This window comes from Phoenix dactylifera, chromosome 9 (assembly GCF_009389715.1).
Source record: "Phoenix dactylifera cultivar Barhee BC4 chromosome 9, palm_55x_up_171113_PBpolish2nd_filt_p, whole genome shotgun sequence".
In the NCBI taxonomy this organism is placed as follows: Eukaryota; Viridiplantae; Streptophyta; class Magnoliopsida; order Arecales; family Arecaceae; genus Phoenix; species Phoenix dactylifera.
In genome coordinates this window covers 1,379,533-1,440,480 of record NC_052400.1, presented here as the reverse complement: position 1 = coordinate 1,440,480, position 60,948 = coordinate 1,379,533, and the positions used below count along the sequence as shown (strand labels likewise).

Sequence of the window (60,948 nt, the reverse complement as noted above, 5' to 3'; positions counted from 1 at the left end):
AGAGGTCCATGTCGAAGCTAAACATTTTTCTAGAATCGAGTAATGGATGACTAATTTTTACTTGTAGATCTCGATCGGCCTTGCCTATTGTTGGGTCCAATATTGATGTAGAATTACCTTGCTGGTCTATGGTCATGCAATATGACTAGATGGATACTGCTTTATGCAAAAATGCTCATCTAAGTAAATCCATTTCATGCTAGGCTTGCATACAGTATGTAAGGATTAATGTGGATAATTTTGAGCCATGGACACATATAGGACTGCCCCAAAGATTGACCATATTGAAGCATACTTTAGTCTCTCCTATTGTGAAGGTTGGAGCTTGAGCCTTGAGCACAACTTGTATTGGTTTAAGAATGGGCTAAACTGGCTGAACTCAAGATCCCTCAATGGGCTAACTCCTCACAAAAGCAGATGCGAGAGACCAATGCCATCCAGCGGCTGAACTCCAAGACCTATTCGGTCGATGCACGGCCGGAGAACCCTAAATAAGAACCCCAAAACCGCAATTTCTCTCATTTCAAACGGAATCCTTTTCCCATTTCCCCCCCCCCCCTCATCTCCTCCCAAGTCTTCGCCCACCTGCTCTCCGGCCTTGAGGGCGCGAGCCCTCCTCGGATGATGCCTCCGCTCCCCCGCCGCTCTCTCCACACACTCCTTCCTTCCAGCTTCCTCATGGGTGGCTCCAAGCACATTCCGATGAGATGCTCCGCCGCAGCGGCGGTACCCGGTTCCCCTTATCGCCTTCTCCATCTCCACACCCACCGGCGCCTCGTCTTGCAGAGCCCACGGAGTCCCAACTCCAAATATCTACCGTCTTGCCTGAAATCAGCTAGGTTTTTCTCCGTTGGCCCGCTCATGGTCAACAAAACTGGTACCGAGCTTAAAAATCCAATCTTTTTCCCTTTTAGGACATAGATATTTGTCTAGATATCATAATTGACTCGTTTTTCAACGTTTTGTTACTTTTTATGGGTAATTTCATGTGCCTCGGACGAGTGATGCTTAAAAATTCGATCTTTTTTCCTTCGATAACTACCAGAATGTTAGAGCATCATACCTGAATCGGTTACTATGTATTGTTGACATTTTTTTTTTTGGTTGTGGGTTAGTTCATCTGCCAAAGCCGGATGATAAGATGGTTGACACAGAGCGACTTGCCCGATTAAAATCTAAGTTGGCAGAAGTAGGAATTAAGTGTGGTTCTTGTCAGCCTGGGAAGTATTCACGCATGACGTGCCCACAGGTGGCTTTTACTCCACTCTCATTTTCTTGTTCTATTATTTGCTATATTTACTTAATTTGCTTGTTGATTGTATTAATCTTAATTACTGTACGTGTTGGCTGTAGTTTGTAAATTGTAATTCCTAGTCTCATGCTCATTTCCTTTTCTGTCTTGTTCTCAATTTGGTCTATTATTATCATTTTCCCATAGTGGAATTAGTGTTACTTCTTCTTCTTCTTAGTTAATTTGGTTGTGAAGTTGTCCTGTTACAATATGGACGTATTAGGGTTCTCATCAGGATGATGAAAACCTGGCAAACCTGCTCTGTTCTGTAATATAAATTTAGAAGCATTCAATGTGTCTGTTGTATTTTATGTAAGCCTGTACAAGATATACTTGTTCCTACTTGTAAATTCACAAAAATTGGTATCTGCACCTCATGAATTGGTTCCAACATATTTCTTTGCATACATATATGCATGAATTAATGTTGTTTGTACAGATGATAAAACAAGTGCCTTATATTGCACAGGTATAGCTCCAGATTCTATTCGATGAGGCAAATGCTTTAAAAGTTCTATTTTTATTATTTCTTCTTTATAAGGTTGAATTACTACAAAAGTTCTGGTACCACTCAGACACATCATGGGCTCCACAACTCAAACCCCACCCCAACCCCCCACCCCCACTCCAATAGTGTCAGTCATTTACTTTCTACCGTCTTTAGAATGCCAAATTGGTAATGTTTTTGTAAATAACAGGTTAATTGCTGTGCCAATTGTCATCTTCACAAAACATCAGAATATGACTTAGTTGCACTCTTTTGAACTTGAAGATGACATGATCTCATTTTGAAGTGATTAGTGAAAAAAGAATAATTGTGTTGCTTTTTATGCTAGTCGATATTATTTCCATTAAGCAACTCATTGGCATTTCACCTTGTTGTTGATAGTGAGAAAGTCTTGGAATGCTGGAGGAGGATATTTTAGATCATTCTCATTGTATTATTCAATGCTTGGTTTCGTAGAGGTATCACATCCATATAATGCATCATTGCGTGCACTGAAAATGAGACAAATAGATGAGGTATAATTTAGAAATGAACGATTGAATTCACAATTCCTAAAAGAAAAGGAAATTCACCATACTTTTATCAGATGACTAATGGACATGTATTCTGTATAAAGCATTGTGATATGCTCTACCCAAAGAACACCACATTTCTTAAGGTACAATATTGAAAGCATGATAAAGGGGAAGTACAGCAGGAAAATAATCATCACGTGCCCAAATCAGGTAGTAGCATGCAAAAATATCTCGAAGTAATTTAGAACATTAGATGATTGCTCATGCCCCAATGTAAGTGATTCGATCGAGGTTATCTCACAACCAAATACCCGTAGATGATCCATGCATAACCTCCACTTGTTACTCTCACTATCTGCTTGGAATTGCTTCACCCATCACAGAGGTGTCCTAGGGTTTCAGCAAATGCTAGATCCATTACAGAAGCAATAGAAAAGAAGGAAGAGGGGTAGGGGGGGGTGTTGGGAGAAGATATGAGTGAGAAGGGAGAGAGGAGTTATTAGAGAAAGAAAGAGTATGGGATATCCTAGGGGCCAGTCCAACCTTTTGTATAGGAGACAGGTGGCCGCCTGTTCCCCTTCTCTCCTAATCATATGAGGAGAAAAGTGATACACTTGAATGGTGGCCCCACTTATGTTGTTAGCTGCCTCTCTCTTCTTTTTTAATCCAATTTGGAGAGGAAAAATGATGCTCAACTAGTAGCACTGACCTCCTTTCTTGCCTAACTCTTAGGAGAGGGTCCGCCTCTCACTGTAATAGGCTTTCTCATATGCTTCTCAATGTTTAGCCCAACAATGGCCGCAATAACCTCTCAGAATTGGCCTAAAAATGCCACATGAACAACCTCGATTGGGATTGAAGACCTAGTTAGCCTAGCTCTTGTCCTCAGAATCTTCTGTAGGCTGAAGTTGTGAATCCATGCCTATTTATGCACACTGATGGGCTCTAAAATAAGCTGGCTCATGTTGTGAATGCATGGGATTGTATAGGTAGATACAGGATTTCGCTCATAGGGCTATAGATAAGTCCTAACACATCTCAAATAACTCTCACATCTAAATTGTGACCTAGGAAAATAGTGTTATAACAATGTCTTTAGGACACAAAACATAATGAGTTTTGAGGTCTATTTGCACTTGTATCCCTCCATTATAGCCCATCAGTCTTGTTGGTTCTTGAGATGGTATAATAATACCTTCAAGCCCGTAACCTTACATTCATCCATTGGGCTTTAGGGTTTGACTAGGCATTGGTGAAACTCTTTCGCTGAGAAAATTCTTTGCGAACAAATTGATATATTTCATATTTATTCTTATACAACAAATAAATTTGTCAAAAAATTGTTGACAAATAATTGTTTGGATTTGATTGTTTGATCAACTCTTTTGACCTGAATTTATTAAACCCTATGTTGGATACTGGATCCCTTATTGGGCATCTACATGTTGTTAGTACAAGTCATGCACACCCAATGAGCCACTAAGCATGAACTCATCTCGGTTTATATAGTGCAGTGAATAAAGTGAATGTGACCTACGGTAATCCACATGGTTTCCTTATGTCAGGAAACATGCAAATGCTACGACATATAGCAAACACACTCTTACCTCAAAATTGTTGTTTCAGCCAAGCATACTCTGGTCAATTTGTCATGAAGTGTTAATGCATGGTCCGCTAGCCCCTACTCTAGCAACTGAGAATAGTTGGCGCTATCTAAGTTGCCATCATCCACAATGGTGGGTAGGTGGGTGGGGTGGTAGGACATTGTAGAAACCTCAATCAGTTGCTTTAGACAACGAAGGCAGAACTAGGGTTCTAACTCCTTGTTCCTTCAACCAATCATAGATATGGTATGGTTGGAAGATTGACCAACACCCAGACATTGCACAGAAATAAAATACAACCACCTCATGAATGCTACAATATATATCTTATACAATGTATCAATGTTTCATTAGGACATCATTTCAACCATGGTCTGCCACACCGGTCCGTACTGGCTGGTATGAGCCAGTACATACCGGTCCGGCCGGGGACCGGTACCGGATCAACGTGAAATCCGGTACTGGTAGCTTATCGTTGGAGAACCGGTATGGAACCGGTACGGAACCGGTCCGGACCGCCACTGGTACGCCGATCGGTACCGCCGGTACCGGTACGTCGGACCTTGATTTCAACAAATATGGATACCTACACCTGATTGGTCAAATGTAACATATTGGAAATCGAATTCAAGAAGTATGAACTTCTATTCTCTTTTTTCTTTTTTAATTTACTGAGCCCATCAATACATGTTTTATAAGTAGTGTAGATACAAACATGTTTGACTAACTGACTTCAGTGGATGCCCATCCATGTCAAATATTGCTTTCGTTATGAAAAAATATTTATCAATTTACGCTGTTGTTATGTTAGTGTAAAGGAGGGTCTTCAGAGGAGAAGAGCTTCTCACTTTTCATCCGTGAAGATCTGTGAGTTCAATTTTTCTTTCACATTATTGCCATATTTTTTTCTCTGTCCTTACAATTGTTTAATTGTCAGCCTTGCAGTTTACCTTTTTCAAACTAATCTTTGTTTTCTTCCTCTTGATGCTGTAGACAATTAGCCATGTGGTCGTGTTTCAGAGCTAAATGTGGTTGGAGAGGCACTGCAAAGGTATCCTTAGCTTATAACAGATTAGTTATGGATGCCATAATGATTTATTGCAGACAAGAGTTTTCTTGCACTTTGCAATGATCACCTTCTGTTTACAGGTCTCTGAGGAGGTCAAGGCACACAATCTCAGATCAGATGAGCCTTTGCAAGTTAAGGGGCACCGAAAAATCTCAGAAAGGGAACTTCAACTAGAGCCTTTGTGTGAAGAGGTAGTTCATCTTTATGTCCCCCCCCCCTCCCCCCCCCCTCCCCCTCCAATATTATTAGAGCCAATTTGTGATGAGCTTAAGGTGAATACATTCATCTATAGCTCTTTGGAAGATTTGGGATTTTGGCTAAAACTGATAATTTGGCTGATCATGGCATAGGCCAAACCGAAAGCAACATCTATATATATAGGTTTTATTTGATTTTTGGCTAGAACTGAAACCGATGATAGGGGAAAGAGAGGACATTTCTGTTTTCGCTCCATTGTAAAGAATATGATTTGATGCGATCTTGAGAACATATTCATGCTGTAATATTATCAATCATATCATTTAAATTCATGGATGTGATTTCCCATTTTCTTATCCCGCTTCATTTAATTTTCAGCTTGTTGCATACTTCTCCGAGAGAATGATATCAGCAGAAACACTTCGAAGAAATGCTGTAATGCAGCGTAAATATAATGATCAGGTCTGATTGCAGTCCTATGGTACTTTCATATCTGGTCATCAGTGACAATGATAATATTGCAACTATTATCTACAGATTGTTATCGCTTTTACCTATAGACGAAATGGAACTCTTGTAGGCTGCAAGTATCGTGAAGTCTCAAAAAAATTTTGGCAGGTTTATGATCATATCCCGTATTGAGTTTTTTTTAATCATATAATCTCTGCCCCTGGTATATAAAATGAAGAAATATTTTACATTGTTAACATATTTGTTCTTCTTTTCTACCAGGAAAGGGACACTGAAAAAATATTTTATGGGCTTGATGATATCAAACAAGCAAATGATATTATAATTGTAATATATCCATCAATAGCCTATTTAATTTGATAAAACTACTTCCTTGATATTCTTTTTCTCTTCCTAACTCCCTCTCCTCATGGTAATAGGTGGAGGGCGAAGTGGATAAGCTCTCCATGGAAGAGGCTGGCTATCGAAATTGCGTTAGTGTACCTGATGGTGCACCTGCAAAAGTTTCGGAAGAGATACCGAATGAAAAAGAGGTTGGACCATATTCTAAGTTTGAAGGAAATTTTTTGTCATCGATTGTTGAATGTTAAGCTTTTCTTGGTAGCTTCTATCCTATTAATGCAAATGCTTCACTTAGGAAGGTAGCTTTGCATTGTTGCTCTTCTTTGACTGAAGAATATTAAAGTTACTTTGGTTGTAGATTGTAAGTGTAGAACTTGTGGTCTAGATAGAAAGAGAAGACAATGAGTGTCTTTAGGGTTGAGGTGCAGAGATTAGACAAAGAGAGGAAGCAAGGTTTGATAGCTGATATAGGGGACTTATCTACAAGGCACAATTTAAATGCCTTGTTTGCTGAATAAATATGGAATAAGGCAAGGTTTGATAAAAGGGAGCAACTGAGCTACTATTACTTTTCAGGGTAAAACTAGAAGCTGTGTTTTTATTTCTTGGGGCTGCATCTTTGAAACACAACACATAAAGACTAAAGAGCCTTATTGTTTGTACTTTACATTGCATTCATTTATGTGATTCTCTCCAAGGCACAATTTTTTAGATTTACTAGATGATTTTATTTTATAACGTTTTAGCCTGTTATCTCACTATATGAGACCTATGATTGCTGTACCGGCCTGAACTGGCCGATATGGGGCATAGCAACTTAACCCAGCAGGAACTGGAATGAATCACATTCTCGGTTTTTGGGTCCACCGTTGTGCACTGCTTTGTACTGACCGGTACATATCAGCAGCTGCTCCTCCTTTTGGGGTGTCCTTTTTCTCTTTGTTGATGGCTTGAAATGACTGGGAGAGAGGAAAAAAAGAGGAAGAAGGTAATCCATTGGGGGGGGGGGAGTGCTATGCTAGTTCATATCAAAACATAAAGCTACAAAAGTCAGGGAGCGTAAAAAATGATCGAAATAGGACAAAATGTCATAACAAACATATAAAAGAGCAATGGAATAGAGCAAGAAAAAATAAAAGAAATTAATAACCATTCAATTTAGCGTAAAGTACTTGCACTTGACTCTTAAAATGGATATTGGTAGCCCACTTGGACATGGCTTCATAAGGAGAAACTCTTAAAAATTGAAAGGATCCGATGCTTAGACAAGCAATAGCACTTTAAGCACGAACCCAAGTCCATATAACATAGCCCTAGTCTATTGTTCTTTTACTCTTTATATTTCCATAATCTTCTTTTGTCAAAAAAGGAGAGGAGATAAAATGCAGTTCAGTTTATATTTTTATTTTAAAAAAGAAGAAAACTAAATAAAATTTATCGTATCATTTCGTGGTTTCAAACTTTTAATACTAAAAAAATATTGATAGCTTATGTATATAGTTTTTTTAAACATTATATTATTTTTTTAATAATTATGTTGATTTATTATTAATTTTAATATGTTTCTGATCCAACTGATCGACTCATCAGTTTGACCAGTGATGCAGCCCCTTGGCTGGGTTGATATCTGGTTCGGTCTGATATTTATGATTGGGTATTTTGAGAGAGTATTGCAAGGTTAGCTGTCCTTGGGTATTAGATAAGTTCATCAAAATTTTTCCAAGGCTGAGGTATACTTTTCTACCAGGTGATGACACTAAAATCATGATAGTGGCATCGCTTAAAACTAACCTAAATTATTCAAATACTTGTCAAAAAATAACAGAAAACTTAATAACTAGTGTTACTACTTTATGCAACCATAATAACTATGTTTACGTTAGTGCTTACATATATTGACCCTGTTATGCAACTTGAGATGCTTGCCATAGTATGGCAAACTTTTGTCAAATAAGCTAGATTGATTTTTCTTCTTTGGTGTTGTTTTGCTTGTTTGATTGCATAGACATCAAAACCAGTTTGGCAAGAGTAGCTATCTGGACAAAATTTAAGAACCAAGAATTGATTGACAAGTTGGCAATCATGTTCTGCACTTAGTTATATTGCCAATTCCTAAATCTGTTTTATACGTTCTTCTTTGAATTTCTTCAACATTCTAGTTTTTTCTGACTGATGTTATTCTGTAGGTAAAGCAGTCTTTCGTTCATAATCTTAGAGAAAAGTGAAAAATGAAATAAAAAAAAACTCAGGAAGTCAGCTTTCGAGAGTTTAATTTTCATATTAAAGGGGGATTATTTATCCTTATTTTCTGGTAAATTGATCAAAGTTTCTACTTAATGAATTGGAGTCAATACTTTGCTTTCTTGATGTTAAGGATTTCTTGTTTTCAACATTCAACGAGCCTACTGTCTTGCTGAATTTCATCTTCCAGATGGTGTAGCTGTTTGCGTTATGTTTAAATCTCTTACTTGCTTGTTTAGCTTAGCTACTGTTTAAAGTCTGAGTAAAACTTTCCTTTTTCTACTTAATCGCAGAGTTGTTGGAGCATCTTTCTTTTTGCAGTTTCTGTATATGATTGTTCAGTTGAGATCTAACATTTGATCAGTGTTTTCTGTAAAGCTAGGACAAAAAGTTTCAGTATTTATGGACCTGCAAGGAATATTTAGATAAGGTAATTTCTTACCATGCAAAAGAAGTCAATGTCACAAGACTTGCTCACAGTAGCTTATATGGCATCTGAATTAGCTAACTGAATTTGCAATGTCTGGGAAAAACCTACCAGGCTTCTCGTATAATACTAGCAACAGATGTTGATCCCCCAGGCCAAGCTTTAGCTGAAGAAATAGCTCGCCGCATTGGTAAAGAAAGGTTTAGTTTCTCATCATTATCATCTGTGCGCATCTTTGTTTGATAAAAGAAAGAGCTGCTTCATATATGTTCAACTTATTTTTTTTTTGGACAAACAAGTAGGTGCTGGAGAGTCAAGTGGCCAAAGAAAAATTCTACTGATGTTTGTAAAGATGCAAATGAGGTTTGATCTGTGCTTTAAAACTTCCTTTTCATTTATCTGTCGACAGCTTGTATTTTACTTCATTTTGTTAATATTTACTGCATCTTGATTGGTGCTTCTGAAACTAAATGAAGGCTTAGTGAAATATGCTATGTTATATTTCCCCCGTTGTACCTCATGCCTGAGTATGTATATCTAGGAATGTTAATTGTTTACCATTCAAATGATCTTTTGAGATATGGAGAGTAAAATATTCAAAAAACGCTGTGTTGCTAATGGATATACTATTGTTGATATAAATAGTATACGGGCTAGAAGAGAATAAAACTTAGCAGGCTCATATGTTGGATTTGTCTTTACCTTTCTGCTTCATCCTTCCAGTTTGTATTTTATGGCCCCTCAGTTTGCACAATTTGACAGTCTCTTATAAAATTAAATAACATGAGGGTTTTTGCATTCCTCTTTTGCCTCCTATGTTGAATTTCGTCTCCAGATTTCTGCATAAACTTTGTTTTAAGTATTTATAACCCTTGTTTTGGCACATTATTGACTATTTTTAAAAGCTAAACTATAACATATTAGCTCATTCACAAGATCCGATCTGATACAAATTGTATATCCACTTGCCAGGTGATGCTTGAAATGCTTTTCAAGCACTAAAAAGGATGACATAAGCTGAAATTCAACAAAGTGAATAAAGTATGCTAGTGCACATTGTTCAAGGCATGTGTGCCTGTACTTACGTACATCTTGTCTCCTTCCCTTTGCCTGTGCTTTATTTGCTTGCTGCCCATCCATGCTGATGCATGTCTATATCTTATGTTTATACCTTAGAAGCTAAAAGCAGGTTGGGGATCAAGACTTTGTGGAGGGAAAATTGTCATGTCGCCTGCAGTTTAGAGTGTTACAAGGACAACATGGTCTGCTTAACTAGGTTTATCCTATGAAGTATAGATACAGGTACGACATGACATGGATACAACACGATATGGATATGTTGATATGACACATCTTTAAAAAGTAGGAAATGCGGATAGGATATATATACATATGCATAAATATGTGTATATACATGTATGTAATTATTTTATGTATGCGTGCATGTATACATACATACAGATGCATATGTATATAAAATAAGTATCAATAAAGCATAGTAGACTATAAAAATGACATGGTCCATACTTTATAGGGTAGTATTAACTTTTACAGGTTCATTATTAGTCATTATTCCAAGATCATAATTCATAGTTATATTTTAATATTAATATCAATAGGCTACAAAATTGACCCTTCCGCTCATTTTGAAGGTATCAGGGAAGTATCTAACGTGTATCTAGGAAGTATCTAGTGTGTTTTTTTAAGTTTGAAAGTAGAATACTTAAAACAAGTATATGACATGTATCCGAGAAGTTTCCAATGAGTATTGCATCCAATATGGATATGATAAGGACATGGCATTTGATTTGAAGCATATATGTAAATATGTATGTATTTATTTTATACATACATGCATGCATGCATACACACACACACAAATGCATATGTATATAAAAAGGGGAACAATAAAGCATAGCAGATTATCAAAGTGACATAGTCTATACTTTATAGGGTAGCATTAACTTTTACAAGCCCATTATTATCATTATATCCTGGACCACAATCCGTAGGTTTATATTCTAGCACTAATATCAATAGACTACAAAATTAGACCCTTCGCTTTTTTGGAGGTACTTAAGAAGTATCTGATTCTGAACTTCTGAAGTGTATCTAGGAAGTATCTGGTGTGTTTTTTAATATTCAAAAAATAGGATATGTAAAACAAGTATGTAACATGCATTGGAGAAGTATCCAAAGAATAGCAATATCCGGTATGGATACGAAATGTCATGTAAAGTATCCATGCTTCCTAGTGTTTGAGATGTCGGATAAGAAGAGAATTACTACAGAGAATAGGGGAAGAGGGAGTTAGCGAGAGTGCAAGAGAGAGAATAAAAAGACCGAACTTGGCCTCAAACTTTCAATTCATTTCGCAAAAAAAGGAAACCGACATACATGTCGTTTTTTCCCGACCCTTTATAAACTCACAAACTTGACCCACAGGTTAATAACTTTTAGTCCTTTTGTGACTCTTGACAAAGATAAAAATAACTCCCTAATAACTTTCCAAAACAAGCAACTTGTTGACCCCTAACAACCCATGAGAACTGTAGCATCACTATTCATGCTGCCGCTATGTGAATAGTAACCGACGTTTGAACTTAGATTGACTCCTTCTGGACCTCCTAATATATAGACTTAAAGATCTTATGGTATTGACTCCTTCAAAAGACTCTTATGATTTCAATCTAAAGCCTGCAATTAAAGAACTTTAAATCAGCAAAATTCAGGCAATTGAATGTGATGCAATTCTGTCCCACATCCTTCGCTTCCATTACGTGGATCTCGTCCCCCCAGATCTTTTTCAAAAAGCTTGATCCTCCATTGAGCCTTTATGATTTGATGGCCTACATAAAGTTCTCTTGCAAACAGATCGTTTGGTGGTTGTTCCAATGTCCGTTGTTTTACAAGCAACAAAGCATGGATCATCCGTTTAATGGCAATATTCGAGGAATCAAGAAAATCAATAACGAATGGGTCTTCATAGATTAGTGACGTGATCTTGCCATATAAGGTCCTCGCATGGATCTTCATTATTTTGATGTTTTTTCTTCAAGAAGTCCAATGAATCATCAACTAATGGATTCTCAGTTAACAAATCTTTGATGGTGGTACTGCTGCACGATGGATCCTTGACCGTAGACTCTTCACATGGTAAAGCATCAATTCCAGGCTCTTTATGCAGCAGTTCTTTGGCTTCTTCATCTTTGAGATTTTTGATCTGTAGTTTGACCTTAGGGAGCTTTTCAATGCCTAAAGCTACTGCAATTGCTTGCAATGTAGCCTGCATTGACATCGCATCATTGTTGATAGATGCTACTTATTGACTATCTAGCAAAAGTTCTCATATTTGACATGCTCATGAATACCACCAATTTTGAAATTCAAGTCATCATTCATGATTATGATAAAGGGGAAAGTTTATAAAAAGAAGATCAAGGATGAAGAAGGAAGAAAAGGTAGGATCCTTCAGCTCTGATACCAAATTGATGTAGCACAGGAAGAGAATCAGAGTCACAAATAAAAGGGAAAGCGGGAGTGAGGGAGGAAATATGATGACAGAACTTGGCCTCATACCTTCAACTCATTTCACAAAAAAAAAGCCTAGCATACAACTCTTCTTCTTGACCCTCTTTATAAACTCACAAACTTGACCCACAAGTTAATGAATTTTAGTCCTTTTGTGATTCTTTACAAAGATAGGAACAAATTAATAATAAATTTCCAAAACAAACAACTTAATGACCCTTAACAACCTAGAGGTATTGTAGCATTACTATTCATGCGACATTGACATAAACAGTAACCAACCCCGTAACTTGTCTAAATCGATGTCTTCTCGACCTCCTAAAATTATGGACTTAAAAGTCTTGTAATATGACCTTGATTGGCTATTATTGGACTTCAGAGAACCCTAATGATTTCAATCAAAAGCCTACAAATAAAGAACTTTAACTCCAGCAAAATGTACACTATTGAATGTGATGCAATTCGGTCCCACATCAGTTTGTCATCATAATTTAGTGATACCTACTCCTAAGGGTCATGAAACTCTTTATAGATGTTTATATGCAACCAGTTGTGGAGAATATTGTGGATTGCCTGCTCCGTTGAAAGACCTATTAAAGATAATACATATAATGCTCTTGCTGTGTGAATTAAACAGGGAATCAGAACAAAATTTTGCAAATCACTCTCCAGAAGTCAATGGCCATTTGTTATCATAAAAATCTTTTCAATTCAATGAACAATTTCACATTTTGAATATAATATTTTAGAAGATAGATCGGTGCAGGCGTGAGGGTCAGAAGCAAGATGGTGCTTTTTCTGCTAAGCAAATTTACTTTTCCTTTTCTCACAATATATGTAATTCAAGGTATCTGCTGATTTATCTCATTTGAATTTAGAACTAAAATGGAACTGGAAAATCACAAGATTATACCATATGGGGGGCTTATAGTTTCTCTACATTTGGAAAAATTCAAAAGATATTATTTTACTGAAACAGTATCATTAAATCTAATTATTTGCAATCTGATTCTATGATTCAATTTGGTATATTATGATTTAGGTTCTGATTCTTTTTCCTGAGAACATTCTTGAGACCTTGATTTGATATATAGGACATATATCCTCCATTATGTAAAATTGTTTTTCCATGTGTTGTCCTCTAAATCAACTTGATGATAGGACATGGTGCACTTTTGATGCTTTGCTCGAAATCCATCTTGGCTATGATATATTACAAATATTGCTTGGCTTGCATCTCTTACATGATAAGCACAGTGATTCATTGCCTGATCCTCCATTATGCAAAATTTTTTTTTACCATGTGTTGTCCTCTAAATCAACTTGATGATAGGACATGGTGCACTTTTGATGCTTTGCTCAAAATCCATCTTGGCTACGATATATTACAAATATTGCTTAACTTGCATCTCTTACATGATAAGCACAGTGATTCATTGCCTGCTGTCTTGCATGATAAGCAACTGTCCTCCCTTTATAACAAGAGAGTGCAATCAAGTTGCCCTTCTTTCATATGACCTCAGTAGTTGTCCTTCCAGCTCCCATTTTGATGCTAGATTGATTGATAATATTTTTCTCATTGTGCACTATCTCTCACATGTGGCTGTTATTCAGATTAACATGATTTTCAGGGGACCATATTGTATTTCTCCCCGCCGCACCCCCCCCCCCCTCTTCCCTTCTTTCTGTCTCATGCACTGTATTTGTGTTCTAGTGGACCCTCTGGAAAATCAGTTCAATTGTTTAATGATATTTAGATCTAGAATAACAAAATTAAAATATGTGAGTCTATGTGTGGCCTTAAGTAATATATATGATTATTGCTGGACGAATATTATCATTTGGGACCTGCTATGCTGGTCGATGTGGTAATACTCAGAAATTCATGTGCAGAGCATCTTTAGTTCCTTGCTCCCATCTGTCAACCTGTTCTTTGTGCAGACTTACTGACATGTGTGTTGACAAATTAAGATGATTAAGGAGACTGAATGTGTGAAATCTGTACTATGCTGTTCATTATTTTCAATATTTGGGCATTGAGGTGTGTATCTGCTTAGTCCTGTGGGACCTTTCTGATTCCAAGTTGTGCTCCACAGCTGACTGTGATGGAGACAGGTTCAGCTGATTGACTATATAATGTACCTAAACTATGTGCCCAAAGCCATCTAAATCTTAATAGAGTTTAGGGTTCCTTTGTTGCATACACAACAAATCTGGATGTCATTGTTATTTTTATTTAATATTTTGTTCATGGAATGTAGGATTATGGATTCGTTGGTGAGGGCTGTGGAGGGTGACACGTGAATTTAACAGCTTTGCTGGTGTGCATTAGTTTGCAAAAACCAGTTGAGACTGACAATGTTTAAAATCTAAAATTAAGCTTTGAGGTTGATAAGCTTCTTGTAACTGACTAGATTTCCATGGTATTGCAATAGCAGAACCCAAAAAGGTGCATATGAGAAGCGAAAAATGAATTGGTCCAGCTTACTAGGTCATGTTGACATTCTGGTTCCACATGTTCTACTTTAAATTTTTCTGTTTTGATCAAGTTATATATGTCACGTTGCTGGTAATTCTATTAACCTATAATAATGTAGCTTATGTAGTGATTATTACCTGTAATATAATTATCATGTGAAGTAGTATGGTGGACTTGCTTTCTATGGTAAACTTTTCAACTTAAAGTTACATGCCACAATCTAAACTCAGTTAGCACTTCGCAGGACAAGATGGTAGATAAGTGTGAAAGAAGAATTCTATATAAATTGCAAAATTCCAATTGTGCTACTTTGTAGATTTGTTCCTAAAATATAGATAATATCCTATTCTGAAGTACATACTCTTTGTAGCTAAATGTCAGGCCTTTAATTTGAGGAAGCTGCCTGATGCATTTAGGCTATGTGCCATTTGCTTTTACAAGTTATATATTTCCACGGAAAGATGATCAAGAATGATACTCGATTTTTCTTCTGACATTATGTTTATCCTTCATTCTATATTTTGCTGCACTTTGTTGTGTTAAATGGTTTTTTTAATCATTCCTTCAGGTGCTCATGTATTTAGGACCAGATGCACTGAGAAAAGTTGTAGAGAATGCTGAGTTGTATCCCATACGTGGTCTATTTACCTTCAGTGATTTCTTCCATGAGATTGATGCTTATTATCATTGCCATCATGGATTTGAGCTTGGCGTTTCGACAGGCTGGAAAGCTTTAGATGAACTATATAATGTAAGGCTTGGGGATCTCCATGAATATATTCACTGCATACATTGCTTTTGACAAAAATACAGTTTACATTATAGTTCAGTTTTTTTTTTATTATTATATAAAAACTGGTATACCTTTCAGAAAGCAGCTAGAAGATGAAATATAATATCCAAAAATTTAAAATGTCTGTTATTTTTGCATCAGTCACGGATCACTTCCAGATATTATTTTCATATAATAGCTATGTAGGTTCTTGGGCATTAGTCCTGTATAGGTTCTTGGGCACCCCCCACTGCTAGGTGTCTGGCGCTTTCTTGCTGTTCAAGTGGGATGCCCACTTGGGTGCGTATATTGGTGCTTAGGTGAGTGCCAGGCCACCTACTGCCACTTTGTACTAGGAAGGTGCTTGTTTCTAAATTTATTAAACACTCTAAATCTCAGAGTACCTGTTTAGACATTTATATTATATTTGCTAAATTTGTATGACAGTTAAGACTCCTAGACACTATTTGAATGGTGGAAGCTGCTATCCCTGGACAAATTGATGGTGACTCCCCTCTAGAGAAGCAAAGGGAGGTAGGAGATCGGGGCAGCCAGCTGAACTTCAATACCAATTGTTTTCTGGATAGCGAAAATCACATTGGAAATGGATTTTTTAATGTTGCAAAAAAATCAAGAGTAAGGGGATTGGCGAGCTGGCTAGGTCTCCAAAGAGGGAAATCTCACTGATAACTTGCCACTCATAAGAACTCCTTTAGTCCCAGTAGGGCCCTAATATTTTTCTTCCTAGATTATCACCAGACCCCTAACTTGTCTGAGTGTTTGAATAAATTCTCAATTCTGATGGCAATCTGTTTAATACTAAACATGCTTAGACAAAAACCCAAAAGACATATTTCTTCTTTCCATCTTTTAAGAATCTTCTCCTTGTATCCTGAACAAGGTTTTATAGCTTGAATGTACCAGCTATTTCAGCAGGTAATGGACCGACCAGGGCTAGTAGTAGTGTTTACCTAGGTACTTCAAAATTTGATATTTTTTGCTAGTAGTAGTGTTTACCTGGGTACTTCAAAATTCAATATTTTTTTTAATGTGTCCGAATACTTGATTATCTGGATACTCATGACACTCCTTGACACTTTAAGTCAATACATCGTGCTATGATGACAGTCACACATGAACTCCTAGCAACTATGCCTAGAAGTTTTCAAGTTCAACATAATATTAAGCTAAGGTTGTGGCAAATTCTACCAAATTACAAAGCAGTTGGTCTAGCAATTTATTTATTACATATAGTTATTTTTAAATATTTACAAACACATCTACATAACATGTCCATGTCTTTGTTCCTAGTCTTTCAAAGATTCTCATCTAAATCTTCTTGACACTTGGACACTTGGCACATGTCTGTCACGTGACTGGGCGACGTTGGTCATTACAGACCAGTTTGGCCAACCCAGCCCCGAACTGCCAGGATAGCCCCAGATCAAGCTCAAACCAGTCCCAAAGCAATCAGGTACTGTTAGCCACTGCATGGGAGCCTTTAACCCACTTTTTCCTGGATGGTTTCTACCATTTGAAGGTGAGAGCAACCAAGAAGCACACAAACTACCTAAAGATAGATAGACAAACTACTCAGTACAAAATTATGTATATGAATATTCTTTAAGTGTCCTTTATTAGGATATTACGCATAAATAAGGAACAACACCCTAATTGAGTTCAAAAAAAATACTTACAACTTCAGATTCCTTAAGAATAAAAAAAATGATTTCTTATTCTTAATTTAAGCTTATTAATTTTGCACTTGCATCAAAATTTCTACTTTTTAAATGTTAATGCATTTCGCAAATTTTAAAGGCTTGTAAATTTTATTCTATCAATATTCATAGAGCCCAAAAATCTGTAAAAAAGTCATATATCTCGGTCTCCAAGTCATCTCATCTAACATGACACTAAACAATACTGAATGCTTCAACAGTTCCTCTATGTAAACAGTGGGTTATTAAGCAGCTACAATCCAACAAAGCATTTTTTGGGGCATTGAGGTGACGGGTTACATTTCTATATCATAAGCATGGTCCTTGCTGTTCAAAATATGGTAAATGTATTGAATCTTCATTCATTTATAAAATTATTGTTGTACTGAACTTTTTAATCTTTGAATGACTACAATCTTCCATATCAAGTTTTGTTGCACCGTACCAAACCGAACGGTACGGTCCATACTATATTGTACTGGTTCGGTCCATACCGTATTGTACCGGTTCGGTACCGATAAACGGTATGGCAGACGTACCAATTCCGGTACGTTGAACCGGTCCTGTACCGTACTGACACAGCGATAGTGTGGCACCGATACAAGGCCTGGTACCAAGATGGGGCATCTTGTTCTGTATCATTCATTAGTTTGTGGATTTCTAGTAACCTAATTGCACTTCCATTATTTGTACAGAGTTTTCCAAGGTAGATATAATTGCAAGTTATGGAAAATTATGTATTAAAGTAGCAAAAAAATCACCCATTTGATATGATCGCTAGGGCATTTAAATCAATACACTTGTCATATTTATGCATAAATGTAACATTAGAATAATAAAACATTAAAAAAAGAGATTAAAAAACAAGTTTGGAGGCCAAAGTATTCCGTACCAAGGGAGAGTATTAGCTGTACAAAAGCATACTGGTTAATATCCTTTGTTGATATGGTGCGCAATATGGTACGCACCGTATTGGCTGGCCATAATATGCCACTGAACCTCGATATTTGAATCCTTGGTCTTGAATGGATCCACACGGTGAGAAATAAATGTTAAATGCTAAATTCAGTTTCAAAACAACATTCAACTTGTCACCTTGAAGACCAATAAAAACGATATCCGTGTTTTCTATTTGTAATTTTATTTAAGCCAAGAGGAAAAATAATGGATGGCTTGCTATAATGACTGTAGATTAGCGTAAGATAGCTAATTCTACACTTAAGCCTTTCACCCCTTTGTCTCAGTACAAGAGAAACTGGGGCTTTGTATTATTGAAACTACCGAGGTCTGGTGACTTCAACTGCCAAAGCATAAGAAAACTGAATGAAATTTATAGACAAATTGATAAAAAAAGACAAAATATCTAGATTTGCCATGAGTCTTGACAGCTTGGATTTAAAATTCTCACGTCTCTTGCCGCTAACTGACTATGTTGTCATTCTAGTGACTAGATCACTTGAGCAGTGTCTGTTGGCAGAGAGATCAGCTGTCTAGGCACAAGAATTGTCTTAGACATGGTTGTAAAGCTGAGAAGGGGCTCCTATGGTGGCCGCTTCACTCCTTTGTGTAAATATGTCTGGAATCTATAGACAGGTTCAAAATATTTAGTGGTAATTCAGAAATCTGAAATTGAGAATCTTTGTGCAAAACTGGTTGATTTATTTCTCTTGAGCAGGTTGTGCCTGGAGAGCTGACTGTGATAACAGGGGTACCCAATTCTGGCAAAAGTGAGTGGATTGATGCCTTGTTATGCAATATTAATGAAAGCCACGGGTGGAAGTTTGTGCTATGCTCTATGGAAAACAAGGTAAGTTCACTCCAAAGTGATAGCTTATTTCTATATCTTTTATGAGATTTTTGTTCAAATGATTGAATTTATTGGCATTTAGGTTAGGGATCATGCAAGGAAGCTTTTGGAGAAACACATCAAGAAACCATTTTTCAATGCTAGGTAAAATACATGTCCTCTGACTGTTTTGTTCTCCTTTCAGTTTTCTTTCATGTTACTTCTAGCCTTCCTTTCATGATCTATAAAGTCTGTTTATTTCTTACATCCACATAGCTAGCACTACTTTCCATTACCATGTTAATCCCTTTTGATAATTAAACTGGGATTGGTTAAAGTTCTGAAACATATATTAAACACTGTGCTCCAATTAGTCCTAAATGTTACCTTGATTCAAATATGCATAAAAACTGGATCTCTAATTTCAGTGAGTTTTTGCCATTCTGTAAATGTTCAAATTTTCAAATTTGTAACCTGTTGTCCAGCAAGTGTCTTGTTTTGCTTTTGTTTAAGCGGTATCTTTTCCTCATTGGTATGGATGAGGCCTTTGATTCTCACTTGGTGCTTCCGTTGTATAAGTTTCAAAAGAAATGTGGTTGATGTGGGATTGATTCATTATTGTCATCCAATCCTTAACTTATTAGATTGAGGACAGTACAGGTGGTGATGATTTAATTGGGAAATAATTTCAGGATCTTCATGATGTGATAGTAGATGAAAGATAGCAAACAATCTAAAGTTTTTCCCTTGATGGCATGATTGTGATTATGAGAACATAGTCATTGATTGAGTGTGGCTACAGTTACCTATTCTTGCCCTTCCTGAAGAAGAGGGCCCTTTGGCGGGGAAGGGGTGGAGAGATAGCTCTTTGAGAAGAAATAATTACTGAAATTTAGGAGCACGATAAAAATACTAGGAGCAAGATAAAACTACTAGACTTTCATTTTTCTTGCTTCAGGTAATCTGTTAAATCTTTTTTACTATGAAGCTATTGATAAACAAATAATCCAGCACTATTTCTCTGAGATTCTGTATGCTTCTAAGTTACTCTTTATTTTCATCTGCATGAAGTAATTGGTTCTTCAGGTACCAACACCTTGAACATATGATCCTCTGGATCCAAGATGAAATAGAAGTCAAAGAAACTTAGGACTTATACTGACCTTCTTCTGAGTTTGTATTGCTGTTCCAGTTTTATTAGACTATGATCTTTTGCAATTTTTGGCCCTGCGATGCCGCCAGATGATACAACTTTATCTTGAGAAGGCTCCATCAAAAAGTTGAGTTGCTTTATACATCTGTCAACTTGATGCCAACACAATAAAATTTTGCCAAATTCATTTTTGTGGTAACTTTATGTGGGAGAAGCTCTTGCCTTGAAAAGTAGAAGACTAGTTAGTGGGTGCTAAGACTAGCCTTTTTGGTTTTTAAGCTCATGCAGCTTGTGAGATATCCTTTAGGAGTCTACATTAAGATTGAAACAAAAAATATACTGTAAGATAAAAAGGGAACAGATAAGCAAAAGAGTCAAACTGAGACATGATTCCAAATTTGGGACCCTATTTTATTTATACTATAAACTTGAACTTTTTTCCAATTTTTCTGATCATACATTCCTTTTTTAGATACCTCAAGCTATAAATTAACTAGGGGTTTGGCTATGCATGATTTGCACCAAGTCAAACCTTCATGCGAAGTTATCAGCTTGACCATACCAAGGAAAAAAGTCGGGCTAGACTTCAAGAATAATCGCTACATTCCGTGGGGAAAGCTTGATTAGGCTATTTATAGTTCTTGGTTGGTGTGAAGCTGATTCTAAACATGTATACTGATAAGTCTTGAGGTTTAAGTTAACACCTTCCCTATCCTTACCTGGTAATTTGTTGGGTGGTTAGTGAATAGATTTGTCTGTTTCCATTTTCGCATAAACTTGGTAGATTTGATAACTGAAGCTAGTAGTCATTTGATTTGACTGAGACTAGAATGTTTCTTGAACCTTTTAATCTTGGCTACTGCTTTTCTGAAGCTTTTTCCCTGGGCAATTTTGAATTTGTTTTGAGAGAGTGTCATAATTTTCTATGTTGCTTCAGCTGTTCTGATTGATTCCTGACATAACTGTCTTTCTACTCTCTCCAATTCACAGACACAAATACTAATTCTCTGTAATGTTAAAGCTTCAATTCACACATTTGCTTGTTTAAAATTTCTTCTAATTTAATTTTCTCTGAACACTTAAAAGTTGTGTTGAACTTGATAGTGAGTTCTCTTTAACCCGCTGCCATGTTTGGATGTTCTGCAAATTTATGATATTTGGTGATTATATATGGTTTTTCTGAATATACAGGTTGAGCATACATAATTTGGAGTTTGTTTGGTGTGGTAAAATTATTGAAGTCATGACATTGGAAATGTTTACGTTGTTTGAATTCGCCAAAATTATGATTTCTCCATCCCAATCATTTTATTTCCTTTTTTTAACTCTGCCGTTAGCAACCAAGTGTCTGACTCTAATCCATCTTAAGTCTTTAATTTGGAAATCTTGAATTGATAGGGAAATTATGATGAGAATAGTCTGAGCAAAAAGAAGAAAATATGGAGCATATTGATCTGGTTGCCTTATCATGATTTGATATGGATGCTTAGTATTGTCACGGTGGGATATGATATGGATAAAATAAGATATATGATAGTTAACAACAGTCTAGATCAGAATGCAGACCTGTGAACTCTTTAGACTCGTAAATAATAAAGGTCCAGCATAAACAAAAATTCGACCAGCACATTTTTGTAGCATATACTCTCTACGTTCTCTTTTATTTTTTCCTTATCTGAGTATGTCTTATTTTTCTGCTATTTAATTTATCTAATAATTTACTGAAGAAAATCCATAATTTACTAAGGCTGAATTTAAATATTAAACAACCTTCATTATTACCAAATCAGAGCTTTTAGATGCCTTGCATATTTTAATTTATAATATAATGTTAGGCAGCAATTATTCTCAGATTTTGCTTTCTGAGAAAATTTAGACTACCCACAATATCTTTTGTTTACCATAACATGTGTATTGGAAGAGCTTCCTTTGTGGTATTCTCTTTTCAACATTTGTAGCCAATTTACATTTAACATGACTTTTCACAATAGCATGTTCTCTGCTAATCAACTTGAGTTGCTTAATACTTTCTACCATATATGTGGTTCCGTGAGTAGCTAATTTTTGCTTGTTGCTGATAGATATGGAGGATCTCTTGAGCGTATGAGTGTGGAGGAGTTAGAGCAAGGCAAGGAATGGCTGAATGATGCATTTCATCTCATCCGGTAAGTCTGTTGTCTATGTAGAAAGAAATTGTCAAAGTGACTAAATGCTTTTATTTTACTTTTATCATAAAGATAGCAAAGGAACACCATTAGTAAGTGGAATGTTTCAGCTGTCTTGTTAATGTAGGTCATGTATCTAACAACTGTTTATTTTATTTGATTAACTGTGCAACCCTCGCCAGTTTATTATCATGGAGGTGTTTTAGCACTGATAGGAGTGTTTTGTTTGATAGGTGTGAGGATGATTGCCTTCCATCTATTAAATGGGTTCTTACACTTGCTAAAGCTGCTGTTCTGAGGTATGGGGTACGTGGACTTGTGATTGACCCATACAATGAACTTGATCATCAACGTCCTGCAAACCAGTGAGGACTCTACAGCTTTGCCAAATGATTTTCTTTATTTGGTTTCTTATGGAAGAGTTCAGCTCTATAATGTCTCTGTATCTGGGCTTCTGCCTAGATAATTGTATGCTGTCACAAGTTCCATTAGGTGCTTATATGTGAACTCTATAGATCTTGCTCTGTGTCTGGGCTTCTGTCTAGATACTTGGTGCCACAAGTTCTATTTCTCTCTTGTATGTATGAAACTGGTCTGTTTAATCTTCTTTCCATCTCTGTAACAGAACGGAAACTGAATATGTGAGTCAGATGCTTACCAGGATCAAGCGCTTTGCTCAGCATCATTCATGCCATGTATGGTTTGTAGCGCATCCTAGACAGGTATTCCATGTCATGTATATAACCTTGTATATATACTTTCTTTTCCTCCTCAATATCTATACATTTCTGATAATGACTTTACCTCAGCTACAACACTGGGATGGTTGTCCGCCTAATATCTATGATATCAGTGGAAGTGCACATTTTATAAACAAATGTGACAATGGTATTGTCATTCATCGTAATCGGGATAAAAAAGCTGGGCCCCTTGATCGTGTGCAGGTTGACATCAAGTCTTTGTTTAAAATACATCATTCCTTAACATATATATACTTTGCTAAGTTTGTTTTTTTTCCAATTTCTTTTTTTATTATTTAGGTTTGTGTACGGAAGGTACGAAATAAGGTCATTGGAAATATTGGAGAGGCTTTCTTGTCATATAACAGGTATGCAGACTTTTCCTGTTCTATAATTAGTCTTTACAATTTTCATGTGATTAAGAAGCATATATATTGTCTGGATCTAATTGTGGACCAATGGAATCTTTAAAAAAATTAATTACATTTCAAGTTTATGTTCAAATGTATAAACCGGCTTAGGACAAAGATGCACTAATTACTTGAGAAAGGTTGTAAACATAGAATTGGTGCCATCTCTCTTCCTCTATCAGGTTCTATGTAATGTATCCTTGATTTACTGTGCCTATTCTTTGGAGCCATAGACTGACCAGCTTAAGTAGACCCCTGCTATGCATTCTGGGCCTTGTCGCTTCTGATTGAAAAGGCCATACCCAAGCTTACAGTGCAGTTATTTTTTCATTTGGATCAATCAGTATTACAGACAGCAACTCTTGAATGCGAACCTTCTTGCCAATAATTATCAGCCATGGGATAGGCCCTGTCAGCAAATCATTGGATTTGATCAGATTCATTTCTCTTGTGAGTAGGTCTAACTAATATAACTCCAAATGTTTTAACTAGTTTCTGAAGAGGGTTTATAAGTTAGCATTAAATTTCTTTCAACCAGAAATTGATAATTTTGTCATATTTTGCTAGTTATGAAAAGCATATTGTCATGAGTTAGTCTCAGCAAACATATTCCTTGACTGTGAACCAGATCAAATCAGTAGAACACAATGATAAAAGCAGATGCCATGGTTACTATTGGATGGGAAATGGTCATCCAACCAATGCAGATAAATTGATGTTTTTATAGACGGTCCTGTTATACATCCCACCTTTTAAATAAACTGTGCTTTCTGCTAGTGACCAGTCAGAGAGTTAGCCTAATTAACCAAGAAGATGGAGAAACTTGATTAGGGAGAATTTCATTGTCAATCAGAAGAAAGCATCTGATCCATTGCATACTTCTTCCCTCCTTCACATATTGTTCTATGGGAGATGACAACTGCATTGTAACATGGTTGAACTGATAGTAGATGGCTGGTATAATTTCAAACTATCCACCTTGAGAAATTAGGTAGTGGGTCCATTGTTCATGTGGTGGAGATCAGCAAGGCTCATCTGTTGTATGTTTCTTCTAAGAGATGGGTTGATGTATTAGCTATCATGTGTTTTGAGCAGTTTTCTTTTTTCTTTGCTAAGGGTGTGTTTGGTGTTGCTTCTGCTTTGTGACAAGAGGAAGAGAAGCCAGAAGCTAGGTTTTCTGGCTTCTCCAAAAGGAGCTTTTCTCGCTTTTCTTCTTGTAGAAGCACTTTTTAGACAATTACTAAACGACTATCTTTTCTTAATGAAGTGCTTTTGTTTGCTTTAGAAGTTACGAAAGCACTTTTATCAAGCAATACTAAACACACCCTAAGAACAAGATGTTATTTTTGCAGTATCGAGCTTCTCTGTCTACAAGGTGATGTTGCCACTTTATTTCCTTTTCCCTCGGGATGGCAGCGGTCGGGGCTGGGTCGGGTTAACCTCCATAAGAGAATAGACCCAAACCCGACTGCGACCTGCCAGCAGGTCAGAATGCTGATGCAAACCTGTTGGTGGGCCAACCAAGTTGACATGGAGCTGACCCCTTGACTTGTCCACGGAAGAAGATAAACAGCGATAGGGTGTTGATGGTTGGTTCAATGGTGGCTGTGGGTTGCCTTGCTGAGGCTGATACCAAGGCTTGGATGGCTATCAAGGCTGACGGCTAGGTGGTCTTGGTTGCTAGGTTGATGGTTGGGAACCATCAGAAAAGAGAGATAAGGTGGTCGTTGGCATCTGACAATGAACATGGAGCAATAGACATGACGATGGAGTGAAGGTGAATGGTGGTAACGGTTGGGGATAGGAATGGACCAGTTGTGAGGAAACCCCATATGAGGCTAGGTGAGGTGATTATCATTTTGATGGCATATAAGGCTGATCTCTGGATGTCCCTCAAAATTTGAAATATCAAGCAATTTGCCATGTACCTCTCAATTCATGCTGTGCTGAGGCCTCATTGATATAGGGAGGCTAGGTTCAATATAGCAAGACTTGGTTTGGATGAAACTTGTTCAAACTGTCCCCAAATCACCTAACGGGAGGGCAGATCAAGCAGTTTGGGGTTGGATTGAGGTTGGTTCACCTAGAACAACAATAGAACTGCTCCCGAATCTAGCGATACACGTAGGTACTGCTTAGTATGTGTCTTAAATGGCCATTCTTGTATTCCAGCATTAGAAGCAAGGGGAAGAGTAAGAAGCTGGTAAAATGGTTTTGACACTGGATCGGCTAACTTACAAGAAGTTTTTGCACTAGTGATATGCACATGTTACCAAAATTTGATCCATAATCAGTTATACTGAAGTTTCATCCAAGGTAAGGCCCAAAATTGTTCTGAATTTCAAATTAATTACCTTTTTTCAATTAATTAGTAATATATATCTAAATAATATTGTTAGATCATTGAAAAAGATAAGATAAATTGATGCACCAAAAGATATAAAGTAATGCTTCAATCAAGTGAATGCGATGAACTTGCACTTCAGTACATACTATGGAAATATAGAAAAGTGAAAAAAATGATTGAAGTATAGCTAATTAGTGAGCTAGTGTCTAGTATGTGATGATTGATGGTGATCCTTAATGATAATAATGATCATTTGAATTATTCGGGTTGTAGTTGTTATTACTGTTAGATAATGTTATGAATATGTATTCTTTCTTTGTTCATTTTCATTTCAATTGTTAATCTTAACACGTGCATGTTAGATGGTATTTATGCATGTTAATGGCTTTAACACATGTAGAAAACCTTGGAGAGCATTTAACTTGATATTTCTGTTTTATTTATTGCAAATACATACAATTTGGACAAGAAGACATGATAAAAAAACCCAAAACCAGGGTTTTGGTGGCCAAAAAGGGCCATGCCAAGAGTGTTTCGGACATATCTATGGGTATCCATTGATACCATTTGCTAGTACGATCCTTGATATGGTACATGCTGTATCTAACCTTGGTCAATATAGTACAATCCTCGATATTTTGTACCTTGATATCACTGCAACAACAGGGGAAATGCAGATGTTAAGGAGAGGAGGAAAATATCAGGGATCGGCGTACAGGAGAAAACGTGATGAAGCAGCGGAGTGGAGAAAAGAAAATCTTGGACTTAAGCTGCTCTCTCTCTCTCTCTCTCTGTGTGTGTGTGTGGCATTATGAATGTCCTTGGATCTCCATCAAGTAATCTTAATTCACATAACTAATTATGTTCTTTCTCCAAAAACATAACTTATTTTGCTAGTTGGGCTTGTGCCATGACGTGATGGGTCGGAAGTCATTGATCTAAACCTGACCTGGCACACAAGTGGGTCAACAATGTCTGATTTGAAGTGAACCTGTGAACCCATGGATTGGGTCATGCAGGTCAAGGCTGGGTTGGGTAAAGAGGTCCGCGTCATTTTGCCCACGTCCACTTTTCGCTGTAGTCTTCAGTTGCTCTTCCGTCATCCTTGCATGATTTGTTCATTTGAATATATTGGGGTTATGCGCATGTTTGAAAGATGGAGCGAAGTCCTAAATGCTTGTACTGGCTTTTCATCTGTTACAATAATTTTGTATCTCAGTTGTGTGATTAGGATTGCAGACACTTAATCTTTGCACCTACAATAACTCTTCAGTCCACGAGAATGTCAAAATTTAGAATCATGGTGATAAGAGTGATAATTTTGCATTTTATTAGATTTTTATGCTCATTTATAATGGACTACTAACCTATACGGCTATACATTGGTATACCTTCCCTTATTATTCTCCTTTTGTCAATAGGAACCAGTAATGCTCAATTGCTCATCTTCTGTGTGTGCAATCACCAAAGGGCTGTCTAACTTTAATTCTGTGGGAGGTGTTTCACATCTCGTTTTAAAATACTTCATAAAGAAACTAGTGCTTGCTTAACTGTAGTTATCTCCTATACGCTTCGAAGGCTTTCTATCCCCTTGAGATTCTAACATATGCAATAGCATTGTGCCATTCTGCTTTTTATATTCAACATTTAATTTTATCTGAACTAGCCAATGAATTGTTACACCGACCATGGTTTTATGCAGGATCACGGGAGAATTCCTGGATATTGATGACAAGGATCAGAAGAAGTAAACGCCTGATACTGTTTTGGTTACTTGACTAAGTGAACAGAGAAGCAAGTACACCGGCCGAAACATTAGGTTTTGAGCTCCGAGCATCAAGTGAAGCATGCAATGTTGAAAGAATCGGCCACTTCAAACTTGCTGTATCCATTCACTGAAATCTTGCAAGGGTTCTCGAGGAAGTAACCCTATCAAGGAATACAGAATCACTAACAAGCTTTCATTTACTCATCTTAGGTTGGTTTGTTAGGTTTCCGATATTCACCTAATCCCATCTCTATGATATTTCCAATATTGTGCATAAATGTTTGTCTAGTGGTTAATGCAACGAACTCCAAGACATGCTATATGAATTAATATCATGTTGCTGCACATTGTCTTCTGTTATTTTGGGTTGTAAAAGTTTTAGTTCATGTCGAGTCATCTCGAACTCATGCCGATGACCCATATTGATGGGATGAGAGTTGAACCAAATTGGATTTTTTCAATTGTTCTTCGTGAGATGCCATTTTCTCCTTAAATGATGGTTCTGCTACCAACCACATGCAGCATATCATATGATATTCTTAATTCATATTAGAAAATGGTGACATTTCGACATCTCTGTGATCTTTGTTGTCCAGGACCCATGTACCAGAGTTTTATTAGAAAGAACTGAGAAGACTTAGCCACCAACCAAAGGAGACTTGTACTTGGCCATCTGTAGATGCCATGTCATCAAATTTCTTGTGTCAATTAACTACCAATTGGTCCAATAATTGATGGAGCCCACTACTCACCTGTAAGAAGAATCCAAGACAACCAAAGGCAGCTGTGTCACAAGGTCATGAGGCTGGCATCATTTGTGGGACCCAAGTATAACAAAGCAATACTGGCAAAAGGTGAGGGTCTGCTGTTTGGTTCCTGGACAGCGAAGAAGGTAGAACCCCCAGCTTGGCCACAACCGTGCCAATGTTCCTTCAAGGCAAAGATTTGAATTTTAAAATATAAAATTACCCTGGAGATGGAATATTAAACTTCATCCCAAAACAACTTATGTAATGGCAACAGCATCAAGCAAAATTTTATAGAATGATAATAAAATTTATGATTACAGAATAAATCTTTATTAAGTTGTTTGCACAAAAATTATTTGAATAATCATTATGTGGAAGGAAAATGTTGTGAATATATCAAGATCTTTCACAGATTCGCCTAACTGCAGTCTCGAATATATGATGGATCATCAGATGGCTATTAGATCACGATTCGATGTCATTCGTATAATCTAAATTTCTAGGAAAACAATGATGGTAACTTGTCTAAATTTGGTACACTGGCAGATTGGTGTCCTGCTTCAAGGTTGCAGAGTTCAAACATAACTAAAAACAACAGCAGATTATGATCATAACCATCTAATGTGGCGGGTCCATTCAATCTGGGCCGTACAATTTCATCAGGTTCTCAACCACCGGCCTATTTATGGATCTAATCTAAATTTAGTGCACCCACTGGCAAAATTCGGTGTCCGTATGGTTCTGCCGTTCTGGAAGAAAAGAATCCTATGCCATGAAAAATAAAACAAAAGGAAAACTAGCCGTTGGAGAATCTTTAAAAAACTATAAAGAAAGGAAAAAAGTAAGAACAAATTGGGGATTTGTGGGGCCCATGGGATTCTTAGCAACGGAAAAAAGGCCACTCCAGCCTTGCCACGCCCCACAAATAGAATCTCCCAACGGCTCTCTTGGGTGGCTCCAGATCAGTGACCGTTGGTGGGTTCCCCTTGCTCTCTAATTTGAACCCAAATATAACCGTTGGAGCACCCAATCCCCCCTGTCTCTATAGCTATCCCCTTTCTCCAACAGAGAGGAAGAAGACCAAACTACTACTCTGTCCTCTCTATTCAAGTATTATTACTCTTCCCTGGCCTCCATCCTCTCAGGTTCAATCAAGAATGGCAGTCGAGGTGAAATCCGAGGCAACTCAGATGGTAGAGGAGACCGTCAAGGCTGCCGAGGAGTCGGTCCAGGTGGTGGGGGATGAGGAGAAGAAACGAGAAGAAACCAAGTCGGCCGAGGAGGAACAGAAGGATTCTTCGGTCCCTGTGATCGAGAAAAGTTCTTCCTTTAGGGAGGAGAGCAACTTCCTCTCCGACTTGAAGGAGAGCGAGAGGAAGGCGTTGATCGAGCTGAGAGCGAAGGTCGAGGAGGCTATCCTCGAGAACAAGCTTTTCAAGAAGGAAGAGCAGAAAGCTGAGGAGAAACAAGAGGCCAAAGAGAAGGAAAAACCCCACATCCAAGAGGGAGATGAAGGCGAAAAAGCAAAGCCTGAGCTTAAGGAGAAAGTGGAGGTGAAGGAGAAGGAGGAGAGCAAGCTTTTCAAGAAACTTTTCAAGAAGGAAGGCAAGCAGGAGGAGCAGAAACCGAAGGAGAAAGAAGAGGTGAAGGAGACGGAGAAACCTGAAACCCAAGAGGGAGATGAGGGAGAAAAAGCAAAAGCTGAGCCAAAGGATAAAGAGGAGGAGGAGGAGAAGGAGGAGGAGGAGGAGGAGGAGAAACCTATCTCCCAAGAAGGTGGTGAAGGAGATGAGGTGAAACCTGAGCCAAAGGAGAAAGAGGAGGTGAAACCCGAGACAAAAGAAGGTAGCGAAGGAGAAAAGGCAGAACCTGATGTAGCTACTGAGCCAAAGGCCAAAGAAGCTGAACTTACCGAGGAGAAATCCACAGCTTCTGAGGTGAAGGCTGTGGAAGAAGCTGAAGCAACCGAGGTCAAAGAGGTCGAAGTCATCGACAAGGAGGTGTCTCTTTGGGGAGTGCCCCTTTTGCCAAGCAAAGCCTGTGATAGCACTGATGTCATCCTTCTGAAGTTCCTCCGTGCCCGTGAGTTCAAGGTGAAGGAGGCCTTTGAGATGCTCCAGAACACTCTTCGGTGGAGAAAGGAGTTCAATGCCGATTCAATCCTCGATGAGTTGCTGGATGCTGATCTTGGAGCTGCGAGCTACACGGATGGCGTCGATCGTGAGGGGCACCCTGTTTGCTACAACGTCTCAGGGGTGTTCCAGGATGACAAGCTCTACCAGAAGATTTTCGGTACAGAGGAGGGGAGGGAGAAGTTCCTGAAGTGGAGGGTTCAACTAATGGAGAAGGGCATTCAGAAGCTTGACTTCAAGCCTGGAGGTGTTGCCTCGATGCTCCAGATTACTGACCTGAAGGACTCTCCCGGTCCATCGAAGAAGGAGCTTAGGATTGCTATGAAGCAGGTTGTCCAGCTGCTTCAAGACAACTATCCAGAATTTGTCGCAAGAAATGTGAGTATCGTTTCATTTCATTCTTGTCTTCCCATTTCTTCTTCCTATTTATGTGATGCAGAAAAATCGATCCGAACCTGTTACCAGTTTGATGTTTTCTTTTCTTTTCTTTTCTCTCTTTTTTTTTTTCTTTTTGAATTCCTTCGAGATTTTGATTTAAATCATGCCGTTTTATTTTCTTGAGGCTATCATAGAAAATTTGTTGGATACCAATTAGATCATGTTAAATTGATATAAGTAATCCAAAGACCATAACAGGTCACTCTTGCCTTTATGGCTAGGGGATCTTCCCCTTGGTGCCTTGTCAGTGGTTTGAGGATTCACACCCTCTTCCTCTTAAAAAAAAAGAAAGAAAAAGAAAACAAGGCTGAAGAATACAGTTGTTCTTTGCTTTGAACTATTTTCCCTGGAGTGTTAATTTCTTCCTTTGTTTTGCTTACTTTGAATGAAAGAAGGTGAGAGAACCAATATGAAGGAATACTAGTGATGTTAGCTGTTTTCAGTTTTTGATACTGGATTCTTCTCTGTCATGGTTCTCTATTGCATTTTATTCTGTAATTTCTGCCACATTCTTATAGGTAGACACAGTATTAGATATTTAATTCTTTTCACAGACTCATGGTAACTGTTGATCAACAACTTGGGTAAATTTCCTAAGCTAGCAATTACCAAATGCATTTATATTGTCGCCTATGCTACTTGAAGCTGGGTTCTTATTTGATGGCGTAAAAATTTGTTAGCTGATATTATTGGGCTGGTATCCATTAAAAAGAAACACTTTTCCTAAAAACAAACACTCTCTACAATGGATTATGGCCATCAGATGTCATTAACTTTCTTATAAAGACCTAGTTTTAATATAATAACCACATTAACATTTGAATTCCACATCAAAAGATGCAGCTAGTTGAAGCGTGGTTTGTAATTCTCTTGCAACCGGGACAATGGAATTATATTTGTTGGTTTAGATATGTAGATTTCTAATAAAACATCCCCATTTATCTGAATTTCTGATTGTAGATTTTCATCAATGTTCCGTTCTGGTACTACGCATTCAATGCTCTCCTCTCCCCTTTCTTAACCCAAAGAACTAAGAGCAAATTTGTCTTTGCTCGTCCAGCAAAGGTCACAGAGACTCTTCTCAAGTAAGCTCTCTCTTCTCTGCCTCCCAATCTTAATTGTATGTGTATCTATGGCAACAATTATATAGAAAAAGAATCTTGACAGATATTGCTCTTCTCAGGCACATTCCTGCTGAAGCTGTACCTATCAAATATGGTGGCCTGAAACGCGAGAATGACACCGAGTTCTCTGTCGAAGATGGCGGGGTTTCAGAGCTCATTGTCAAAGCTGGTTCGACTGAATGCATTGAAATTCCTGCGCCAGAGGTATCAATCTCTTTCAATTAAATTCCTGCGGCAGAGTTCTTCTAGTTGCCAATAATTTGACTGTTGCTAGCTGGCTTCTTTTCTACTTGTTCTTCTTCCTACAGGTTGGAACTACACTACTTTGGGATTTGATTGTGTTGGGTTGGGAGGTGAGCTACAAAGAGGAGTTTGTCCCCACTGATGAGGGGTCCTACACCATCATTGTTCAGAAGGGCAAGAAGTTGGGATCTCAGGAAGAGCCAATGAGGAACTCATTCAAGAACAGTGAGCCTGGGAAGGTCATCCTGACAATTGAGAACAACTCATACAAGAAGAAGAAGGTCTTGTACCGATTCAAGACCAAGAGTTATTAAGCAGCAGCAGCGGGACTTCCATGCCTTCGTTACTTCTATATTATCGAATAATAAATGTGTCAAGAGTGTGTTGAGATCAGGGATGGAGATTGAGTGAGATGAGATAGTGGGATACTTACTAGATTCATTCTTTTACTATCATTCTTTTAGCAGCATCCTGTGTGGATATGCGTTTGGCTTTTGAAGCTTTGCTTCCAAATTTCTGCATGGTTGTATTACAGTATAGTAATCTTTGTAGAGAAGCATGATTTTTTCAATAATCAACAATTTATCATTTGATAGAACTTTCTGATTTGTACATTTAGTGTTTGTGCAGCTTTCTAAATGAACACAGAACCAAAGAACAATCTTTTAATGGTGTTTGTGTTTGTGTAGCTTTTTAAATGCACACAGAAACAAAGAACAATATTCGTTTAATGGTGTTTACAGTATAGTAATCTTTGTAGAGAAGCATGATTTTTTCAATAATCAACAATTTATCATTTGATAGAACTTTCTGATTTGTACATTTGGTGTTTGTGCAGCTTTCTAAATGAACACAGAACCAAAGAACAATCTTTTAATGGTGTTTGTGTTTGTGTAGCTTTTTAAATGCACACAGAAACAAAGAACAATATTCTTTTAATGGTGTTTGCATAAGCATGCAAGCTTGCATAGGAATATTAAACTCCTCTTGAGGAAAATTATCTTTGAATTCCACCTGGAAGAGAGAACTGGTAAGCACCTGATAACATGTATTATGCGTAGATTACAAATGAAAAAACACATTAAATATAACAGTTTGGAGAAAAAATATAATGAAATTGAATCTTTTTATTTTTTCATGGACAAAAAGTTGATATTGACTATTGCACCATATATATTTTAAGACAGGAATGACAATATATTATATTAAATTCCTATATGCTGTTTAATGATGTCAATAAAAATCTATTTTTATAAGTCTACAAGAATATATTTCAAATATTAGTTGATCTTAAATAACCACATGGTTCAATTTACACAAGGTGAACAAGAGGTATTTAAAGAAATATTCAAAAATTTAAGCTTATAAGTAGTTTCGTTGGATACAAAAAATGAAAAAGACAAATATAAAGAAAAGTTCTAAATTATCTTTATCCTAACTAAAAGATTACCTTTTTATATATATGTGAGAGATAGGAGGAGACATGTTCTTTTTAATAGTTTGGTCCTTGGTGTAAGACTAAAGCAAAATTTATCTTGATTTCGTACATGATAATTCGTTACCAACCAAATTATTTTGAATGAGAAAATTATATCTTAAATTTAGTTGTGATAACGTTAAATTAGTTGCAGCTAATTGATAACTAGACCTCTTTATTTTAGGAGAGAAGTTACAGCAAGGCCCAGATACTCTCTAGTTTGAATGTGAAGCATTTCCATGATTGGTGTGATAGCCATGATTTGAATGGATCCCACAAAGCTGCTGTCTCATGTACCGCATGAGGCCCATCCAATCGTGGCCATCGTGACAATCATGGTCAAACATGGTTGAACGACTAGTCTCTCCAGTTCACTGTGAGTCGAAGAGGAACTGACTCATCTTTTTATAAGTAAATTATATGCTCTAAATTGCAAAACTTAAGCTTGTACATGGCTCAGCCACTTGCTCGCATTATTCATGACATACTGCACTCTTGAGGTTATCTGATTCTCGTTGTGAGATAGGTTTGCTTGGCCCGTTGCAGGCACAACGATGAGAAGCACGACGACGCTGGAGAGCTTGGCTATCGGCTACTCTGGTCAAGATCGGAAAGGGTTAGCTGTGCATCATCGCTACTGGGGTTCTTATTGGGTGGCCAGACTCCGACTTGAAACAGGATGAATGAAGAAATCCTTTGGTCAGCGTGTATCCGACAACAAACTCTTTAGTGCCTAAGTCAGGATTGTGCTCAGGAAAGAGGAGGAGGTTCACTCTTGTGTATTTACTCACCTCCTGAGTTCTCCTTTCTTTTGTTGATTAAGTGGGTGAAGGAGCTTACCTACCATTGGCATGTGGGCCGATCAGAAATGATTGGCTTGGGTACCGACCTCAACATTAGGCATCAATGTCTCACACGTGAATGACATATCGTCTATCGCATCGGTAGGATTTCAGTGATCACTAGGGCCCTAGGTTAGGATGCGACCAACCATGGAGAACTCATGATATACAAGTTCGGTATCACGACGCTAGACCTGCCAAGTGGTCGCTTCCTGATCAACCACGTGTTAGTGTTGTGGTGAATTCTGATTGGTTGGTCTTTCTAGAGAGCTGTGGCTGATTTGGAGGTGTATCGGGTTTAAACTTTGATGGTGAGGGGAAAGTTGTGTCCATCCTATGTTCGGATATTGATATTCTATTTTTCTTTCATTATAGTAATTACTTTGAAATGACCAAGACTAGAGGGATCCACTTAGGCAAAATAATTTGGTAATAGAGATGATTCTTAACTTTAGACCACCTACCAAGCCTATCACCAAGACTTAGCAGCCCTATACATGATCCAAACCCAAGCAGGATCCAATCTGAATACATATACTAATGGCTTAGCATGGTACAAAAGAAAGGTCGAAAAAAAAATCTAGATCTTAGTCTAGATTTACTAAAAATTGGCTGATTTGAGCTTGAGCACATCCATACTTGATTTGTTTTAAACCCAAGTCAAAATTTTACCCAACCAAATTCTACATCAAGGTATGCCATCTCGATACCGGCTCCGTACTGCTACCATAATATCGTTATGTTAGTATGGTACGGAGCTGGTTCGACGCACCAATACTCAGTACGCCTATTGTACTATGTATTAGTATTGAACTGATATGGTATTCCACGTATTATCCAATTTTGTATGATATAGTGTGTCATACCTGATAGAGTTTAATTCATGAATGGATAGGATACAGATTCAAACCTTCAAATTGGGGAAGTTTGCCTAGAATACGTAAAATGATATATATATATACCAGGAGCCACCTTGGCATCTACGATCGCGTGGCCTAATGGATAAGGCGCTCGCCTCCGGAGCGGGAGATTGTGGGTTCGAGTCCCATCGCGATCGTTTAATATTTTTCCTTTTTTTTATCAATTATTTCTTTTTTATCTGACCTCAAAGCACCAAACCTTTAACAAACCACCTTTTTTTTTTTTTGGTACAAAACAAGCCACCTTTGTCGTGACAGATTAAAAAGCGAACCAACTTCTAGAGTTCAATTGTTTTAGATTTAAACTGTTTCTTTATTTTTTTTGTTATAATAATTTTTTTGTCAATTATTTTATCTGTCCTCAAAGCACCAAATCTTCGACAAGCTACTTCCCTCCTGACAAATAAGAAATGAACCAAAATTTTGCTATCTTTTATGTTATAATTGCTGTTTCTTTTTACTTCCACGGAGCTGACTTCATGCTGATGAGATAAGAATTTGATTTTTTAAGTTCTTTTTACGTCTCCAACCATCCACATCCTTTCAAGTGAGATATACAATAAAATGGACTTCCTTAGAGATGCCAATTCTTTTAGATTTCAACTATTAACTAATTTTTTTTATTTCTCTCCAATGTTCTGCAACACTAACTTAATGACAACATCAAAAGAACTTGATTTTTTTTCTTTTATTTTCCTTTTGCTTTATTTGTCATCAAATGCTTCCAGTGAGAAACCAAAAATCTCTTTGATTTTAATTTTTCAACCATAGTCATTATACTTACTATTTTTTACTTCTTTTCAAAGTTTGAAGAAGCTAGATTAGTGCTGAAGAAATAAAATCTTGAACTTTTTAATTATTTTTTGGGTTCTTTGTTTTCAATGCTCCAACAAGATTTTATTTATCTTCAAAACTTCAATTGACTAATAGAGCCGCCGATTGGGTGGCTTCTTACGTGGCTAGTCACTTAGGCGGTCCTCTATGGATGCAGGAGGAAGAGCTGCCTAGGGCTCTCCGCGATGTTTTGTTTTCTAATTTTATTAAGTGTGTCCATACTCGAATACCGTGAGGTGCCCGCTAAAGCTAAAAAATAATAATAATAAAAAAATCCAACTAGCCACTGTCGATATGGACACTCTTATGTATTTCATTTTTTATTTTTTTTCAATTACTAGTTTTTGTTTACCCCTCCAAGTTCTATGAAATAGCTTTATGCTGGACTGGCAAAAATTTGAACTTTTTTTTTTATATTTTGTTTGTCTTTAAAACTCTAACAAGATTTTATTTATCTTCAAATCCCTAATAAGCCAACTTCTTGGTGACAAACTAGAATTAGACCTCCGTTACTCTGATCTTCAAGTGGCAAGATGCCACTGAGTCGCGCATCATTTCAGGCCCATCAACCTTTGTTCCACTCTCTCCAAGGTCATCACGAGAGTTTTAGTTGCTAGACTTAGAGGGATTCTCCCCAGACTCATCAGGCCTGAACAGGAGGCCTTTATGGGAAGCCGAAGCATCTTTGACAATATTTTGGATGTTTAGAAGTTCATGCATGATCTTTAGGGGTCCTCAAGTCATCGGAGCCTTATGGCGGTTAAGCTGGACATGGAGCGAGCTTATGATCGGATGAGATGGACCTTTCTTTCCCATTCACTGAATAGCTGGTCGGATCCAACTGGTGCTTTCTATAGTCTTTGAGCCTGGTTGCAACCTTCCTTGATTATTTGAAAGGTTCCTTGAAGAGACCCGCCACTGATAGTAGAGGTGTCAGTTTTGCTTATATTACTTATCATATTTGGCTGGATAGGAACTCTAGAATCTTTGAGGGGTGGTGACAAAATTGTAAGGCATGACTGATGGGGCGCTTCTCCAAGCTGAGGAGTTCTCCCGTGCGCAAATTTTTAGAGGACCTAACATTACAAGGGATATTTGGGCTTCCCATTCAGCTCTTGGAGCATCTCAAATAATTTTCGTCTCTTGGGAGGCCCCATCCGCAAGATTTCTCAAGGTAAACTTTGATTGTGTTTGATGATGAGAGTAAAGAAGGGGTTGGGTTTGTGATCAGAGATATTGATTCCAGATTAGTTGCAATTAGAGGTAGTCGGCTCTATGACATCTCTATTTCTAGTGCTGAGCTCGGGGCCGCTTGGGAGGGTTACCTACGCACGGTTTACCCTGAGGGCGGACCAGGTTCACCTGGAAAGAGATTCGGCGATTGTGATTGGATAGATCCAGGGCCATACTAGAGCTGGCGAGCACCTACTGTTGCAGGATATGTATAACCTGTTGAGGGACTGGGAGGCCTCCCGGGTTATCCATGTCTATTGCAAGGCGAATGGGGCTGCTCATTGGGTCATATTATATGTTGCGCAACACTTTGGTGTATGGATTTGTAATAGCTATGAGTCTTCACCACGTCCTTTTTACTACCTTCTTGTTTCTAATTTTTGGATGTATCCATACTAGGATGATATAATGTAACCGGTTTATTTAAAAAAAAGCCTATTTTTTTAAAAAATAATAAAATTTGATACCTACAGAGAACAAAGTGAAAAAAGTACAGTTTCATACTCCTGCTGAAAAAAAAAAAAAAACATTCTGACACAATTTGATGGCCTACCAAAAAATAATTACCATTTGATAGCCGTCGATGTTGATTGAGACCTTTTTCCTATGACCAACCATGCAAATAATGTGTTAAAGGCCAAGAGCTTTTGAGGATATATACCCAACTGCATAATCAAATTTGACTGCTACAAAGCTGCGAAATTTTTGAATGCAGATGAGACAAGTCTCATGGATGATCTGCATAGTTGTACAACATTGTTGCATGGCCTTCATGGCTATTAAGAAGGTGGTTGTCATTACACAACTGTCAGAAGGCAAATCATGCTGCATCCATCTGTGGGATCTGTACTTCTCTAAAAAAATCTTTTTTTTTAAAGCAGACTGTTTATATTATTCAGATACAAATATATTTAATAAAATTAAAAAATAAAATATTTCAAATGTCCTACGCAATTTACTCTCAATCGTCCACGACATGCTTTTTATAGAGTTGCCCACATAAACCGCAATTCAGTCTACGATCTTGTTTGCCTTTTGTTTAAAATTTTTTTCCTTGATTTTGAACCTTTGGACTTGCTCTAACTAGTTGGTGTTTGGATTGTTGTATTACCTAATATATTTTTTTTTTTTTGTCTTCAAAGTATGCAAACATGGAATTGCCTTTGATCCTCCAAAACTGGCGTTGGTGTGAAGTGTTGTACAAGATGCAATTATGAAGATCAGATGCAGAGATGAAATATGAAGGAAGCTATCAGATATTATTTTCAAAGGCCAATAAAAAGTACAAGGTCCAATTTTAGTTGTAGCATGAGTCGCTGTGATGGTATGCGGCCTCAAGTTAATATCACTTCTAATTAAGAGGACAAAGTCCAACATGGAGAGCAGGTGAATGGGACAGTGGCCATGATAGGGAATAGGTGGCAAAGAGATGGATCATGGCAACATGTGAGCCATTCAAAACTTAAAATTGGAAATGTGTTTTAATAATTTTTAACAAGATAGTATGACTTTTCTCTTTGGATAAGTGGCCAATGTGAAAACGATTCAATTCAATTGTAATAGCCCAAACCGGTTTGAAGAGGCCAGGCCCATTGGTCCTTGAGCATGCCCTGTTGCACACAATGGGGTAAAGAAGAACACCAGTTGGAGTCTTCTTCCACCTATCTCGTCGGACTTCGAGCATCCTAGGGCATGTTGAGTTTATCCAAAAATCTAGAATTCACTTATTTAATGCTCCTTCCTCCTCCTCTTAGCTCCATCAATGAAGACTCGAGGAATAGCCGCCAATCTCGACGATTCTTCTCTGGGTTTTCTTTTTAATTCGTTACTGGAAAGAGCTGCTGGAACTTCATCGGACCGAGGTGAGTGTTGTCTGCCTTGCTCTCTTTCTTTTTCCTCTCTTGAATTCTTTTCCTCTGTTGCTCTCTCTTTGCATGGTTCTATAGACCCAGCAGGAGGGTCCCAAATATTCTCATTATGAACTTGAGTTGACTCTAGTAGAGGGTCTTAGACCAGAGTCGCTACGACCATCCGCCACTCTAGCCTTAGCTTGACCATTGCCAAACATCACTAGACTTTATCATCATTAGCCTTTATTGTGTTATATATACTATGGTTTGATTCTTGTTTCACAAGTTGATTGGTTAGATTGGTTAGAGTGAACCGACCTGAATTATCGGATGTTACAACCTGTTGGCTCTATCCATCTGGCACCCGACTGTTGTCAGCTACCATTTGACCTATAGTTGATAACCCCTGATCTATTACGTTTTTCTTGATTAGATATATATTTTTTGATCAGATGGATTAAGTTACGTTGTGCTGATCGATTAGAGCAATTGGGTTGTCATCTAGCTAGCCTCATATATCTTTCTATACGAATCTATTTTCATAGTCGGTCTTAGTTTTGTATGGACTACAGTTACTCGGACAAAAAAAAGCCTAACAAGATCTTATACTCTAATTTCTAAATTGAGATAAGACCCTAACCTTTTTTTTATATTTAATTTTTAATTAAAGAAGAATAGAGAATATGGGTAATTCAAATATTAGAACTCTAAAATTAAGTAATTACTGAATAATTGATTCATTAATATGACGAGTGATTGATAAGGGATAAGTTGCTATTATATTGATATTAAGTTAATTGGACATGTTAGGTGCGTATTGGTAATATTGTAGCTGCGTTGGATTGCGATAGAGGTAAGAATTTCTCTACTCGGTCACCGGTTATATGTATATGTTTATTAGTTTGTACCACTGGATTTACATCATGAGATTTATATCGATAAATTTGGTTTGGCATGTGATGGCATATTTTATATAATTTTCAGTACAAATATATTCGTATGGTTATTATATGTATTAAATATTGAAAACATAATTACGTAAATAAAAATACTTTGAATTTGAGAGAAATTCATCGTATAAGTGGTAACTGATTTGACAAGAGTAACATATAAATCAAACGGACAAGATATATATGATGTGGACTAACCTCGTCATGGATAGCCTCTATAAGCTTATGCATAGGATAGCCTCCACGAGCTTATGCGTAAAATAGCCTTTATGAGCTTATGCGTGGAATAGCCTCTACGAGCTTATGCGTAGGATAGCCTCTATGGGCTTACGTGTGGGATAGCGTCCAAGGGCTTGACGCATGGGGATAGTCTTCATAGGCTTATGTGTAGGATAGCACTCATAGACTTGATGCATAGGGATAGCCTTCACGGGCTTATGCATGGGATAGCATCTACGGGCTGACGCGTTGGATTTTTGTTCGTCTTGGATCGACTAATGATCTTGATTAGTCCACAACCAAAAGTTAATTAATAAAAATATTCAAATCAAGTTAATGAGAAATAGATGACATGACATAAGAAATTATTGTTAAACAATTAGTTACATTTGAGATATATATATGTGTATATATATATATATATATATATATATATATATATATATATATATATATATATATATGTTTCTTTGAAAAGATAATAATGAGAACTTATGTGCCTGTTATTTGTTTGAGCTTTCCAAGTATTGATATGATATTTATTTTATCTAGTATTTTTAATTAATTATTTTTTTATTACTTATGGTGCAACGGTTCGATATTTTTACGGGGCTGTAAAACTCACAATCTTCTTTTCTTTTTCTTTTCAAAGTTGCAGGTTGCAAGTGGCGTAATATTTGGTATGAATTGGGATTATATGGATAAGGGATGAATAGATAGAGCATCACTGATACTGGTTGGATGATTAAATTTTGTAATTGGATCAATTTTGTTGATTCGTTATGATTTGAGATTATTTTGATTATGGATATTGAGGTTGCGATAAATTTTTAAGCCTAGTATATTCTCTAGGGCCTTATCCTAGAGAGTATGTGGCCGTGTTACGTGGTCAGATTTGGATTGGCACGATACCAATTGCGTGGGGAAAAGAATGAAAGGGATGGTTTCAGTTGGCTTCCCGTTGGCCAATTCTAGCATTTAATGATTTCCCACCGTTTGGAAATTTACTAGCATTGTGGAACAATCCAAGACAATATAATTTCCCGAAGGCGAAAACCAGTCAGGCGTTAGAGGCCTATTTCACTGAAAGAAATATTATTTACAAGACAAAGAAATTACATTTTCATATGCTTTATTTTCTGACAAACAGGAGCGCGCAATGCATATAATAATAATAAAAAATGATAAGATACAAAATATAAAATAAAAAATTGAAGTGTAGAAAAAATAGAAGAAGAATAAAATAGTGAAAATTTAAGAAAAAATAGAAATAGAAGAGGAGGTTGAGAGAACTTTGAACCAAAATTTTTGAAGGGGAATAGGTACTGAAGCTAAAAATGATATTATTATTATCTCTAAAAATGTCGTATATCTTTTATTTATCCATGAAACACTGTCCTCATTAACCTCGACAGCTACAATCTCCGACCAAAATCACATCCAACAAAATTGAATCATTCAAAAGACTTATCAAAGCTGATCTGTCGTGAGTTCAGAAACTTGCGGCGAACGTGAACCTGAAAATGGTGTTAGTCAACCGCTGGTGATTCACTATTGGAGGCATGCAGCTTAATTTCAGCATTTCCAACGAATCCATGTCGAACACGTACGCATTCTTAGGTGGGACCCACTCCCACTCTCCATGACCTCAATGCTAAGTAAAATTTCAGAGTTCTAATATATAGCTCGTCAAGCAACAAGCATGCCGGAAAACACAGCAGATACACGCAATAACAGGTTTAAATGCGTCTAGAAATCCATTACAATTGATTATTGACTTAAACAGGAATTCAATCAAGTTCGTCCCAAAAAAAAATAAAATTATATGCCAGTTGTATATATGACCGAAACTAGGATAAGACTTGTACATAACGTTCATTGTTTTCGACCTAAGTCTCGTTGACCTAAAATATTAGTAGACTGTTAACCAAAAAATAGTAATGGAATTCTGACAAGAGTACTGCTCCTGATCGCCCGCTAAATCACCGCCTAATTACTCGGCTGATGCGGCAGTCGGAGATTGGGGCAGTATACCGACCCTTGCTTACCTATTAGCCAATCATCAGCTTCCACATCACATGGGTGAACTAGCAAGAATCTGGAGGGTGATATCCTCTAGCTTCTTTCCTTCTCACAAATATTTAGCATATACTTTCATGTTGGTTAATTCATATCCAGAACTTGCTAAGCGTGCAATGCAACCTCTGTGGGCACAAAGAAAAGTCGGTCAAAGATATGACAGGATCTACAAGGAAAAATGGAAAATTCCGACTGGATACGCAAAGAAACGTGGCAAATATATTGTTCGCCATCCTACGTACTATCAAATACACACGTTCAACCCCGGAATATTGAAACCCTACGTATGGCCCTTGGTTGGCTACTCACCGCCTCAGACAAGGGAGGATGCCCAAGGTGGACAGCCGGAAGGGGAAGAAGCCAGTGGTCCCGTCCAGCTCTGGCTCGGCATAGGGCCCCCTGTCTTGGCTCCAAATCCAACCGGAAAGGGGGTGAGTCTGCCCATCGCTACGCCGGACTCGAAGGGGTGGCAATGTCCATCCAAAGTGGCCCGGCGGAGGTCGCCGGAGAAGGCGAAGGCGGGCGACATATCGGGCGGAGGCTTGGCTTCGAACGACATCCCATTGGAAGGGCGGACTGTTGGGACGATGGTCCCCCATTCGAGCAGGGAGGGGAAGGGCCCAGCGGAGGTCCAATCGGAGGAGCCCACTGGGCGGAGCCTAACAGATGGCCCGCCGAAGGTGTCGAACAGGCCGGGCCCAAGTGCTATTAAGGAAGGGGCGCCCAACGGACCGGGTCCAAGCCCGTCCAAAAGGTCTAGTGGACTGGGCCTCCCCAAGACTCGGTCGACCCAGATCTGGACAGCCCGACGTTCTTGTCTTCGTCCAGGCTTGTGCATCCAGGGGTGCTGGACTCGGCAGTCTCCTGGCCGGTGCGAAGGGGGGATGGGGATCGCCGGTGGAGCCGAAGCTCGCCACCACCTTTGGCGGCAACAGGTAGGGGTGGCAATCGGGTCGGGTCAAGCATAAACGGGTCGGGTCAGATGCAGATCAGGTCAGAAAATTGTAGACCTGAACCCGACTTGTTTAATAAACAGGTCAGAAAATTACAACCTGAATCTGACCTGTTTATTAAACGGGTAACCCAACCCGACCCGTTTAACCCGTTTAATAAAAAAAAAAAAAATTGGGATAGCATCACAGGCTCACAGCCGGCCCTAATGGCGCCCTAATGTCTTCCTCCCAAATATCAAATCCCTCTGTGGTGGAGAACCAGTGAACCACCTATTCAAAATTTCACTCGCAGTCGCAGCCGGCCCTACTGTCTTCCTCCCACGATCCCATCCTTCCGCAAACCCCCACCCCCCATGGAAGAAGACGAAGAAATCATACCTTCTCATCGCCAAAGAAGGAGAATGGAGAGAGGGGAGGGCCCGAAACCCTAACCCTAGCCCCTGCCGCCGCTCGATTTCAGGTCGGCAGCGTCCGGGGGCGTCGCGGGGGTCGTCGGCGTCCGGGGGCGTCGCGGGGGTCGTCGGCATCCGTGGTTGTCGGCGTCCGGGGGCGTCGCGGGGGTCGTCGGGGCCGAGGATGGTGATGGGACGGCAGGGGGTGGCGGGGGTGATCGCCGACTAAGGAGGAGAAGATCTTCCTCTGCTTGCGGCGGAGGTGGGGCTCGGAGGTGGTGGAGATCTTTTGCCATGAAGATGGAGCTTCGGGCCCTCCAGCAAACAGGAACAAAAAAAAAGGGTTAAACGAAAGACAAAAAGGAAAGGAACTCTTACCTCTTCTTCCTTGATGCTCTTGGATTTTTGAGAACGGAAAGGAGGGAGGGAGGGAGGGGGAGCAGGGTTGTGGGAGTGAGGGTGAGCCGTGAGGGGATTGGGTAAAGGATTTTTCTAAGGGCCGCCAGTTCGTCTCCGTCTCCCCGCCTGTGACTCTGTGGACTGTGGTCGGGCTAATCGTCCCACCCTGCCAAGTTCCCAGCAAGCAAACAAAATTGAAAAAAAAAAATCTAAAATTATAAACAGGTTAACAGGTCAGATATTCAAAACTCATATCCGACCCAATGAATAAACAGGTTAAATGGGTCAACCTGTTTACGACCCGAACCCGTTTAGGCCAAACCCAAACCTGTTTATGGCGGGTCGAACGCGGGTCGGGTTGGCGGGTCGGGTCATATTTTGCCACCCCTAGCAACAGGTGATCTCCAGACTGGAGACAATCAAAGTAATCGGCAGCCGTGGACACCCAAGAAACCTTGGAGGGGTGTGGCTCGGGCAGTGCCGGTGGCGGCGGACTGGCAGAAGCGGACGGTGACGAGGCCGGACTCCGATGAGGTTGATAAGCCTATGACCGGACATGGGAGGTTGCCATCGCTGGGTGTAGGGGATGATGGGCTAGGAGTGGGGGACGGCTCTAGCCGTGATGGGAGGACAAAAGGCAAGGCGTGCCGGCTGGCACGCCCAAATAGTGGTGACACCGATGGTGGGTCTGGGGAGGTCGGTGCGGAGGTTGCAGGTGCTAACCGGCGCCCACCTTTCCAATCCTCTTCAACGGCTACGATGACCAGTAAATCAAAGTCCCTTGTCCCTGTAGCGTGCCATTTGGCACAGGGAACAGTGAAGGGAGATTCATCAATGGAGGGTCTTGTGCAGAGAGGGGAGTCTGGCTGTGCTGGAGTTGGCAGAGGGCAGCAGGGGGAAGCAGAGGGCCGTGAGGAGGGGCCTGTAGACATGGCGTGCCATTTGGCACAGGTGAACAGTGAAGGGAGGCATCTACAATTGTTGCTTCAAATGATGAATTCAGCTAAGGGGTTAAATCCTAATGTCGTGGCGATTGAAGGGGAGAGGAGCTTGAAGGTGGATGTTGGTAGCGGTCTTGGGGGAGTGGATCGTGCCGCCTCATCGAGTTTATCATGAAGGTTATCCTATGGAATTGCCGTGGAGCGGGGAAACCTTCCTTTGCCCCGACTTTCCGCAGGTTGGTGCATCAGTATAACCCGGATATTTTTGTTTTATTAGAGATCCGGTTATCGGGGAGGAGCCTACAGAAGGCAAGGAGGGCAGTGCCGAGGTCTTGGGGGTTCTATGCAGTGGAATCTCAAGGCCTCTCGGGAGGTATTATTGTCACTTGGGCTCAGAGCAAATGCAGAGTTGATATTTTCAATGTTTGTACTCAAGAGGTGATTATGGTAATCTCGGAGGGTAGCGGCAATCCATAGGTCCTTGCAGCTGTGTATGCTAGTACTGAGTTTAGGAAGAGGAGGATTTTGTGGGAGGAGGCATCTCAACTAATCAGTCAGGGTCAACCGATGTTGATGGCAGGTGATTTTAACTGCATTGTCAGTGCCCAGGAGAAGATGGGAGGGAAACGCTTCACTAACAAAAGAAAAATTAAGGAGTTTCAAGATTTTCTCGACTCGAATGGATTGGTCGATCTGGGCTTTTTGGGCCTGCGGTTCACTTGGTGCAATAATCAGCAGGGACGTGCCCGAGTATGGGAGAGACTGGACAGAGCTTGTGCTACTGGTGGGTGGGTTCAGTGCTTCCCAGAGTATCATGTCAGACATTTGCCGAGGATAGCGTCGGACACTGTCCATTACTGGTGAGTACTGAGGCATTTATTCCTGTCTGTTCTCCTTTTAGATTTGAGAAGCTTTGGCTTTGCTATCCGCGGTCTTGGGAGATGGTCAGGGAGGCATGGATTGTACCAGTCAGGTGAGATGCTATGTACCGGATGTCCCGGAGACTGGAACAGACAAGAAGACGATTGAGGAGGTGGAACCGCGAGGAGGTGAGAAATATTTTCAGGAGGAATGAGGATTCAGAGGAGGCCATTACCAGACTTCAGTCCCAGGAGGCCCAGAGTGGAGGTTTATCGGAGGAGGAGATGGGGGAGCTCAAATCACATTTGGCATTGCATGACTCTCTTCTCAAATAGCAGGAGATACTTTGGAGACAGAAGTCAAGGGTACAGTAGGTTTTGGAGGAGGATCGGAATACTAGATTTTTCCATCAGGCGACATTGATCAGAAGGCATCAAAATAGGATTAGAGCCATCAGAGATGAGGATGGACAGTTGTCGGAGGATCCGGATGTGATACTGAGGATTTTGGAGAGCTCCTTTAGGGCTAGGTGGACTGAGGAGACAGAGGGTGTGGGCCCAGTAGATATTTCGATGCCTCTGGCAGGGGTGACGGAGGAGACTGCAGCACTGATCAGGCCAATATCGGAGAGGGAGATTAGGGAGACGATCTGGTTCCTTGAGGAGGACAAGGCTCCAGGGCCGGACGGCTTTTCTCCGTTGTTCTTTCGGAGGTATTGGTCGATTGTGGGACAGGATGTGACGGCTGCCATACAGCAGTTTTTCAGTACAGCTACATTGTCTGCTGACTGGCAGAGGACGTTCATCACATTGATACTGAAGTGGCATGATGCTACTGAGCTGGGGTACTTTCGCCCGATTAGCTTGTGCACGACCCTGTACAAGGCTACATCGAAGATACTTGCCGTTAGGTTGAGGGACATTCTTCCGAGGCTGATTAGTCTAGAGCAGGGAGCTTTTGTGGGAGGGCGGAGTATCACTGATAACGTGCTTATTGCACATGAGTTTATGTTTGACCTTCGTAGGGCCCCGAGGAGGAGGAGCTTGATGGGGATCAAGCTTGATATGGAGAGAGCTTACGACAGGATGAGATGGAATTTTGTGCAGCAGTACTTGTAGGGGTTTGGTTTTCCTGTGAGATGGATTAGCTGGGTCATGGGATGTGTTCAGGGTTCCTCTTTTGCTATTTTGGTGAACAGTACGCCGTCCCATTTTTTTGAGTCATCCAGAGGATTGCGCTAGGGATGTCCTCTCTCTCCCCCCTGCTTTTCATTATCTGTGCAGATGTACTCTCGAGAGCTCTGAGATATGCTGTGTCTATGCATGAGTTAGAGGTTTATAGGCCAGTGGAGGGGGCTACTCCGATCTCTCACATGCTATTCGCTGATGATTGCTTATTGCTAGCCCGATCGTCTCGACAGGCCGCAGGAGTCATTAGTAGGATCCTTCGGGACTATTGTGCAGTGTCGGGTCAGAGTGTCAGTTTGTCAAAATCAGCTATCTGCTTCAGCCCGAAGACTACATTGGCAGTGAAGAATTCTATCTTCGAGATTTTGGGGGTAGGTGAGCAGGATGGCACTTTGAGATACTTGGGGATTCCACTCTCAGGTCAGTGATTACGCAGCAGAGACTGTTCCTCTCTGGAGCTTAGTATCAGACATAGATTGGAGGGATGGCAGATGCATACATTATCGATGATGGGGAGGATTACATTGGTTCGGTCAGTTGTTACTTCAATCCCTACTTACTTTCTATCTAACTCTTTCATTCCAGTGATATTTCTGAGGACTCTTGAGCAGCTCTTTAGGTACTTCATCTGGGGGAGGAGTAGGGGTAGAGTTGGGATCCACTTATTGGCATGGGAGGTTGTGTATCAGCCGACCAGATTGGAAGGTTTGGGGGTGCAGTTATTGGTGGTGAGGCGGGAGGTTCTAGCGGCACGGCATGTAGCTAGATTTATGCTGGAGCCCGGCAGCATGTGGTCCTCGTTGATGAGGGCCAAGTATGGTCCTCTATTGCCTGGGATACGGGCTGTCTATCACCACTTACTGGTGTGGAGGGAGATGTGTGCCAGAGCCATGTTGGTGCTTCCAGAGATCAGATGGGCTATCGGGGATGGGCGATCTATCGATGTTTTGGAGGATAGCTGGGTGATTGAGCAGCCGATCATGGTGGATTCGGCGAGGTTGAGTGGATACAGAGTCTGAGACTTGCTGGACCCTATTGGGGGTCGATGGAGGACTGGGCTGATTCGGAAGGTTTTTGGAGAGCAGCTGGCAGAGTTGGCTCTGGCTCTTCCGGTACCAGCACGGAAGGAGCCTGACAGGTTAGTATGGAGGTCATCAGGTCGGACGAGGGTACGAGCTAGGGATCTCCACGCGTTGTACAGTAGGGAGCCGGCTCGGCAGATTGAGGGAGGATGGATTTGGAGGATGCAGATTCATCCGTGTGTGACGCTTTTCATCTGGAAGGTGGCATGGGGATGCCTACCGACCAGAAGCTTGCTAGTTCGGCGAGGAGTGCGGGTCACCCAGTTCTGTGGGTGTGTACGGAGACTGAGGAGACTATTGATCATGCTCTTTTGCAGTGTCCCAAGGCGAGAGAGATATGGAGTAGATCACCTGCTCCCTTGTTCCCGGTGGTGGAGTCGGCACAGGACATGATCCACTTGCTGAGAGTTTCTATGCGGAGTCCCAAACTTTGGGAGGGGGGATCCTCAGAGCATACCTGGCTTACCACATATGGTTGGACAGGAATGCTGGCATATTTGAGGGTAGGCGGTCACCTCTGTGGCTGGTGGTGGATAGAGCTGTATTGCAGGCGAGGGAGGTTACCGCAGCTACCACGTTGTTCTCTTCTGAGATGGCCAGGGACATCTGGGGCACTCTTTCCGCTATTATAGCGCTCAGGTTTGCCCTTGTTTCTTGGGTGCCTCCACCCCTTGGTCATCTCAAAGTAAATTTCGATGGTGGTATGTCGGTGGATGGTGTATCTGAAGGTGTCGGATTCGTGATCAGGGATTCTTTTGGCAGACTAGTAGCAGCCGGAGGTCGGCGCACTCCTGGGATTACTGTTGTAGGGGCAGAGCTTCGGGCTGCATAGGAGGGACTGACATATGCGAGGAGGATCCTTGGAGCCGAGAGGGTGTGTCTCGAGGGGGACTCTTCTGTGGTGATTGACTGGATCCGAGGTGTGGATAGATATGGGGATGGCCATCCTCTTATCAGAGAGACTTGCAGGCTGGTTCAGGAGATGGGTGGGCAGCAGGCAGCACATGTGTTTCGGGAGGCGAACAGGGCAGCATACTGGATCGCCTTCTTCGTCGCTCGGCATTTCGGAGATTTTCTATGGACATCTGCAGGAGATATTCCCTCTTCTTTGTACTCTTTACTTTCTCGTGACTGGGTAGGATGAACTCAAGTTAGAGCTATATAAATTGCCGCATTTACCAAAAAAAAAAAAACCCTATGTAAAGAATATCTGATCATGTTTTACGAAGTTCAAAGCCATTTTTAAGCTAGTTTTGACCAACTCAACATGCAAAAACTTTGTAGCCAACCGAAGAAACAAAGATATGCACAGCACGAGAGCAATCAAGTTTCCGAACCCATAGAGGCTAATAGCCTTGGTGAATTAAAATAAATGCTCGCCTCGAAGCATTTGCATCTACATCCCTTTCGTACGTACTGCAAAAACTTGTACCAATTGCTTCCCAAAAGTCGACGTTCAATCGTGGCGGATGGTCTTGGCAGAATTCTAATTCATCCTTCTCACCTCTTCCCACACGTTCAGAACTCATGGATTTTCTCTATATATACCTAGCCACATCCCAGAACAAGAACCATCATATAACAATGGCAATATCAGCCCTTGGAAATCTTGCAATTATTGCTCTCTTGCTTCTAACAGCTACATCTGCCATCACAGCTTCTAATACAGCCCACGAAGGCTTCCTCCAATGCTTCCTCAACCACACCCAATCCTCCAATGCCTCCTCCCATCTAGTGTATGCCCCAAATACCACTGCCTACAACACTGTCCTTCGATCATCCATCCAAAACATCCGCTTCCTCTACTCCTCCACTACAAAGAAGCCTGTCCTCATTGTCACGCCAACAAATGAATCCCACGTTCAAGCCTCCGTCATCTGCAGCAGGAAGTATGGCCTTAATATCCGGGTCCGGAGCGGTGGCCACGATTATGAGGGCATGTCTTATGTTTCAGACCACGAGGTCTTCATCATCGTCGACCTTGCTAACCTCCGATCGATCACAGTCGATGCGGAGCATAGCATCGCTTGGGTTCAGGCTGGTGCAACACTCGGAGAACTTTATTACACGATCGGAGTGAAGAACAAGACCGCTGCTTTCACTGCAGGGGTATGCCCTACCGTCGGAGTTGGCGGCCACCTTAGTGGCGGCGGGATCGGGACGATATCAAGGAAGTACGGCGCGGCTGCTGATAATGTCATCGATGCGCAGTTGGTGGATGCCAATGGCAGCCTCCTGAACCGAGAATCCATGGGTGAGGACCTATTTTGGGCCATGAGAGGAGGTGGTGCAGCAAGCTTTGGCATTGTCCTCTCCTATAAAATCAAGTTGGCGTATGTTCCACCCACGGTCACTGCGTTTAATATAAACAGAAATCTGGGGCAAAATGCTACGTACCTTGTAAGCAGGTGGCAGCAAATTGCAGCAAAGTTCGATGAGAATCTTTACATGAGAGTTATAGCACAAGCTGTTGATGACTCAACAACAGGTAATAGAACCATTCAAGCTGTGTTCAACTCCCTTTTCCTCGGAACATGCAAAGAACTCGTCACCTTGATGGAAACGAGCTTTCCTGAACTGGGTTTTGAGGCCAAGGACTGCTCAGGTTCGGAGATGAGTTGGTTGGAGTCCGTTCTATTCTTTGCAGGCTACAGCAATGAAAGTGCAAACATCTTATTGGACAGGAGACCTGAATACAACAGCTCTTTTAAAGCCAAGTCGGACTTTGTTAGAGAGCCAATTCCTGAGACCGAGTGGGAAAAGATATGGAAATTTCTTCTGGAACCAGAAGACGAGCCTTTGGTGATGATAATGGAACCCTTTGGTGGAAGGCTGAGTGAGATTTCAGAATCTGCAATTCCCTTCCCTCACAGGAAGGGGAATCTATATATTATTCAGTACTTCATGAGGTGGTTTCAGATAGATCCTGCAGTGACAAAAAGGCATCTAGATTGGATGAGGAAGTTGTATGGCTTCATGACTCCATACGTGTCTAGCCATCCAAGGGCTGCCTATCTAAACTATAAGGATATTGACCTGGGTAGAACTGATAAACATACAACTTACAAAGATGCAAGGGTTTGGGGTACCAAGTATTTCAAGAATAACTTCAAACGACTGGCATTTGTGAAGGCTACGGTTGATCCAGGCAACTTCTTCAGGAATGAGCAGAGCATCCCGCCCCTTCTTGTTCTGTAAACCGATATTGGATATTAAGAACTTATAGTGTACCATGTTACATTACTTTATATTGATGTATGGAATAAAATTTTTATGCTGGAGTTCATTGTCTCCTATGTATATTACAATGGGCAATCAAATAAAAATCTATAATAAAATTAGTTTTCATAATTTCCTCAGATGTCCATCATCGTAGATTGAACACTAAGGTATTTGCCGTTTGGGTGATGGGTCTATCTTTGAGTGATGGCGATGGATCCCTAATAATATGATACGCAAAGATCATGGATAAGGTTTTGACAGTTAGGCGCCGCATCATGTATTTCTATGTTAGAATAATATGCTATACAAAAGTCAACTTGATTCCCTTGCGTTGATTACAGAAGAAAAATCTCTCTCTCTTTTTTTGTTTTATCTTTTTTGGTACGTAAGAACGACATTTCATATAGCTCTTATATGGGTACAGCCTGTTAATAAGTAAAAAAAAAAATACAATTTAGTAGAAAGCTTTGCGGCATAAGTCCAGATAAACTTTTCGGAGTGCCGAGTAACGTAGGAGGCAACCCAGTTTGCCACTCTGTTTGTCCTCCGATACACATGTGCTGCATGAAATGATATTATTCCTCTGACCAGTCTGCGAGTCTCACGAATCAGTGGGTGGCCATCCCTATATCGATCCACTCTCCGTATCTCATCGATCATTATAGACGAGTCTCCCTCGCATTGTACTCTAGCTGCGGCAAGTATCCTCCTCGTATAAAAGATGCTCTCCCACGCTGCCCGAATCTCTGCCTCAATGACCATCGAGCCGGGAGTACGCCGACCTCATGCCACAACCAGTCTGCCACGATGGTCTCTAATCACAAATCTCACTCCTCCATATGCTCCATCCGCGGACACGCCGCCATCGAAGTTAACTTGTGGGGACACCCAAGAAAATAGGGCAAACATGGGCACTATATATAACAGCGGAATGGCTGTCCCAGATGTCTCTGGCCATCCCAAAAAAACTCGATGCAACAGCCATGGTGATCCCCGCAGCAGTAATTGTTCTTGGAGACTAAGTATTGCTTTTATTTTCTATTTTTGTTTTCAAAAATTTAAGAAGAAAAATGACCTGGACAGGACAACATATATGATGAAGCCCCTTTTATTTCTTCAAATTGTTTGTTAAATCCATATAGAGCTTTAGAAGCAAAGAATTTATGCGTTCCGGAACTAGTGAACAAAGGATTCTTTTTTAATTCAAAGGGCGCCTAGAAGTTCTTAGCTTTGTAAGAAATCTCAAAGCCTGTTAAAGTTCCTCTTATAACCGGTGTTGATTTTTGAAAGTTAAATAAAGTTTCTCTTCTCATGAGTATGCATACCATGTTTCTCTCTTGCATGGTGGATTTCGCATGATATTGTGAAACTTGATTATGACAACGCAGTTAGGTGGTACAGTTCTTATCACCAACTAATCTCATTACCCTCAATACTATTATGTCAAAGAAGATTTCCTAAAACAAAGCATAGAACGTTGCACCAAAGGTACAAGTTGAGATGGAAGCTTTGAGGGTGTAATTATAAATCATAGTTCCCTAGGAAAAAAACTCTTTGATTTTGAATCTTTTGACTCGCTCTAACTAGTTGGTGTTTGAATCGTTGTATTACCTAATATTTTTTTTTCTTTAGAGTATGCAAACATGGAATTGTCTTTGATCCCCCAAAACTAGATCGGATAAAGGTGGCCTTGGTGTGAAGAGTTGTACAAGATGCAATTATGAAGATCAGACAAAATGTGGCGTTGGTGTGAAGGGTTGTACATGCAATTATGAAATATGAAGGAAGCTATTATTTTCAAAGGCCAATAAAAAGTACAAGGTCCAATTTTAGTTGTAGCATGAGTCGCCGTGATGGAATGCGGCCTCAAATTAATATCACTTCTAATTAAGAGTACAAAGTCCAACATGGAGAGCAGGTGTATGTGACAGTGGCCATGATAGGGAATAGGTGGCAAAGAGATGGATCATGGCAACATGTGAGTCATTCAAAACTTAAAATTGGAAATGCGTTTTAATAATTTTTAACAAGATAGTATGACTTTTCTCTTTGGATAAGTGGCCAATGTGAAAACGATTCAATCCAATTGTAATAGCCCAAAAATTTCTATGGGCTAGTGGTCCGGTCTGAAGAGGCCAGGCCCATTGGTCCTTGAGCATGTCCTGTTGCACACAATGGGGTAAAGAAGATGACCAGTTGGAGTCTTCTTCCTCCTCCTATCTTGCTGGACTCGGAGTATCCTAGCGCAAGTTGAGTTTATCCAAAACTCTAGAATTCACCTATTTAAGGCTCATTCCTGCTTCTCCTAGCTCCATCAATGAAGACTCGAGGAATAGCCGCCAATCTCGACGATTCTTCTTTGGGTTTTCTTTTTGATTCGTCACTGAAAAGAGCCGCCGGAACTTCGTCGGGCCGAGGTGAGTGTTGTCTGGCGTCCTCTCCTTCTTTTTCCTCTCTTGAATTCTTTTCCTCTGTTGCTCTTTCTTTGCATGGTTCTATGGACCCAGCAGGAGGGTCCCAGATGTTCTTATTGTGAACCTGAGTTGATTCTAGTAGAGGGTCCTAGACCAAAGTTGCTGCGACCACCTGCCACTCTAGCCCTATCTCGACCATTGACGAGCATCACTAGACTTTATCATCATTAGTCTTGATTGTGTTATATGTACTATGGTTTGATTCTTATTTCACGAGTTGATTGGTTAGATTGGCTAGAGCAGACCGACCCGAATTGTCGAATGTTACAACCTGTTGACTCTATCCATCTTGCACCCGACTGTTGTCAGCTACTATTTGACCTATAGTTGATAACCCCTGATTTATTACCTTTTTCTTAATTAGATATATATTTTTTGATCATATGGATTAAGTTATGTTGTGCTGATCGATTCGAGTAATTGGATTGTCATCTAGCTAGCCTCATATATCTTTCTATACAAATCTATTTTCATAGTCGGTCCTACTTTTGTATGGACTATAGTTACTCGGACAAAAAGAAGCCTAACAAGATCTTATACTCTAATTTCTAAATTGAGATAAGACCCTAACCTTTTATTTATATAAAATTTTTAATTAAAGAAGAATAGAGAATATGGGTAATTCAAATATTAGAACTCTAAAATTAAGTAATTACTAAAAATTGATTCATTAATATGACAAGTGATTGATAAGGGATAAGTTGCTATTATATTGATATTAAATTAAGTGGACATGTTAGGTGTGTATTGGTAGTATTGTAGCTGCGTTGGATTGCGATAGAGGTAAGAATTTCTCTACTCGGTCACCGGTTATATGTATATGCTTATTAGTTTGTACCACTGGATTTACATCATGAGATGTATATCGATAAATTTGGTTTGGTATGTGATGGCATGTTTTATATAATTTTCAGTACAAATATATTTGTATGGTTATTATATGTATTAGATATTGAAAACATAATTATGTAAACAAAAATACTTTGAATTTGAGAGAAATTCATCGTATAAGTGGTAACTGATTTGACAAGAGTAACATATAAATCAAACGGACAAGATATATATGATGTGGACTTACCTTGTCATGGATAGCCTCTATAAGCTTATGCATAGGATAGCCTCCATAAGCTTATGCGTGAAATAGCCTTTATAAGCTTATGCGTAGGATAGTCTCCATGAACTTATGCGTGGAATAGCCTCTACGAGCTTATGTATAGGATAGTCTCTACGGGCTTACGTGTGGAATAGCGCCCAAGGGCTTGATGCATGGGGATAGCCTTCATAGGCTTATGTGTAGGATAGCACTCATAGGCTTGATGCATGGGGATAGCCTTCACAAGCTTATGCATGGGATAGCATCTACGGGCTGACGCGTTGGATTTTTGTCTGTCTTGGACCGAGTAATGATCTTGGTTAGTCCACAACTGAAAGTTAATTAATAAAAAATATTCAATTCAAGTTAATGAGAAATAGATGACATGATATAAGAAATTATTGTTAAACAATTGGTTATATTTGAGATATATATATGTGTGTGTGTGTGTGTGTGTGTATATATATATATATATATATATATATATATATATATATATATATGCTTCTTTGAAAAGATAATAATGAGAACTTATGTGCATGTTATTTGTTTGAGCTTTCCAAGTATTGATATGATATTTATTTTATCTGGTATTTTTAATAATTATTTTTTTATTACTTATGGTGCAACGGTTCGATATTTTTACTGGGCTGTAAAACTCACAATCTTCTTTTCTTTTTCTTTTCAGAGTTGCAGGTTGCAAGTGGCGTAATATTTGGTATGAATTGGGATTATATGGATAATGGATGAATAGATAGAGCATCACTGATACTGGTTAGATGATTAAATTTTGTAATTGGATCAATTTTGTTGATTCGCTATGATTTAAGATTATTTTGATTATGGATATTGAGGTTGCGATAAATTTTTAAGCCTAGCATATTCTCTAGGGCCTTATCCTAGAGAGTACGTGGCCGTGTTACATGGTCAGATTTGGATTGGCACGACACCAATTGCGTGGGGAAAAGAATGAAAGGGATGGTCTCAGTTGGATTCCCATTGGCCAATTCTAGCATTTAATGATTTCCCACTGTTTGGAAATTTACTAGCATTGTGGAACAATCCAAGACAATATAATTTCCCCAAGGCGAAAACCAGTCAGGCGTTAGAGGCCTATTTCACTGAAAGAAATATTATTTACAAGACAAAGAAATTACATTTTCATATGCTTTATTTTCTGACAAACAGGAGCGTGCAATGCATATAATAATAATAAAAAAAATGATAAGATACAAAATATAAAATAAAAAATTGAAGTGTAGAAAAAATAGAAGAAGAATAAAATAGTGAAAATTTAAGAAAAAATAGAAATAGAAGAGGAGGTTGAGAGAACTTTGAACCAAAATTTTTGAAGGGGAATAGGTACTGAAGCTAAAAATGATATTATTATTATCTCTAAAAATGTCGTATATCTTTTATTTATCCATGAAACACTGTCCTCATTAACCTCGACAGCTACAATCTCCGACCAAAATCACATCCAACAAAATTTAATCATTCAAAAGACTTATCAAAGCTGATCTGTCGTGAGTTCAGAAACTTGCGGCGAACGTGAACCTGAAAATGGTGTTAGTCAACCGCTGGTGATTCACTATTGGAGGCATGCAGCTTAATTTCAGCATTTCCAACGAATCCATGTCGAACACGTACGCATTCTTAGGTGGGACCCACTCCCACTCTCCATGACCTCAATGCTAAGTAAAATTTCAGAGTTCTAATATATAGCTCGTCAAGCAACAAGCATGCCGGAAAACACAGCAGATACACGCAATAACAGGTTTAAATGCGTCTAGAAATCCATTACAATTGATTATTGACTTAAACAGGAATTCAATCAAGTTCGTCCCAAAAAAAATAAAATTATATGCCAGTTGTATATATGACCGAAACTAGGATAAGGCTTGTACATAACGTTCATTGTTTTCGACCTAAGTCTCGTTGACCTAAAATATTAGTAGACTGTTAACCAAAAAATAGTAATGGAATTCTGACAAGAGTACTGCTCCTGATCGCCCGCTAAATCACCGCCTAATTACTCGGCTGATGCGGCAGTCGGAGATTGGGGCAGTATACCGACCCTTGCTTACCTATTAGCCAATCATCAGCTTCCACATCACATGGGTGAACTAGCAAAAATCTGGAGGGTGATATCCTCTAGCTTCTTTCCTTCTCACAAATATTTAGCATATACTTTCATGTTGGTTAATTCATATCCAGAACTTGCTAAGCGTGCAATGCAACCTCTGTGGGCACAAAGAAAAGTCGGTCAAAGATATGACAGGATCTACAAGGAAAAATGGAAAATTCCGACTGGATACGCAAAGAAACGTAGCAAATATATTGTTCGCCATCCTACGTACTATCAAATACACACATTCAACCCCGGAATATTGAAACCCTACGTATGGCCCTTGGTTGGCCACTCACCGCTTCAGACAAGGAAGGACGCCCAAGGTGGACAGCCGGAAGGGGAAGAAGCCAGTGGTCCCGTCCAGCTCTGGCTCGGCACAGGGCCCCCTGTCTTGGCTCCAAATCCAACCGGAAAGGGGGTGAGTCTGCCCATCGCTACGCCGGACTCGAAGGGGTGGCAATGTCCATCCAAAGTGGCCCGGCGGAGGTCGCCGGAGAAGGCGAAGGCGGGCGACATATCGGGCGGAGGCTTGGCTTCGAACGACATCCCATTAGAAGGGCGGACTGTTGGGACGATGATCCCCCATTCGAGCAGGGAGGGGAAGGGCCCAGCGGAGGTCCAATCGGAGGAGCCCACTGGGCGGAGCCTAACAGATGGCCCGCCGAAGGTGTCGAACAGGCCGGGCCCAAGTGCTATTAAGGAAGGGGCGCCCAACGGACCGGGTCCAAGCCCGTCCAAAAGGCCTAGTGGACTGGGCCTCCCCAAGACTCGGTCGACCCAGATCTGGACAGCCCGGCGTTCTTGTCTTCGTCCAGGCTTGTGCATCCAGGGGTGCTGGACTCGGCAGTCTCCCGGCCGGTGCGAAGGGGGGATGGGGATCGCCGGTGGAGCCGAAGCTCGCCACCACCTTTGGCGGCAACAGCCAACAGGTGATCTCCAGACTGGAGACAATCAAAGTAATCGGCAGCCGTAGACACCCAAGAAACCTTGGAGGGGTGTGGCTTGGGCAGTGCCGGTGGCGGCGGACTGGCAGAAGCGGACGGTGACGAGGCCGGACTCCGATGAGGTTGATGAGCCTATGACCGGACATGGGAGGTTGCCATCGCTGGGTGTAGGGGATGATGGGCTAGGAGTGGGGGACGGCTCTGGCCGTGATGGGAGGACAAAAGGCAAGGCGTGCCGGCTGGCACGCCCAAATAGTGGTGACACCGATGGTGGGTCTGGGGAGGTCGGTGCGGAGGTTGCAGGTGCTAACCGGCGCCCACCTTTCCAATCCTCTTCAACGGCTACGATGACCAGTAAATCAAAGTCCCTTGTCCCTGTAGCGTGCCATTTGGCACAGGGAACAGTGAAGGGAGATTCATCAATGGAGGGTCTTGTGCAGAGAGGGGAGTCTGGCTGTGCTGGAGTTGGCAGAGGGCAGCAGGGGGAAGCAGAGGGCCGTGAGGAGGGGCCTGTAGACATGGCGTGCCATTTGGCACAGGTGAACAGTGAAGGGAGGCATCTACAATTGTTGCTTCAAATGATGAATTCAGCTAAGGGGTTAAATCCTAATGTCGTGGCGATTGAAGGGGAGAGGAGCTTGAAGGTGGATGTTGGTAGCGGTCTTGGGGGAGTGGATCGTGCCGCCTCATCGAGTTTATCATGAAGGTTATCCTATGGAATTGCCGTGGAGCGGGGAAACCTTCCTTTGCCCCGACTTTCCGCAGGTTGGTGCATCAGCATAACCCGGATATTTTTGTTTTACTAGAGACCCGGTTATCGGGGAGGAGCCTACAGAAGGCAAGGAGGGCAGTGCCGAGGTCTTGGGGGTTCTATGCAGTGGAATCTCAAGGCCTCTCGGGAGGTATTATTGTCACTTGGGCTCAGAGCAAATGCAGAGTTGATATTTTCAATGTTTGTACTCAAGAGGTGATTATGGTAATCTCGGAGGGTAGCGGCAATCTATAGGTCCTTGCAGCTGTGTATGCTAGTACTGAGTTTAGGGAGAGGAGGATTTTGTGGGAGGAGGCCTCTCAACTAATCAGTCAGGGTCAACCGATGTTGATGACAGGTGATTTTAACTGCATTGTCAGTGCCCAGGAGAAGATGGGAGGGAAACGCTTCACTAACAAAAGAAAAATTAAGGAGTTTCAAGATTTTCTCGACTCGAATGGATTGGTCGATCTGGGCTTTTTGGGCTCGCGGTTCACTTGGTGCAATAATCAGCAGGGACGTGCCCGAGTATGGGAGAGACTGGACAGAGCTTGTGCTACTGGTGGGTGGGTTCAGTGCTTCCCAGAGTATCATGTCAGACATTTGCCGAGGATAGCGTCGGACCACTGTCCATTACTGGTGAGTACTGAGGCATTTATTCCTGTCTGTTCTCCTTTTAGATTTGAGAAGCTTTGGCTTTGCTATCCGCGGTCTTGGGAGATGGTCAGGGAGGCATGGATTGTACCAGTCAGGTGAGATGCTATGTACCGGATGTCCCGGAGACTGGAACAGACAAGAAGACGATTGAGGAGGTGGAACCGCGAGGAGGTGAGAAATATTTTCAGGGGGATTGAGGATTCAGAGGAGGCCATTACCAGACTTCAGTCCCAGGAGGCCCAGAGTGGAGGTTTATCGGAGGAGGAGATGGGGGAGCTCAAATCACATTTGGCATTGCATGACTCTCTTCTCAAATAGCAGGAGATACTTTGGAGACAGAAGTTGAGGGTACAGTAGGTTTTGGAGGAGGATCGGAATACCAGATTTTTCCATCAGGCGACATTGATCAGAAGGCATCAGAATAGGATTGGAGCCATCAGAGATGAGGATGGACAGTTGTCGGAGGATCCGGATGTGATACTGAGGATTTTGGAGAGCTCCTTTAGGGCTAGGTGGACTGAGGAGACAGAGGGTGTGGGCCCAGTAGATATTTCGATGCCTCTGGCAAGGGTGACGGAGGAGACTGCAGCACTGATCAGGCCAATATCGGAGAAGGAGATTAGGGATACGATCTGGTCCCTTGAGGAGGACAAGGCTCCAGGGCCGGACGGCTTTCCTCCGTTGTTCTTTCGGAGGTATTGGTCGATTGTGGGACAGGATGTGACGGCTGCCATACAGAAGTTTTTCAGTACAGCTACATTGTCTGCTGACTGGCAGAGGACGTTCATCACATTGATACTGAAGTGGCATGATGCTACTGAGCTGGGGCACTTTCGCCCGATTAGCCTGTGCACGACCCTGTACAAGGCTACATCGAAGATACTTGCCGTTAGGTTGAGGGACATTCTTCCGAGGCTGATTAGTCCAGAGCAGGAAGCTTTTGTGGGAGGGCGGAGTATCACTGATAACGTGCTTATTGCACATGAGTTTATGTTTGACCTTCGTAGGGCCCCGAGGAGGAGGAGCTTGATGGGGATCAAGCTTGATATGGAGAGAGCTTACGACAGGATGAGATGGAATTTTGTGCAGCAGTACTTGTAGGGGTTTGGTTTTCCTGTGAGATGGATTAGCTGGGTCATGGGATGTGTTCGGGGTTCCTCTTTTGCTATTTTGGTGAACGGTACGCCGTCCCATTTTTTTGAGTCATCCAGAGGATTGCGCTAGGGATGTCCTCTC

At 40.3% G+C, this 60,948-nt stretch overlaps 4 protein-coding genes and 1 non-coding gene across 6 annotated transcripts in view; all 5 read left to right on the top strand.

Annotated features, from left to right (window-relative positions):
* The first annotated feature begins 440 nt into the window (after nt 1–440).
* Nucleotides 441–27,996, top strand: LOC103719626 (twinkle homolog protein, chloroplastic/mitochondrial-like). 2 transcript variants are annotated; one of them, XM_026809450.2, is made up of 22 exons: nt 441–877; nt 1,116–1,249; nt 4,730–4,785; nt 4,912–4,969; nt 5,068–5,178; nt 5,564–5,647; nt 5,723–5,803; nt 5,918–5,983; nt 6,076–6,189; nt 8,622–8,669; nt 8,781–8,866; nt 8,969–9,029; nt 15,245–15,427; nt 16,848–16,988; nt 18,842–18,973; nt 19,056–19,117; nt 22,187–22,270; nt 22,504–22,635; nt 22,896–22,992; nt 23,080–23,214; nt 23,311–23,378; nt 27,470–27,996. In XM_026809450.2, the coding sequence occupies exons 1-22, from the start codon at nt 622–624 to the stop codon at nt 27,516–27,518; spliced, it is 2,238 nt and encodes a 745-aa protein (XP_026665251.2). In that variant the 5' UTR covers nt 441–621; the 3' UTR covers nt 27,519–27,996. The 2 variants fall into 2 exon arrangements, with proteins under 2 accessions (XP_026665251.2, XP_008807186.2); XM_008808964.3 differs by lacking the exon at nt 16,848–16,988 and having other exon boundaries at nt 444–877.
* Nucleotides 27,997–29,320: 1,324 nt separating this feature from the next.
* Nucleotides 29,321–32,819, top strand: LOC103719627 (patellin-4). Its single transcript, XM_008808965.3, has 4 exons — nt 29,321–30,794; nt 31,815–31,939; nt 32,038–32,182; nt 32,287–32,819. The coding sequence occupies exons 1-4, from the start codon at nt 29,442–29,444 to the stop codon at nt 32,533–32,535; spliced, it is 1,872 nt and encodes a 623-aa protein (XP_008807187.2). The 5' UTR covers nt 29,321–29,441; the 3' UTR covers nt 32,536–32,819.
* Nucleotides 32,820–35,524: 2,705 nt separating this feature from the next.
* TRNAR-CCG lies at nt 35,525–35,597 on the top strand. Its single transcript has one exon. It is a non-coding gene; the product is annotated as a tRNA-Arg (tRNA).
* A 14,427-nt stretch (nt 35,598–50,024) lies between these two features.
* LOC120111968 (berberine bridge enzyme-like 23) lies at nt 50,025–51,740 on the top strand. Its single transcript, XM_039130541.1, has one exon. The coding sequence runs from the start codon at nt 50,025–50,027 to the stop codon at nt 51,636–51,638; it is 1,614 nt and encodes a 537-aa protein (XP_038986469.1). The 3' UTR covers nt 51,639–51,740.
* A 9,198-nt stretch (nt 51,741–60,938) lies between these two features.
* The window catches only part of LOC120111967, a 963-nt gene continuing 953 nt past the window's right edge, over nt 60,939–60,948 (top strand). The window contains exon 1 of the mRNA XM_039130540.1: nt 60,939–60,948. This exon is cut by the window's right edge and continues 953 nt beyond it. Within this exon, the coding sequence (XP_038986468.1) occupies nt 60,939–60,948 (10 nt within the window).

Excerpts from the sequence above, each read along its gene's own strand:
- LOC103719627 (XM_008808965.3), top strand. The coding sequence starts at position 29,442 with ATGGCAGTCGAGGTGAAATCCGAGGCAACTCAGATGGTAGAGGAGACC. Across the intron at positions 30,795-31,814 it reads CAGAATTTGTCGCAAGAAAT|ATTTTCATCAATGTTCCGTT; the intron begins GTGAGTATCGTT and ends TTCTGATTGTAG. Across the intron at positions 31,940-32,037 it reads GTCACAGAGACTCTTCTCAA|GCACATTCCTGCTGAAGCTG; the intron begins GTAAGCTCTCTC and ends TGCTCTTCTCAG.
- LOC120111968 (XM_039130541.1), top strand. The coding sequence starts at position 50,025 with ATGGCAATATCAGCCCTTGGAAATCTTGCAATTATTGCTCTCTTGCTT.
- LOC103719626 (XM_026809450.2), top strand. The coding sequence starts at position 622 with ATGATGCCTCCGCTCCCCCGCCGCTCTCTCCACACACTCCTTCCTTCC. Across the intron at positions 5,804-5,917 it reads TCTCAAAAAAATTTTGGCAG|GAAAGGGACACTGAAAAAAT; the intron begins GTTTATGATCAT and ends CTTTTCTACCAG. Across the intron at positions 22,271-22,503 it reads GATGCATTTCATCTCATCCG|GTGTGAGGATGATTGCCTTC; the intron begins GTAAGTCTGTTG and ends TTTGTTTGATAG.